This window comes from Camelus ferus, chromosome 10 (genome assembly GCF_009834535.1).
Source record: "Camelus ferus isolate YT-003-E chromosome 10, BCGSAC_Cfer_1.0, whole genome shotgun sequence".
Lineage (NCBI taxonomy): Eukaryota > Metazoa > Chordata > Mammalia > Artiodactyla > Camelidae > Camelus > Camelus ferus.
In genome coordinates, this window is record NC_045705.1 from 68,627,963 (window position 1) to 68,697,134 (window position 69,172).

Consider the following 69,172-nt stretch of genomic DNA (forward strand, 5'->3'; position numbering starts at 1 on the left):
TTTCTTTGTTGCAGGACTTTTCAGTGCCTTTACACAGTGTGTGCGCTGCAAACCTCCAAGTGTGTGCAGCGCTTCCCCAAGTGATTGGCCCTTGGAATCTTTTTTTATGGTAACTATATTAACATCTCATAGATCACGAGGCCACTCGTGATCAGATTGAGGATAAGAGAAGTATTTTGTAGAAAGATGTTATTTATAAAAGTGAAAACCTTGAAACAAGCTGAATTTACCCCAGCATAGGAAAGGGTGTCCAATTCAGCTGTTTTTAGTAAGAAATCCTTTGAGTGTAAGTTTCTCTCGTCTGCCAGGTAGATGAGCATGCTGTTTTGACCTCTGACTAAAGTCATTAAGGAAGAGGTACACAGGAATAGAGGCCTGTGGCTTGTCACTAGACCCCCATTTCCTAGGCTCCCATTGCTCAGGGGTCCCTGTTTCATTGGAAAAACCAAGCAGACTCCATTATCATCTCGTCCAGAGATGTTATCAAAAATCACATGCTCCGTGGCAGGCAAGCCAGAAAGTATACTTCTCGCTCACTGTGTGCGTATCTTTGTTAACCTTTAGAAAAGGGAAGAAATGGAGGCCTCCATGATAGCTCAGCCAACTGACCCCTGATTAGATCTTAGTTCGAGTTAGGATCAGAAATTAGCCCCGGGACCAGGGCCAAGGCTGCAGAGGAGAGAGACTCCCAGCTCGCCCTCTCCAGGAAATACACCAAGAATGACATCTACAAACCCGCTGAGTCGCACAGAGCACCTGCTGAACTCTGCCAAAGTGTCTCTCACTTTGAAATATAGGAGGATTCTCACAAAACCCGGTGAGAGAAAAAAGGGAAATTAGCACTGAAACACACCATGTCTTAGTCCGTCTCATAGTCTGCCTTCAGTTCCCTAGAAAGCATTCTTGTTTGAAAATTTCCAATCTTCTGCCAGCCAAGTGTTGGGGAAGAAGGAATTCACCCTACTTTGGTCACCAGTGGTGGCAGGGGGTGGCAGGGACAGCTGAACCAAAGAAATATAAGTGTAAAACCAGAGCATCGACGACTACATGAACACATCCCAGTATGACATGATCACAAGGGCAGTGGTGGTGAACGCAGGCCCGGGGGCCCTGTAGAGACAGAGAGGGCGGGGACGCACCGCTGTGGAAATTGATTCCCCCACCCCCTCCATTCTGCCCTCACCCCATCCCACCACTTCCACACCATCCCTCTCAGCTTTCCCACAACATTTAAAACACACACACACACACACACACACTCATACACACTTAGAGTTTGTCTGGCTTCTCAGTAGCCTGCTCTTGGTGATTTACGAAGCAAGAGAAATGTACTAAAGTGGTCACTAGCCAAAAAGAACCCCTGTGTTCCAGGTGACAATCAGATTGTTGCCGGATGCAAGTTCATGTACCCAACGCACCGTGAGGCCAGACAAACAGAAACATCGGAGTTTGGGCCACGGAAAGGTTGATTGCAGGGCCAAGCAAGGAGGACGGGGTGGCTCATGTCCAGGAAAACCACAAACTCCCCAGAAGTTTTCAGCAAAGCATCTTTAAAGGCCAGGTAAGGGAGGGTGGGCCGGGGGTGCGTGATCAGCTCGGGCACAATTCTCTGGTTGGTGTGGAGGGAATAGGGTGGTCAACACTATCAACCCCTAGGCGCCAGAAGGGCTGGGGCCACGTGCCCTTGGTCATCAAGTAATTACCTCCTTCCCTTCGGTGGCGGTTTGTAGCATCTGAAATACTCGGGAAATGTACATGAGATACTATGGCCTGGTACTTCAGGGAGGAGCTACAGCTGAGGATACAGGAGAGGAGGCTACCCCAGGAAGGCCCCACAGGGTCCTGCTCAGCTACACAATGTCCCTGGCCATCCAGAAGACCTCTTGGGGCAAACACAAACCTGAAATGCCCTGAAGGCCATCACTCTTCAAGCCAAAGGCCTGCATCCCGTGCATCCCTCCTGTAAAGCCCCACTGTGCCACTGACCCAGGACAGGGGACGTTTGCTTCCCCTCCTGTCTCTGGAAGTTCGTTGTCTAGGACATGGATAACCTCAGACGCCAGGGTCCCACAAAAATGAAGCCTGTCAGCAGTGTGTGTTTAGAACGAGGTGGCAAATCAGACGAATGACTTGTATTTCCAGACTTCCAAAGCCAGCCGCAAAAGGGCTTCTCCATGGCCTACAGGGGCCCAGCCCTCCAGGCCCGGCCACAGGAGCCCCGCGTGTGCACCATGGGGGCCGCACTCCCAGTCTGGTCACAATCGGAGGTTTGCGAGTTTATCACATTAACTGTGCCTGATCCCCCGAATCCAAATTACAGGCCAAAGCCACAAAACTGCCTCCCAATCAGAGGCCTCTCGCTGAACGGCCCCCACAAACACCGACCCCCCTTAATCAGGCCCGGGAGGCCGGGCCAGGCCCTCTGCAACGGGGCGCGCACTCATTTTTCCAATTTTGCAGAGTTCTGCCGCAGCCTCCCTCTAATTTTCCTGGTTCGTGTTCTTCTGAGGACGCTGTGGGCATGGCGAGCCAGAGTCCTGTGGCAAACAGAACAGCAGCAATGACAAGACGCCCCAGCTGAGCGCACCAGAGGGCCGCCCACCCAGCCAGCATCCCGAGAGGCCTCCTGCCAGCTCCGCCCCCACGTGCCCGGCATCTGACCACCACGTGGCGCAGGCAGGCCATGAGCTCTCTGGGTTGTCATGATTTCCAAAGAGCCACCTTCACGGGCAGACCCCCTGCCTCCCCGCACCAAAAGTCAGAGTGGGTTTCCCAAACTCCGAAGACTTCCGAAGAAACAGGTGGAGCGGGCTTTGTGAAGGGGTTGGATGGCAGCGGGGTCTTGTGTGAAGGTCAACGTGTAATGCACTTGGGGGCGGGGATACCATTGCAAAGGGAAGTTGAATGCCAAGGACAGGGGAGTGGCGGATGTTTGAGGGTTTGATGGGGGAGTGGGAGACAAGGGAGGACAAGTTGACTTGAGCAAAGAGGGCCTTGGAGCCCAGACCAGTGGTTTTAGAGTATCTTCGGGGGCCTTGGGGAGCAGCTGAGGGTACCTGTGGCATCATGAGATAGAGTTTTCAGGTGCTGCACATGAGATGAGTGGGAAAGAGGAGCAGTTACATCCAGAGCAGAGTAATAGTCCTGCCTCCAAGCCAGCTGGCGAGCGCAGGTAACACTGAACAGCTTGCTTCCACTTGACAGCGCAGCTCTATAGTAACTCTTTTTTTTTCTTTTTTTCTTTTTTTTTTTTTTTTGACGGGGGGGGGGGGGGGGCAGGCAGGCAATTAGTTTTTTTATTTATTTATCTTTAATGGAGGTGCCGGGGATTGACCACAGGACCTTGGGCATGCTAAGCACGCGCTCTACCGCTGCGCTACACCCACCCCATAGTAAGTCCTGAAGTCGGGTGGTGTCCGTCCTCCAGCTCTGTCCTTCTCCTTTCATGTTGTGTGGGCTTTTGCTTCCCCATATAAACTTTAGAATCAGTTTGTCAATATCCACAAAATAACTTGGTGGGATTTTGACTGGATGGCATTGAATCTACAGCTCAAGCTGGGAAGAACTGGCGTCTTGGCAGGACTGAGTCTTCCTGCCTATGAACATGGACAAGCTCTCCATTAACTAACTGTACCTGGGGCCGAGCTGGGCTGCATCTCCCTGATGGGCAGAGCCCCGCGTGGCTGTTACCCGTGAGCCACAGGGGGTCTGGTTCAGGGGTTCCGAGGGAGCCAGGGGGACCTGGAGGCCTATCTTTTGGAATTGTTTCTGGTTGGATTTTTTTATTCTGGTTTTAAAAATTATATTTGTTCATAAGAGAATACAGTACATGGAAAGCACATGATGGAGCAGAGGAGAAAGGAGAAAATCGCTCCTGTCAGCCCACAAGGCTCAGCAACTTCCATGCCATGACCTTGGGACCCACTACGTCTGTCCCATAGCTGAGTACGTGTACCTCTGTGTCTTGGTTTTTTTCACTTATTGTTCTTCCACCCTCTGACAAGACCATAATCTGCCAGTCCCCTATTATTGGACATGAGATCATTTCCCGGGTGACTCTTGTAAGTATAGTATAGTATTTGGCAGTGAGGTCATAGGTCTTCATGCAAGTTGCAGACTTGCCCTCCTCTTCCAAGTTTTTGGTTGCAGGCGACCAAAACCAATGCTGGTGGATTTCAGCAGCGAAGGAAAACCAGGTGGAGAAAACAGGCAGGAATAAGGGAGGGAAGGCAGCCTGCATCCCCACCAGACCATGCCCTGATGCTGTCTCAGAAGGAGCCCGAACCACCCGCCACCAGCACCGGACCCACAGGACGAGTGCCATGGCCCGGATCCTGTCACCAGACCCTGTGGCCTCAGCCACTGCCGCCCGCTTTGCATGCCTACAGTTTTCAGAGGGTGGGATTTATTGTGAATCTTGGCTAATAATGGCAGCCCATGCTGTGTGCCCAGATTTGCCTACACTAACTCTTTTGGTCTCTGTGAACACCCTGTGATATCAATACTCTCCTTACAGCTGGCCCTCCGTATCCATGGGTTCCACATCTCAGATTCAGCCACTCATGGATCAAAAAGTATTCCAAAAAAATTAAAATCCAGAAAGTTCCAAAACAAAAACATGAATTTGTCAGGCAACGGCAACGACTAAGGGGCAGAGCTCCACCCGATGCTGCTTTAAAGGGGTCAGAGGCTCTTTGCTTCTTAGCCAAGGGCACACCCTGCACTTTCTCCTTTTGGGGTTTCACTTGTGTTGTTCGCACATCCAGGACAGTCCCTCCTCCTTCTCTGCCTGTTCAGTTTCTGCCCTTCTGCACTCTTGGGTGAAGACTTTGTCTCTACCCCTCCTCAGAGTTCTAATTGCAATGGACCTGCTCGAGACTGTCCCCTGTCTACCTCTGGGACAGAGTGAGCAGGACATGTGTAGTGGTTGCCTGCAGAAGGCACCTGTCAATTTGGCCTTGAACTTGCATAAAAAAAAAAAAAAAGTTTCCATGCATCATTTCTCAGGGCCCCCATGGAAAGTCCTGGAAAACAGACTGTAACTGAGACAAGTTTGGGCCCCGTTCCCCTGCCCCTAAATAGCTAACGAGGCCTGACACAAGCCAAGTCCTGATCAAACACAAGGACTGGCTTGCGTATTTTAAGCTGCTGCTGCAAACCCTGTCCCCATCTTTCTCCTTTCTCTACCTGTAGTGAGTGGTCCCCAAAAGACCTCCTGGTTTGCCTCCTGACCACCAGAGCCTGTGAATATGACCAGATTCAGAAATAGGGTCTTTGCAGGTATAATCGGGTTAAGGCTCTTCTTAGATTATCCAGTTGGGCCCTAAATCCAATGGCAGGTGTTCTTATAAGAGACAGAAGAGGACAAGACACACAGAGAAGAGGTCACGGGATGACAAGGGCTGACACTGGAGAGATGTGGCCACAAGCCAAGGGACATTGGAGCCCCCAGAAGCTGAAAGACACAGGAAGGATTCTCCCCTAGAACCTGCAGAGGGAGCAGGGCCCTGCCAACATCTTGATTTCGGACTCTGGCCTCCAGAACTGTGAGAGAATGCATTTCTATTAAGGACCCAGTATGTGGTCCTCAGTTACAGGAGCCTTGGGAAACTCACACACTGCCTGAGTCACCCCAGCCAAAGGAGGGTTGAGGCTCATGTTGGAGAGGTGACCACTCAGGTCACCCATCTCACTCCACAAGGGCTCATGGGACAATATTTTCCTGTTGGCCCAGCTGCTGGCACTGAGGTTGCATCTTGCCCGGAAGCTTTCCAGCTGATGCATCTTCGGGTTAGAAGGTATCTAGAAAACCTGGTCCAAAGGAGCGAAAGAGAATGGATGACCAGAGTCCCGGGGGCACTGGGATGCAGGCTCCAGCTGTAGCTAAATGTCTGAACCAGCCTCCCCTCTCCTTCCCTCCATGCAGCAGGACACTGAAGGCAGCCTGTGCTCTGGCCATGGGCTGACACGTCAGTGCCTTCAGCCTCGACAGCTTTTGGACACTTCTGCTTCTTTGCCTCCACCAGTGTCGCTGACCCGCACCTTTGGTCAGTTTCATTTGTGACCGCCTCCCGTCTTCCGCTGGTGCGGAGGGTTCCCTTTTGTGAATGGGGTGACAGGCACTGGGCCCCACCCATCCAGAGATCTGGGCAGGGCCTTACGCTGTCTGCCCACTTTAACCCCCTCTCCCGCCCCTCCAGATCCCTCCCTTTTTGTCCGACCCCCGTCTTGCGTTGATTGTTGTGCCCTTAATTAATGTGTGTCCATTTTTTTATCAGCTTTTTTACTCCTTTTACAGGATGAGAAGTAAGAAGGGAAGATGAATGTGGTTAAATTTATTTTTTTATTTAAATGCATATTCTAGGATTTAAATCTCACAGATAACTCAGGAGGAGTGAGCAAATAAAAGCAAGTTTATAGACTATAAAGCCATTTTTATAAACCGAAAATGTTTATAATTAATTCCACATAAGCATGCATCACACGGCCTTCATTCTGCACAAGAACAAATACGTGAATGAATAAATCTAACAGGCATTGATATGTGCCAGGCCCTGTGCTAGCCCCGCACACACATTACCATAATTACTCGTCTCCACAGCCTTCAGAAGTGGACACTCATACCCCCTTTTACAGACAGGAGAGAGATTTGCGCAAGGTTACACAGTTAAAGGTCTGTGTGTGACACTCTTGTGCAGCTTCACAGACACGCTTGCAAACTTCCTGGCATCTTGAAAAAGTGGTTTGCTTTTACATAAATTCTGGGGGGCAAGTAGATTGTTATCCTGACCAGCTTCAGGAGTTGTTCTGACTGCCCATGACACCAAAGGAGATGCAGCCTGATGGTTCAGAGTGTGGGCTCAGAAGTCAGGTCATCACGGCGGCCAACAGTGTGACCCTGGGCAAAGTAACTGACCCACTAAGTGCATTTCCGGGTGGTTGTTTTGAAAGTTAAGTGCATGACAGTGACAAAGGGGAAGACACTTTGCAGAAGTAAGGAGATGAGGACGGGTACTTGAATGAAGGCTTTTTCTCCAAACCCTACAGGAGACAGTTTCAGAGCAAACAGACATGCTTCCCTTAGACTGGGGGCTAGAGGTGTGTTTGTAGCAGACACCCCTGCATCCCCATCCCCACCTCCGCGTGATTGTGGGGCAAGACCTCCATCCACGTAGGGATTCGGAGAGCTGGCGGTGTGGGGAAGTAACTCCTCTCACCCATCCAAGCCTGGGGGACGGGATCGCCGCCCAACTCAGTGGCCCCAGGAGGCAGGCATCCTGTTGGTTAAAGTCAGCTGCTCACCAGCTGTTCGATGCCTTATCCTGAACTGATCCTCAGAAAAAAGATCCCCCAGGATTTTTTTAAAAATTAGTATGGCCGTCTTTATGGACGTTTCCTATGTGCTAAGCGGATTGTTTCCCAGTCTCGCAGGATACTGGACTGAGCCACCGACTGATTTTGAATAATCAGAAAAAGAAGAATAAAACCATCAGACGGATGCAGTTCCTCCTCTACGCTGTCCCTGCTGGAAAGGCATATGGTCATCGGTCCGGTTCCGTCACGCTCCTCAGATGGACAGTCGCCCTGTTGCAGAAACCAGTGGGGTCTGAGCACACTTCCTGCCTGTCTTTACAAATGAATGTATCATTACTCCAGCGGTACAACTGTCCTCGTTACGTAAAAAAGCAACCCCTGTCTAGGCACCAGGAGTGGGCAGGTCAGGTGCAGGGGCTGAACCGTGCATCCGCGTTCCGCACCCTGGGAGGTCCGCGCCCGCTCCGAAGCTGGGTGTGCGCGCCTCCTCAGACTTTTACGGTAAGAGCGGCGCACACAGCGACCACGTGGCGGCGGAACCGAGGCCGGGCGGGAATGCGTGGAATGCGCGGCGCGGCCCCGCGCGGCTCCCGAGCCAAGGCCCAGGTTTCGGCGGCGCGCGCTCACGCCTCTCCTCCCTCGCTAGCGGGACCGCACCCCCAGCCCCCCGCGCCGTCTCCAGGGACCCCTAGGGCAGGCGATCCCTGCGCGAGCACCCCCGCGGGGGTGGGGACAGTGCACGGCCTATCGGGCCCCTGGATCCCCGCACGCCCAGAACTCCCCTGCAGGTCCAAACCCGTATCCCTACACCAGCCCCGACGGCGCGAGGCCGAGGGACCCAAGGGAAGGGGTGCAACCCCACTCCCGCACCTAGAAAAGAAATTCCCTCTCGCGGCTCCGCCCCACCCCCCACCCCCCGCCACCCTGCCATGGCAAGACTCAAGGGCCCTAGAACTCGTAGACTGCGCGTAATGAAGACCCCGACCGTCTCGCCACCCACCCACAGGGCCAACACGAAGGACGAGAACACTTTCAGGCATTTCAAAGGCACAAGGAAGCTGGCTGGAAAACACGAGGATGCGGGGTCCTCCCCGCAGACAGTCCGCAAAGGGCGGGGATGGGGAGCAAATGACAAGTCCTGGAGGCGACGGAGGGGGTGCCCCGGGAGCCAACGAGGGTCTTAGGGCGGGCCCTCCTCCCGTATGGTCCCGCTCCTGCGAGTGGCCGCGGAAAGTTTCCGAGGTCCCGCGGGTCGCCTCAGCTGCGCCCAGCTCCCTTGGCCGAGGCGGGGGTTCTGCTCAGCCATGTACAGGCTTGGCCATGGGAGACGCGGGAGGGGCATGGCCTCCTAAGTGATTACCCCCACCTCTCTCTGGATTCCCTCGCTTTGGTTGGAGGTGGTCATCTATGTAATCAGCCTGGGCGCCTACTACACGGCCCTTGGTCAGAGACTGGCCAGGGGCCTGAGCCAAGAGACCAGGGAATTCCTACAGGACTTTGGGGCTCCATATTGCTCAGGGCAGCAGGCGATGCGTTTTGAGGGGCGGAGGTCAAGGAGTTAGAATCTTTCATCCCCAAGAGTGCACCATCTCCAGAGGGATCCTAGAGGCGAGGCGTTGTGGGATCCAGCCCCCCTCCAACCACCACCACCTGTTGGGGTTTGTTTTTAACTCCTGCACACACCTTGCCCAAGGCCTTAAGAGTGAGGCGGGGATCCTGTCCCCACTGCCTGCCTGAATACTGGGACGCAGAAGAGATCAGTCTGTGCGGCTAAAATTAATTTATCAGAGGCGGAAACGCACGTCAGTGGCTTGGGGCGGTGGGAGGTGCAGCCGCCCTGCTCCCATCGTGTTACTGTCCCGGGAGGGCGCCGGGACCAGAGTTTGCCTTGGCGCTTCCCGCAGCTTTGGGGTACCGCGTAGCTAAGGCGGAGCTACCTCAGCACGTGGACCATCATACGCGCCCCGAAAGCGAACAGTGTGAGGGGTGGAGTGGAGCCCGAACGCCCCCCGGAACCCCGCGGTCCGCATTCGGAAGCGTTTTCCAGAGAGACTTAAGGGCTTAACAATGGAAAACTCGCGGAGCTGAAGCCAAGTCCTTTGAAGTTGCCGCCAGGTATGCGGCGGCAGGTGACCCCACCTGCAAGCGCCCGCCCGCCCGCCGCTCAGTCCTCTCCGGGGAGGGCGGGTGCGGGAGGTTGACGCCCGGCAAGGTCTCCGCTGGGCCCTGCACCCCCTCCTCAAAGCCCCCGGCCGCGCGGTGCGCAGCCGCGGTGCGTCCCGGGGTCGGCGCCGCGGAGCGCGGGTTCCTGAATGAACGCGCTCCCTTCCCCCGCCTTGAATGAAGGTTCCCACAGCCAGGGACGGTGGCAAACGCGCCGCAGCGGAATTCGCCCTCTCGGTGCCGGCGTTCTTCCTCGGCCGCGGTCACCTCGGAGGGGGGCCAGGGGACTAGGAAAGCAGGAAGGTGATTTAAATTACTTTTGGATTTTCTTTCCAATCAACGTGGTTTCCTTTCCGATTGGGCCAATGGCTCTTTGTTCCAAAGAGTCACCGAGAAATAGCTCAGAGCACTTCAAATGAGCCCAGAATTCGCAGTTCCTGCTTCGTGGTGGGTTTTTTAAAGGCAGTGCAAAATTAAAACTTTAACAGGAAAGTTGTTTAAAGGTTGTTTTTCTCTTTGAAAAAAAAAATTAAATAAAATCGTGTCCCCTGCTCCCCTAGAAACAGCCACTCTCAAGGGCCCGAGGCTTTTGGCCCCTCGAGGTGTCCGCAGAACGCAGATCTGGGCTCCCGGGGGTGGGGGCTGGGAGGCTGGAGCTCCCCGCTGGACCCCAAATTCCAACGCCTCCCCCGCGGGTTCCTGGACGGCCCTTCACGCTCGTCGGCCGGGCTTGCACTTTTGCGCCCGTCCCTGAGCGGGGAAATCAACGAAGTTCCTCGTCGAGATCTGCCTGGTCCGCCTAGTAACAGCGCCTCGCCCCCATTGGCTCATGCTAATTCCAGTTTCCTCTGTCTTTCTCCTGGGTTAGGGGGAAGCTCCCTCCTGGACCCGGAGCCCGTATTGCCTGAGTGGGCGATCCTCTTTATGACCCGCTGCCCCTTGCCGTCGCCAGCCCGCCTCGGGCCCGGCCGGAGCGCACGCCGGGCTCGGACCCCCTCGCCCCCCGGGACAGAAGCAGCCCGGTGGTAGCGCTCAGCCCCATAAATCATCCGGGCGGCCGCCCGGTCGGGATTTTATGAATGAAAAAGCAGCCCGCCCGCCCTCGTGCGCGGGCAGATGCTCCGAGGCTCCTGCGTGCCGGGGGCCAGCGGGAGCGTGGGTGCCCTGGGAAGGGGACACCGCGGTGGGTGCTCCCTGGTCGGGCCACCCACCGCTTCCGAGTAGTGAGCCAGGGGTAATTACCCTTCCTGGACCCGCAATATTAGTAACCCTAATTCTCGGCGGGGGGAGGGGCGCGGGACGAATCAGCCCTCAAAAGGGGAGGGGGGTCTTGTTGCGTGCGCCCTTGAGAAGGGGAGGGGGCTTTTTAAACCGTTTTCTTTGAGCCTTTAACTTTAGGGTATGTGGTGGTTTAATGACACAAAACTATATTCAAAGGGAAATAAATGAACAGTTTTATTAATTTGGGACAGGTAGTATAAAAACTAAAAAAAATTAAGACTGGGTAAAATGTCCTTTATTTTTAAAAAAGTAAGTACCAAAGAGACTGGATCTTTAATTTTAAAAAACTTTATATGTTATTTTATATGTCCTATAAGTTTGCGATAATATTGGGGCTCTCTAGTATAACCGTGAACATACATAGATTTTGTTTAAAGTCATCAGATCAATACACCCATTTCCTAACTTGTAATTGTTCTGATTTTTGCCAGCCCCAGCCATCCTCCTCAGGCTTACGAATGCAGCCCCAGGGCAAATTCTAAAGGTGAAGAGAGGTCCATACCCCCAACAAAACCAATTAGGAAGCTTCCGGTGGTCTTGTCCCCGGCGAAGAGGCGACTAATATTTCCAGCGATTTAATTTTTAATTTAAAAAAAATGAGACAGGACAGAGACCACTATTTTGCAGCCTTCCTTGCAGAATGTTTTTCTAACTATTAAATTGCCAGGATAGGGCGGGGTTGGGGGGGATTAGGGACCCCCCCAAGAATGGACTAACCAAGGTAGGAAGACAGCCCTCAGATCCCCCCAGGCGAGGAGGACAGGATGGAGGAAATGCTGGCCACCATCTTGGGCTGCTGCTGGAATTTTCGGGCATTTATTCTATTTTATTTTTTGAGCGAGCTCATGTTAGGCTGAAATCTCTGTAATGTTTAGGGTTACCCCTTCGGGCATTTGCAACGACCCCCCTGTGTGCCGGAATGAAGCCTCCACCAGAGTTGCCGGCTCTGCCCTGCGTCCCTGAATGTTAAATGGTTCCTGAAATTTACACGTGTTAATGAAAATGAAAGAAGATGTAGAAGCTAAGATTCCTTGGCTGCCTCTCCGCCCGTGGGTGCCCTCGTGGCGTTCTCGGAAATGCGCCCATTCTCCCGGTTCAGATACAGGGTGTCACCGAACTCCAGATTCCCCCCTCCAGGCGGTCTCCCCTGGCTGCGTGTGGCCTGCCCGCCCTCCTAGCTGTCCCCCTCTGCACAGCCACCTTCACCCAACCCCCCAAATCCTGAGAGACCCACTCGGGGAGCACAGGCCCCCCTGCACCCCTCTTCGCCGGCGGGGAGAAAGGCAGCCTCGGGGCGATTTGCATTTCTATGAAAACCGGGCTTCGGGGGCAAATCCGCGCCTGCTCTGCGCGGCGCCTCCGGGATGGCTTTTGGGCTCTGCCCCTCGCCGCTCCCCGGCGCTCGGCGCCCGCGCCCCCTCCCCCTGCGCCCGCCCCCCCCCCCCTTCCCGCTCCCATTCTCTGCCCCGCTTTGATCTCTGCTTAACAACAGTAACGTCACACGGACTACAGGGGAGTTTTGTTGGAAGTTGCAAAGTCCTAGAGCCTCCAGAGGGCTGTCGGCGCAGTAGCAGCGAGCAGCAGCGTCCGCGCGCTCCGGCGAGGGGCAGAAGAGCTCGAGGGAGCGCGGGGCAGCAGGAGCTAGAGCCGAGCGCGGACCCAGCCCCGGACCCACGCCGCCCCAGGTCGCCTCGCAGAGCCCCAGCCATGGCACACCAGCTCCTGTGCTGCGAAGTGGAGACCATCCGCCGGGCGTACCCCGATGCCAACCTCCTCAACGACCGGGTGCTGCGGGCCATGCTCAAGGCGGAGGAGACCTGTGCGCCCTCCGTGTCCTACTTCAAGTGTGTGCAGAAGGAGATCCTGCCGTCCATGCGGAAGATCGTGGCCACCTGGATGCTGGAGGTGCGGGGCTTCGGGCGGCTCTGTTAACACTTTGCTGCGACTTGTTGCGCAAACCCACATTTCTTTGCCACTCATCTCCCTCCCTTCTCTCCCACCCCAACTTTGAAGTTTGCAGGAGTGTTGCTGGGAATCGTAATACCAAAATATATAGATATTGCGGGTATTTTTTGAACGAGGAGGGGGTGGGGGTGGGGTCATTAGACATTCCCTTGGGGGGGGGGCGGTCGAGGAAGGATACCTCCGGGGAAAGCCATTGCCAGGAGCACCCCAACTGGTTTCAGGGTGCAGGCCGGCAGGCTGAGCGCCCTTTGTGGCCCCCGCCTGGACCGCCACCGCGCAGCCCCCGCCTGCGCCCGAGCCCGCTGCGCCTCCTCTCCCGGCCGCGCGGCCGCTGAGCCGCCAGCTCCAGGGGGAGGGGGCATAGATTTGATTTTTAAATTAATATCCATGGACACGTATGCAAGGGCCGCTCGTGCCAGTATTATGCGCCATCTTTGTTCTTTTATTGCAAAGCAAAAGTGTTTATTAATAATTGGGGGCAGGGTGGGGGCGGGGAGCGGCCGGCGAGGCGCTTGGGGCCGCCGCGAGGGGCCGCGCGGCCACCGGGAACCGGCGGGAGGGGCGCGGGGATAGAGCTCAGGCAGTTTTGGGGGACCCCGCTCGGGAAAGGGGGCCCCTTTGTTCAAGCAGTGAGTCCCGGGGCGCCCCGCACGGCCAGCTTGGGCCGGACAGCACGCCGGGCTGCAAGGTCGCGTGGCCCCCAAGACGCTGGGGATTGACCCTCATCTGCAGGGTCTCAGCTTGGGGAACCTGTCTAGAGCGAGTCGGGGACCCGGGGCACTTTTTCAGGTCTTCAGTGGGATCCTGGGGGCACCGCAAGTATTTTAAAATAATTTTTGAAAGTGCGGCGTGGTGCCCTTGCGAGAGGGAAACGGCGCCCGCGCCCAGGGGGAAGGGGGGCCCCCGAGTTTGATTTCCTGGGGCTCTCCCCTGAGCCCTTAACGAGCTCCTGACCCCCAGGCTGGGTAAAGGGCCGCCTGAGGGTCATTTTCAGGGGTTTTTTATGTACCTAGTTAATTTTTTTATATTTTTAAATATTTTTTGAAAAGATGACGTCTGGGGAAATGCGGCGCGGCGGCCTGGGACGCCACCTTTGTGTCTCGCAGGCTCTGTGAGCGCGGCGCCCAGCCCCGCGGCCCGCCCCGTGGCCGTGCACCCCATTTGGTGCCGACCCCAGGCCTGGCGGGTCTCGAAGCACCCACGCGGGCCGGGGTCTCCAGGGTCCGCAGCCCGCGCGCGGCACGCCGCCCAGCCGTGCCGGCTCCCGCCCCCACTGTGCCAGCCTCGCAGGGACTTTCCCTTTCAGTTTCGGGGTGGGTGGGTATTGGGGGCTCTCGGAGGGGTCGCATCAGCAGAAGCTCCTGCCAGCCCCCTTTCCCGATTCTCCACGCGCTCGGGGACCCGCAGCCCTGGCGGGATCCGGGTGGGGGGCGCGAGGTCTCCGCAGAGGGGGCTCGGCACTCCCGGCGGCGGCGGCGGTCACGGCCCCCGGTGCCCCGGCAGGTCTGCGAGGAGCAGAAGTGCGAGGAGGAGGTCTTCCCGCTGGCCATGAACTACCTGGACCGCTTCCTGTCGCTGGAGCCCGTGAAAAAGAGCCGCCTGCAGCTGCTGGGGGCCACCTGCATGTTCGTGGCCTCGAAGATGAAGGAGACCATCCCCCTGACGGCCGAGAAGTTGTGCATCTACACTGACAACTCCATCCGGCCCGACGAGCTGCTGGTAACCCCGGGACCCCCACCGCCCCCGGACGCCCCATTAGTCGCAGGACCCCGGGAGTGGGGGAGGTGCAGAGAGCAAGGAGGCCCGGCGGGCCGCCGACAGACCTTATGGCCCCAGGGAGGGCGGCCACACTGGTGGGGCCCCTCTCGAGGAGCGGGCAGGACCCCCGCCGTCCCCCATCCCCGCTGCCTCACCTCACACTTTCTTTCCGACTCCCACCACCTCTACGCCCCTAGCGCCGGCGAAAAGTAGGCGGCGCGCGCCCTCTAGCGGCGGCCGCGCGGGGCCCGCACGAATTACCAGCCCTCGCGTTCCAGGTGTGGGCGGTCTTGTGGTCTCCACTGGCGAAGGATCGGCTTAATTCAGAGCGGGAGACTAAGCGGCACCCTCTCAGTTTTGATGTGGGATCGCGCGTTGGCCGCCACTTCCAGGACCCTCAACACCCCTGTCCCTTCTCCCCCAACCCGGTCCCACTGGGGTCGTCTGCGAGCTGCGCCTGCGTGCGCCTCTTTATGCTTGGCCCCCGATTTCCGCAGCAAATGGAGTTGCTCCTGGTGAACAAACTCAAGTGGAACCTGGCGGCCATGACCCCGCACGACTTCATCGAGCACTTCCTCTCCAAAATGCCGGTGGCTGAGGAGAACAAACAGATCATCCGCAAACACGCGCAGACCTTCGTCGCCCTTTGTGCCACAGGTAGGGTGCTGGCCCCGCCTCCCGCGCGCCCCTGCGCCCCGGAAGCAGCTTCTGGCCCTCTGCCTCGGTTTCCCCATCTGAGGAGCTGGCCCCTGGCGCCTCCCACTCTCAAAAGTGCTCCTCTGTCCCTTTCTGGGTAGCAGAGATCTGGGCTGTTCTTTGGGGCTCCGGGGAGGGCGGGGGGGTGTTGTCTCCTAGGGCGGGGCAGCTGAGCCTGGCCACTGCCACCATGGGGATAGGGGTGGCCAGTGGCCTGCCTGTGTCCAGCCATGTTGTGGCTTCTGCTCCCTACACCAGGCGGGGGTCACTCCATGCTGAAAGGCGTTTACCTTGGCCGGTCAGCCTGCCTCCTGCCCCCACCAAGTCCTTCCCATGTCCTCAAGGAGCCTGAGCTGCGGGGGCCCCCTCCTGGCCTCTCCCGGGCTGGGCCACCTGCCAGGGGCGCCTACAGGGGTGGGGAGCGCCTCCGGCAGGGCCTGCACCACGTGCTCTGGGCGGCCGGCAGCGGCCCTTGTGCGGGGGCGGCCAACAGAGGCGCTGGGCCGCCTGAGGCCCCGCCAGGGGCGCCGCAGGCCCGCTCCGCTCACTGCCCTGGGAGTGGCTCCAGAGGGGCCCGGGCTGGGGCTGCTGCGGTTGGCGGCAGGGGTTCCTCCCTCCCTTCCCGGGCACTGCTCTGGACTGTCCCTGGGGGCCCCTCCCTGGCTCTGCCCTGTCCCCAGCCCCCCAGGCAACCAGTCTTCAGAACCCAGCGCAGACCACAGTGTTGCTTCCTGCTTCTGCCAGCCCTGCCTCTGACCCCCCTGCAACCTCGTCCTCCCCTCTGATCCAATGAGCCAGGCCCAGGACACCTGGAGACCCTGACCAGAGGGCCCATGCCCCCATCCCGCCAGCCCTGCTGTGGGCCACCGCCACCCTGGTCAGGCCTCAGCCTGTCAAATCTGTTTGGGGCTCACTCTGGGCGACCTGAGGGCCCCACAGCACCAAAGAGGGGGGTTGACATCTACCTCCTCCCCAGAAGGGACAGACCCCCCCCCCCAGCCTGACATCTTGTTGTGCCTTCCTAATACGCGAGAGCTCTGGGGGGCTGGTACTTATGGGTCAGAAGTCTTGGGAAGATTCTGCTGGCCCCTCTACCCTCTTCTGCTGCTCAAGGCACGAACTCCTTCTCTGGGTCCCTCCAAGTGAGCCATTTTGGGGGAGGGGCAGACAAGAGACCAAAAACTTCTTTGGCCTCTTTGGGTCTGAGGGCTCAGGGCGCCCTCTCCCCAGGCTTTCCTGCCCCGCAGCACAGGCCCTTGGGCGGGGGTGGGGAGCCTCTCACCCACGTCCCTTCGGCCTCCAGGGGCCAGCCCAGCAAGCGGGCAGGGAGGCATTCTCTGGCTGGGACGCCTCCGAGAAGAGAGGCCTCCGGAGACTTCCAGGCAGCCTTTTATGGAGCTGAAAGCTGTGCAGAGAAACAGCGAAGTTTCCTGTAGATAATGCGAGGAACAGTTCTTGCACAGCCTCCCCCCAGGGCGGCCCGGAGCTCCCCGTCTCCCAGGGCCCCTGGGGAGCGGGTTGTGTAGCCTTCATGGGGTGCTGGCAGCTCAGAAGCCTGGTGCAGAGGCTGTTAATGTGCTTGGTGCCAGCTCCAGCAGCTAAGCCTGGTCCCAGCAAGCACTCCTGGCCTGGGGCTGCGGCCCGAGGAATCGACACCTGGGCACACCTGGGGTGAAGGTGGAGGGATGGCTGGGGGCAACCCCAGCTTTTCGCATGCATTTACTCCAGAGTGGGGCCCCATCGGGGGACAGGCAGATCAGGGGAGGGGAGCAGCACCCGCCCCCCAGGTCCTGGTCCTGCACCGTTTGAACGCAGCTGACATGCAGCTGTGTCCTTAGTCACCACGGGGCCTCAGGATGAGAGTGACATATTACAGCCTAGAAACAAACCGGTTTTGTGAAGTGGAGGCGTGAGCAAAAGTCCTAGGAGATATTTTGCCCTCCACATGGCAAGGGTCCCTTTTAAAGGGGCTGTCGGGGGCAGGCTCTGCTTCCCCACTCTGTGCACCCTGCAGACCTGGGTTCACGAATGTGCACGGGGCGGCGGGGGGCAGTGTCACCCACACACTTGGCTGGGTTTTGCTCTTTTAGCACGCGTGCGTACGTGTACCCGCAGTAGAGCCTCCTGTTGCAGCGGGCGAGGCGAAGAATTAACAGTGCTTTTTGAAGCTGGCATGGACCAAGCTTAATGAGTGGGTCTGAGTGTGGGCAGCAAAGCCACGCGGCTCCGATGCCCGCTCTGACTGTGGCCCACTGGGCTGAGCAGCGGGGCAGCGAGTAGGAACCCCTGCTGGAGCTTTGGCGTTGAAATCTACACGCGCCTGGTGTAAGCAGACGAGCCCCCCAAGGCGCGTGGGCACACAGCCCGCTCCTGCCGCTCCGCCCCAGTTAGACTGGGGTCTGGAGGTGCAGCAGGTCAGAACCTGTGCTCTGGCCATTTCTGTGCAGGCCTGGTTGGCCTCGATGGAGAGCTTCCATTCGTGGCTCTCATCTGAAGGGGAGAGGTGGCCTTGGGAAGAGCTTCCTTTTAAGCAGTCGGAGCGCCCAGCAGCTGCTTTTCCACCCCATCGGGGTGGCTGCCTTTCTTCTTCAGCCCCACCAATGGCACCCGCCCCCTTTAACAAGGCCCAGGCTGTTGATTCCTGGATGACATCTCAGCCCGAGGGGGCCCCACCCACTCTGTGCCTGATCACCTCCCATTCACCTCACTGGCCCCTTTTCTGGGTGCTCAGTGGCGCAGGAGGAGGTGATGGGGGCTGACAGATGCCAGGTGCCACGCTTGGCCCTTATGGGGTAGGGCTCCAGGCCAACAGGTCCCCTGGTTCAGATGCTGCTTCCTCACTGGGAGCAAGAGAAAGGCAGCCCATGGGCGCTGTGTGGCCACTTCAGTGTCCTTATGGCTTCCCCATCTCCATAACGGGTGTGGAGGGGCCACAGGCTTCCCGCAGGAGGCAAAACGTTCCCATGTCAGGGAACTGCCAGGAGGTGGCCCTGGCCTGGCGCCACCCAGGGAACCAGGGCCCCCCTGGAGGTGGAGGGTTTCACTGCAGTTGAAGAGGTGCTGACGGGGGTGGACGAAAGTAATGGGGTATCACTACACCCTTACGGCCTCCCTGGAGGCAGGTAAAGTGGGGGCGCGCAGCTCGCTGCAGCGAGGGGCCACCCCGGTGCGCCCGAGGGGTCTGGGGAGTAGCTTTGCCCCGGGGTGAGGCCTGTAGGCTAAGTCCCTATGACCTGGCTGTGCAGGGACTTGGGGTCAGTGCTGTAGAGGGGACTCCTGCTTCCTTCTGAGTTCTCCTCCCCGTTTTTCTCCGGGCTTTTATTTTTGTAAGAACTCTTGGGCTAGAGGGAGGAAGGGAAGGACACCCCCCACCCACCCGGAGGCCTCCGCCCATTGTGTCTTCCCACGGCTGTTTCTCGTTCGCTCGTCTGCTGTTTTTAATTGAGCATCACAAGCTCTCGTCCGAGCCTGGCTTCTGCCCTCACTGGTGCCCAGGATGATGACCAACTGAGGCTGGGGTGTGGGGAGCCTCGCCCACTTCCTGACGGCCCCCTCGAAATCGGCTGTTTGCAGACCAGGGGCTCAGGGGTTCCCAGATCACTGGGATCCCGCAGCATCCCACTCACAACCCCTCTGCCTCTCTCCCTCTGCTGTAGACGTGAAGTTCATTTCCAACCCGCCCTCCATGGTGGCTGCTGGGAGTGTGGTGGCCGCGGTGCAAGGCCTGCACCTGGGAGGCTCCAGCAGCTTCCTGTCTTACCACCGCCTCACGCGGTTCCTTTCCAAAGTGATCAGGTGTGACCCGGTAAGTGACTGCTCTCGCACTGGCTGGGGGGGGGGGACCTGCCAGCTCTGGGTACTGGAAGCATCGAGTGCCCTGGGGTTGGCGGGCTGGGAAGCTGCAGGTGGCTGGAGGGAAACGGCAGGGGCCAGGGCCACGTGGGGACAGGCAGCCACCTGCATGCAGAGGCAGAGACCCGGCCACGGCTCCGCCCAGGCTGTCTGGGGGCGGGCAGGGTCCTCACAGACTCTGGGTGTCCCCAGGGCTCCCAGGAGCATGAACCCCTCCCAGGGGGAGCCCTCCAGGAAGAGGGGCCACAAGGCAGTCTGGGTCAATGACCTACGCCCTAACGGTGGGCGGGGCGGGGCACGGTCTCACGTTGTCCGGCGACAACGTGGATGCCCAGTAAGTGGGCGCGTTACAAGGGCCCCGCGAGGTCTGCAGCCCGCAGCCGTCCCAGCTCGGGCGGCTCGTCTTTACGGCCCTGTGAGGGGCCGCGGCAGTTAAAGCCACAGTCGGTTGTATCTTTCTTCTTAAAAATGCCATTGTCTTATTCCCAAGTCTTTTTTTCTTAAAGAATTAAAATAAGAATTACAAGGGTTCGCGGCATTTACCGAATTAGACCAGCGAGGTTTCGGGGGTGAGGGGGAGACAGGTCAGCAGCGACCCCGCTGGTGTGCAGGGTGGGAGCGAGTGACCGCCTTGGCCCCAGTCCAGGTCAGCTCTGGCTCAGGCCGCCTCCTGGTAGTCCCCCCTCGAGTGTCCAGAAGGCTCGAGGAAGGAAAGGTAGGTGCCAGGTGGAGGCCTGCCTGTCCTCTGCCGACGGCACCTGGCTGCCTCCTGTGTGTCCCCCCCGGAGGCAGAAGCGTCCTTGTCCACAGGCGCAGGCAGCTCCTGGAGGCGGGACGCCTCCCCTCTCGGCCTCTGTGGCCACCTGAGGGATGGTGCATCCTTGCCGGAGGTCAGCCTCCTGGAAACGCCACCAACAGTGTGCTGTCCACAGACAGTTGTAGGACATCGTCTTGTGAACCCTCATTTGAATATTGTTTTAATTAGATCTGAAACAAAAGTGCCTCACGGCTGATGGGTGGAGGAGAAGTCGGTTGAGGCTAAAATTCATTAGCCTGGAGCACAGATGCAACTGAGCTCAGACGCAGGAAACCCTAGGCATTGGAGGCCCCAGGTCGTGGCCAGGGAGCCCAAGTATAAGCTGGCCCTTCCTGCCCTTCTCTGCTCTCAGCTCCACCCCGCAGCCCCCTGAGTTCCAGGGGCAAGTAAGCCATCTCCCCTGAGGCTGCCGTGGGGGTTTGGATCAGAGCCTGGGGTGCCCATCAGGAGTCTTGGGTTCCACACCAGACCTCCTGGGCCTCACTTTCCTCTTCTGAAGGACCATTTGCACCTTCCCTGCCTTCCTTATTTGCCATGATGGATTTCCAGAGAGTGGAGAGGAAAGCCCCCCCCCCAACCTGGAAGGCACAGAGCCCTGTACACGTAGGAGATCCCCAGGGATTCAGAAGCCCTCCTGCCTGGCTCCACCTCTTAGGGGCCACCTGTTTCCAGCCCTGGCTAGGTGGAAGTTAGCAGCCCCTTCCCCGTGGGGGCCTGCGGCTGATCCCCATGCCTGTGAGAAAGGCGTGGGTCTGTTTCCCACGCTGCACAGGAGACTTTACCTGGTTCTAGAGTTGAGGTGTAGTAGAGTAGAGGGTGGCCTTCCGGCGGTTGGGGCGGCCTCCCCATTCAGACCTGGGAGCCGAGGCTGCCTGGGCTGCAAGAGGCGCCTTCGAGCTGCTGGGAGATCAGGCCCCCAGTGAGACCAGGAGAGCCCCCTGGACTCCGTGGTTCCGCCTCCCCATTGAAAGTGCAGGGTGGTCGCCTTGGGGGGAAGTCTGCAGCGGGTGGGAGATGTGCAAGGCCAGTGCATCTCCCAGGACGCGGGCCTGAGCAGGAGAGGATGGGGAATAAAGGGTCCGGGTCTCCCCCGGGGCCACCCAGCATTCATTCTCGGTCATGCACGGCCAAACGCTTTTGACGGCCATTCATCACGGCCGGCTGGGTTCACCACGAGGGCTGATGTGGCAGAGGTTAAGTCCGAAAAGCAGGGCTCAGAGGGCCTCCCTGCCCTGGATCAGATGGTGCTGAATTGGCTGGGGGCAGCGGTGGGGCTGGTGGGAACCTGGAGCTGGAGAGCAGAGCCCTGGGGAGGAATTCCAGCGAGGGGCCTGGGCCCTGCTAGGGACTCGGGGCAGGCAAGGCAGGCGGGCAGCGAGCAGCTGCGTCCTCGGGAGACCTTCCATCCTGAGTGGGTTCACCACTGCCTGGTTGATGTGGGGTCCCCTCGGGGGACAGCTGGTGGCCAAATGGGCCCACACTGTCAGTCCTGGAGCCTGGGCCGCAGCTTCCATGTCTTCCTTCCCTGGGTCTGGGGGAGGCGGTGTTTTAGGTTAGCATCAGGGAGGGACCCCTCACTGCAGGCCCCCTTCTGAGGACCCCCATCTCGCCAGGACTGCCTCCGTGCGTGCCAGGAGCAGATCGAAGCCCTCCTGGAGTCCAGCCTGCGCCAGGCCCAGCAGCAGAACCTGGACCCCAAGGCCGCAGAGGAGGAGGAGGAAGAGGAGGAGGTCGACCTGGCCTGCACGCCCACCGACGTGCGGGACGTGAACATTTGAGGGTGCTCGCTCCGGGGACAGAGCCGCTCAGTCCTGGCCACGACCTGAGGGAGAGCGGCCCGCCCCTCACTGCTGGTTTTCTCTTTCCTCTTTCTCCCTTCCGTCTCTGACTTAAGCAGAAGAAAAAAAAAAGTACCCGAAAGCCGGTCTTTAAAGAAAAAAAAGGAGAGAAAAAAATAGTATTTGCGTAACCCTGAGCTGGCAGGAGGGGGGTTGTGCTACAAAAATAGAGGATTTTATACCCCATAATCAACTAGTTTTTATATTAATGTGTTCGTGTCTCTGTTGTAAGGATAGGCATTATTAACACAAGGAGCAAGTCTACAGGGGAGGAGTAGGTTTGATTCTTTATGTGTTTAAAAGAAACAAACAAAAAAAGCATAAAAACGGTTTAAAAAAAAAATAGAAAAAAAGTCCACAGCCCGTTTTTAAAGTAGAAGAGGGTTTTAGATAGAGAAATGTACCTGTGTGCTTCTCCTCAGAGCACAGCTTTAAAGCAGGTTCTAGGCATCCTGTATCTTGCTTTTATGCATGTAGTCACTTTATAAGTCATTTGTGCGTGTTTATTTTATTTCGTAGGTAGGCGTGTAACCTTCCCCTTGCCCATGGTTGATGTAACCTCTCGGCTGGCGTAGCGTAGAGTTCAGCATCCTCGAGGGCTAATCCTCTTTCTTCCTGTGGACCGACCACCTGAGCGGTTTGTCGGGCGCCGGCCAGCGTAGCAGGGACGGAAAGCCACCTCCGACTCCCAGCGTCCGCTACCGCAGAGAGAAACCGCGATAGTGACCTAATATATTCTATTTTTATAATCTTCCTATTTTTGTAGTTACCTGTTTATGAAATGCTGGTTTTTCACCCAACAGACCTGCAGCCTGCTCACGTCCAGGTGAAAGCCACAGCTTTTTTTTTTTTTTTCCTTCTCAATATTCCAAAACCGTTCCGTTTCAAAGCACTTTCAATCCCGTAGTTCTAGGCGATCTCTGCTGACGTGTGTGGAGGGGGGCGGGGGGTGGGGGGGCGGAGCAGTTTCTTAATGGAATGGTTTGGGAATATTCCAGTGCTTGTGTGCAGACAGGATTACAGGGCAAGTGCATGTCACTATGGTGTGAGCGAAAGGGGGATGTTTTGGAAGGCTAGGTTCCGGTCAAGAAGAAAATGTGCATTCTCACATTGCCAGGATGGTGTGTTCCTTTCCTTTTCTGTAGAGCAGTTGAAGTTTTAGGAATCCTTTGGTGCCAACTGGTGTTTGAAAGTAGGGGCCTTAAAGGTTTACCTAGAGAGCCAACAGTTTCAGGGTTATCTTTAGATGTTTTACAATGGAAGGGTTTTAAACACTAAAATATATAATTTATAGTTAAGGCTAAAAAGAATATTTATTGCAGAGGATGTTCGTAAGGCCAGTATGATTTTATAAAGTAATGCAGTCTCCCCCTTGATTTACACACACATACACACACACACACACACACACACACACACACACACTTTCTGCCTTAGATGTTGCAGGTGTAGTACAGTTTATAAAAGTTAGGTCCTTTTATAGGAGAGGAAAAAAAAATTAAGTCCCAAGGGAAAAAAAAACAGACATTGATTCGGCTGATCTGGCGTGTTTTCGTTCCCGGAGTGACGCAGTCCGAGGGCGTCGGAGTCCCAAGGACCATTAGGATGCTTGAAACAAGTTCAGTTCCAATGCATTCTTGCCCCCGTCCCCTCCTTTCAAAGGAAAATACAGCAACCGACAGACGATTTGCACATCTTGGCTATGTACCTTTTCGTAATTATTATGTAGGGGGCGTTTGGAGGGAGAGATGGAGGTGAGGGAGGAGTGTGGGGAGGGAGGCGGGTGGGACCACGCTTGGGACAGGCTGCAGCTCCGCTGTCTTTGTTTTCTTATTCGCTGCTACCGATGACTTCCCAGACCGGTTTGGAAACAGATTCATGTCGCTTCTGTGTCTCTTTCACATTGTTTTGCTGCTATTGGAGGATCGGTTTTTTGTTTTTGTTTTTTTTTTTTTTTGGTTTGTTTGTTTTACAATGTCGGATAACTACCATGTTCTCGTTTTGATTTTCTCATAGAAAAATGTATGACAGAGGCCTTTTTTTGGTAGGTTTTGTTTTTGTTTTTTTGTTTTATGTGATCAGTTTTGACTTAATGTGATTACTGCTCTATTCCAAAAAGGTCCCTGTTTCACAGTACCTCATGCTTCACTTAGCCATGTGCAGGCCAGGCGGCCAGGCTCCGGCTGACCCACGGCCTCCCGCTTCGGCAAACAGACATGCAGACGCGATCCCAAGAAGGGGCATGGTGGGTCCCCCCGCCGGGGACCCCGGGCGTCTCGGAAGACAGGCTGTGACCTTTCCTTTGCCCTGTGCCTGTTACGCTGGACTCTCCGTCTGACCTCGGATGTCCCATCATAGTGGTTTTGACACCTGTGTCGTCCTGTGCGTATAGCTATGAAAAGTTGCATCATCATCATTATTATTATTATTGTAACAAGTGCGCCTTCACGTGCCACCGTGGTGCTGTGCTTGAGGACTCAGTCCCTGGGGTGATTGGAATAGCTTCTGTGATGTGTTACTGTTCGGGGTGTTACTGTTCGGGGTGTGTTGAGTCTGTTATCACGGACTAGTGTTCTCTGTCTTGTTCTGTTCATTACAGCAAAATGCTAATTTAAAAAGACTACAGATCTCCATGGAGCCAGCTCACAGAGCTGTGCCCCCAAGAGCCGCCTAGCACGCTGCCGAACCAAAAGGAGTTGCACCGGCTGGTCTGCCAGCCCGTGAGCGCCAAGGCCATGGGCAGGCCCGCCGCCCACCCTACCCGCGCCTGCGGGAACACGGCTTCCGCTTACCTCAACCATTCTGCCTGCGGCATCTCTGTCTGAACCAAACGGGGGTCTCTGAGGGACCGTCTGTCCGTGGTGGGGGGTGGACATGTATGTGCTCAAAGGCCGGTGGGGGGTCCGGGAGCGCAGGGAGTCTGTCCCGTGACCGGCGAGTCTGAGGGTCCCGGCAGGCAGGTGCTTCGGGTCTGTGTGTTTTTCGTCGCACACCACGGTGTTTCCCAGCACAGACATGTAACCAGCACGTTTCCAGCAGGAAACAAGACAAACGTGAAAAGCCTAGAAATAAAATTGGTAAAACCCCAGTGCAGTGCCTGCCTGTTTCTGGGGTGGGCAGGGAGTCGGGGCTGGAGGCCCCAAGCTGCCAGTTCCTTGGGTGGGGGTGGTGGACAGGCTGGGGCCCCTCCTTGGCATCGCTGACATCTAGGGCCAGGTCATCCACCATCGGGGGCTGTCCTGTGCACTGTGGGGTGTTTAGCTGCCTCTCTGGCCTCCACCCACTAGATGACAACCAAAGATGTCTCTGGACATAGCCAGCTGTCCCCAGGTGACCAGGAGCATAAGATGCCCTCCCGGCTGGGTATGTGGTGGGAGGGCCCTGTGGATCCCCAGGAGGGAGGCCACTGAGAAGATACTGGGGAGGCATGTGCAGGCAGCCCCGACCATCTCAGACAACGGCTTCTGGCCTCCATAATGTGACCACACCATTGCCTGGTGACCAGACCACGTCTGGCCAGATCACCCTCCCAGGTTACCTGCAGATAGGAAAATAAAGTCTACATTCGTTAACTCTCTTCTGGTGCAATCATGGCCCTGAGGTGCCCCAAGCTCAGGGAGAGCAACTCAAGTGTCGGGGCGTGGTCCAGTGGCCTTTCACACGGACCCAGCAACCTGGGAGGCTGAGTGGACACCTGTGACGCCCACCTCTGGACATCTGCCACATTTCCAACTCCGGGTGGCGGTGGGGAGCAGAGAGTGAACCTTGGTTCCAGCTCTGTGGGGCTGAGGCCTCTTCCCAGGGCCTGGGGTTCCCTGATGCACCCTCCAGCCCTCGCTGAGAATTCAGCGAGAGCTCGGGAGCCAGGAGGCGGGAGCCAGGAGGCGGGCCAGGTCACATGCCAAGGATGTCCCTCCTTGTCAGGTCAGTTCACTCCAGCCTTTAGGAAGTGCCACCTGTCTGGGGGGAACCCATGAGGTCAGGGCGCCAGCCCCAGGCAGGGCAGATGGGATGTGAGGCCAGGACCCTGCCCTGGAGCCTGCAGGGTGCTCAGAAAGGAGTCCCATACAGCAGGAGACCGGGGACAGTCGGAGCCGCAGGAGGCGCCCTGAAGGCCAGGTCCCCGATGACTGCAGCATTGCGGCGGTGCAGTCCCAGGGACACACCATCTGTGTCATCATGGGGAGAACCGGGGGTGCCCGGTGACATCGATGGTCTGTCTCCCCAGACCACATGCGTGTAGCAGGGCCCAAGCGGTGGCCTCGGGGTACCCTGAGGAGCAGTTTCAGGAGGAGCAGGAGTAATATTCTGGTTGTATTAAATTCAAGCAAGAATCCAGGCAGAGGAGGCAGGAGAGCCGCCCGCTCTACACACAGGAGGCCAGGCCCGTGGGGCTGTTTTACGGTTTCTGATGTTTCAGATGGAAGACCTATTTGTAGGCTGGGGGGTCAGACAGTGGGAAGGAAGAGGGAGTGAGGGTGCAGAGGGGACGAGGGGTGGCAGGGCAGGGGGTGCAGAGGGAGGAAGCCAGGATGGGATAAGATGCGTGGCCGTAAGTACACAGAGGGTTTGGGCTGAGTGAGGAGGGTCCCAAGTCCCCCAGGGCCATCTCTCCACCTGTGAAGCCCCCATGAGGAGGGGTCAGTGGGCGCCTCTTGGTTATGCCGTGGGCACTGACCTCTCAGACCACAGACATTACCTTGGGCAGCTGTGTCCCCTTGTGGGGTGGCAGCCAAGGCCTTGTCCCGTGGTGGCGGGGGTGGGGGGACGGGACTGCCCCATGCATACGGCAAATATAAAAGCTGGCTTTTGAGGGACCTCTGAGACAAAAGCTTCCAGCAGCACCCTCCACTGCCCACTCCCGGGAGCCTGAACGCCTGTTCCCTCTCGGGCCCGCTGGTTCACCGGGGTCTTCCTGCCTCCCAGGCAGCCTCTGCCAGACCCTCCTGGGGCTTTTAGCTCCCTCCAGCTCCATCCAGGGTCCTGGGATCTGGCCTGTCTCCCCCAGCCTCACCCCAGACCACTTCCAACCTCCAGTGCGGTGCCTGAAGTCCCTCCCCCTCTGCTCTCCCTCAGGCTCACGTGAGGTCTTCTACAGGCAGTCCCTACCCTGGCCCCAGACAGGTGGATTCGGGTGGTCCCGGAACCATCACACGTGTTTCATAAGCCCTTGAAGACAGCCAGTCTCACTGATCCTTCTCTGCCAGCCTCCAACTCCCCCTACCCGCTCTCCACCCCTCCCCGCCCCCGCTCCCAGCCTGCGCACAGTGGGTGCTCAGGAGTGGAGCTGTGCGGAGGAACTCCAGGCTTTGTGAGTCGCAGAGGCCAGGCCCTGCCTGACCCGAGTGCAGGGGGCGGGCCCTCGGCTGTGAGGAATCTGGGACTGGGAGGCTCCCCGGGGGCCAGGCAGCATCTCATTGTCTGACAGGGCCCAGTAGGCCCCAGGACACAGCGTGGGAGCTAAGGCCAGTCAGTTCCCTGCCAGGTCCACAGATGAGAGGCAGTGGCACGCTTGCAGAGGTGGGCGACCACCCCCCAGCCTGTCCCTCCTGGAAGCCGCGGCTGGCTCTGCATGTGGTGGGGGACAGCCATCCCACCACGAGGCCAATCCCAGCCATTGGCACTGCAGGATGGGCTCCCGGGGGGGCGGCTATGCAGGGCGTGTGTCCTGCACGCTGGGCTGGCCTGGCCTGGCCTGGCCTCTGCAGCACACAGGCTCTGTCATCCCAGGAATGCCTTTGATCAGGAGTTTATGCAGGGGGGACGCAAGCCCCTGGCCTCTAATCCGTTCCCACAGTCCCCCTGCCCACAGGCCCCTGCCCTGAGCCACACCGCGGCAGGCAGACAATAGCCGCGGCCGGTGGGCGGGCAGCTCTGGGGCCGCAGGCCTGAGGCCCACATCCGGGGGTTGCTGTCACCGCCACTCACAGGGGCTCACCGGGGGACAGGGAAGCTCTCCGCTGAAGACTGCCATCAACCCTGAGCCTACCAAGACGGCAGCGTCTGCTAATCCTTTCAAGTTTCAGCTCCCAGCAGCTGAGATGGCCTCCCCAGGGCGGTCGGTCTCCAGAGCACACTGACCTGGGTGGAGGGTCGTCCCACATTCTGGACCCCAGGCCCGCCCTCCCTCGTCCCATAGCAGGAGGATAATAGCTCAAGTTCAAGGAGCCCGTATAGGGTACCAGGCTTTGTGCTAAGTGTCAAACACACCATTTCTCCCTGGATCCTGAAACAAACCCAAGGGGTTGGCGACAGGCAGGGGACACCCTGGGGACAGGGCCTCGTGGAGCCCACGTTCGCTCATGCAGGTACAATTATCTTCCTCTTCTAGGTCAAGGGCCAGCAGGCTCTAGCACAAAAGGCCAGATCGCAAGTGCTCTGGGTTTTGCTGGCCCCAGCAGTCTCCACCCAACGCCTCGACTCCACCGTGTGGAGCCAGGGTGGCCACAGAGGGCAGGACAGGACGGGGCACAGCCATGCGCTGGTCAGGACTCATCCACCAAGATGGGCAGTGGGCTGGATCCGGGCTGAGGGGGGCAAGTAGCTGACCCCTGTTGTGGGCGAGTAAACTGGGGCCCAGAGAGGTGATGTGACTGAGCCAGGATCCCACAGCCAGGAACTCACCTTCCGAGACTCAATTTTCTCACCCATAAAACGGGGACAGACATGTCTATAAGAACAGAAGCTCCAGGGAGGGCAGCCTGGTACCCATGATGTGCCCAGCACGGAAGCGGGGCTCTGTCCACCTCTGCTCAGTGAACGCCTCCTGGGGTGACGGAAGGACTGGGGGCTTGATGTTCATGAAGCACGCAGCACCTGTACACAGTTATCACTCAATGTCACCGTCTCTTCAGTGGGACCAGCACCATCATCTCGTGCATCATCCAGGCATAGAAAAAGGCCCCAACATGCAAACATGGTCCCCCAGGTGGTGGCATCAAGGCCATCTTCCTTTTCCCCTTCCAGCTCATAGAGCTGGCCATCCTGGACTCCGTGCCAGCGCCAACCCCTCTCCTGGTGTTGACAGCACCCAGCTTTTGCTCGGCAGAGCCCACCATTCTCAGCTATGTGGCTTGGGTGGGACTGACCCCACCCCCAGCTCCAGGACAGATGCCAATGGGCTCAAAGCCAACAGCACACCCGCCTCCTGGGACAGAGCGGCAGGTTCAAGGGTGGATGTGAAGTCTAACAGCCACCGAGATTCGGAGAGGTATTTTCTGGAGCTTCTGGAACAGGTAGCATTCCCCTCTGTTCCTGAGGACTCCTGGGGGCTGGCACGGCTCTTCTGCTGTCCTGAGAGGGGCGCCCAGGGTGCCACGGCCACAGGGTGGAGCCTGAGTGTGAGGCCGGTCATGCAAGGAGATGGGGGGTACCAGACCCCCAGACAAGTTGCTGGCTCAGGCCTCCCTTTTGTTCCAGGAGCCATTACTGTTCCTCGCTGTTCAAGTCCCTTTGACATAGACTTCCTGACATCTGGTTTTCAAAGCCTCTTAACTGTTACACCGCGTGCGGGTTTTCTCCCTTTTCTAGGTTAAGTACGTCTTACTGATATAAACAGCGGGGTCCGGGGCCCTGCAGGGGCTGAGACCGGGGGAGAGGTTCAAGCCAGCCTTCACTGGCGGACCCCATGTCAGCCCCCATACAGAATCATCAGAGCCCCCCCAAAGGCAGCAGCCTCTCAGGGGAATGGAACCAAGGGGGCTCCTGTGCCTTGAGACAACAGCGTCTTTCTGGGGTGTGGGTGCCACCTGCCACTGGCTCCTTAGAGCACCCGAGACAAGGAAGCTGAGGCAAATCCCCTGGGGAAGCCCCAACATCAATCCCCAAGTCAGGCGAGGAAGAAGGGTCTGGACATCACCTGTCCAGTATCTTCGCTCTGCAGACGGGCAAATGACAGCCTAGACCTCGCATCAGTGTCCTGGGGGTGCCGGAACAAGTGACCACTGCCTGGGTGGCTAAAACAACAGGAATTGATTCTCTCAGAGTCCTGGAGGCCAGAAGACTGAAGGCAAGGCATCGGCAGGGCCCTCTGCCCCCTTCGGCTCTGCTGGCTGCCGGCAACCCCTGGCATTCCTTGGCTTGGAGCCGTGTCCCTCTGGTCTTGGCCTCTGCCCGAGCATGGCTGTGTTTCCTGTGTACCTGTCTTCATGTGGCCTTCTCCTCCTCAAGGGCACGGGCAGCGAGCTGAGGGGCCACCCACCGCTAGTACAACCCCCCTTAACTGCCCCTAGGCCACACCTGCAAATACTCCATTTCTAAATAAGGACACATTCACAGCACCAGGGGCCAGGACTTCATCAGACCCCTCAGAGGACACGATCAGCACCCCACCCCAAGGTGTCTGAACCCTCAGAGCCAGGGAGCACGCTCCCGAGGCCCCGTGACTTCAGGGCCCACACCCACTGACAACAACGGAAGCTTGATCAGTCCTTGCAGAAAAGATGGAAACAGCCCACACACCTAAGTCTTCAGTTCAATGGCCATTTGTCGGGCGCTCGGAGCCCCCGGCCCATCACACGCCCGAGCGGGTGGAAATGAGATCGCATTCAGTGTCCCTGCAACCCCAGGGGCCCGAGGCCCTGCTGACCTGGCGAAGGGCACCAGGGAGGTGTGGCCGAAGTGCTGTCCCCACGGGGGCCCCCGAGGGACAGGCCAGCAAGGGCCTGGATGTCAGGTGCGGAATTCAATCAGCCCCGAAGAAAGAGCGATGGAGAAGTTCACGGGCAAGGAGTGACTTTCCTTCTCGGAACAGGGAAGCCCCAGCTGAGCCCCCTAGTCTTGGCGGCTTGGACAGGCCTCTACCCCTCTGGGGGCTTAACCAGCAACTGCAAGACTCTTGAACACATTGCCTGCTTTTCTCAGATCGATCGTACTTGTTTGGTGATTCCAGTTTCTTGAGCCGCAGGCCAGTTCCTCACCTCATTCCTCAGGGACTGGAGTAACTGTGGAGCTGGGATGGCCTCACCTGTTACTTACAGGTTTCGATCTCTCTGAGTCACAGAGTTTCAGGTAGGGCAGGAGAGAGATCCTCTGTGGTGCTGAGCTCAGATGAAAGCTCACAAAGCCAGTCATGCCAAGGTCACCTCCTCCAGGAAGTCTCCCCACCCACCTTCCCACTCCCTTTTTCCCCAGGCAGAGCTGAGCACCCCACACCACGCACACACCTCCAGGCTCCCCAGGTGCCCCATCCAGCCCTCAGTGAGCCCATTCAGTCCCTGCCTCTCCTACTGCAGCCAGCCAGGGGCCCTTCCCATAAATCCATCTGTCTCCACCTCGATCCGCTAGATGCAAGACTGGTCACAAAGACAGGCTGCACATCATCAGAAAAATGAGGCTCTGTTCTGGCTAAGGATAATTTAGGCAAACTGCTAGATCCCCCGCTGTGCTTAGTGAGGCCTGAGGTCAGCCACTTACTGCGACCCTCGACCGTCGGCATGTCACTCAAGTCGACTGGGGGCCCCGAGCCTCCATCTGTGAGGTGGGGGCAGCAGCCCTGCCTCCCAGGGTTAGTGTCTGAGGGAGGTCAAGGCGGCCCTGAGCAGCCACTCGGTAAATAAGGCTTCTTATCTCTTCCTCCAAATCATTTCATTTTTTTCTCACCACCGGGTGGGGAAAAACAATGGACGGAATGTAAAATAAATAAAAAGCAAGCGTCCAATAAACAAGAAGGTCCTACTGTACAGCACAGGGAACTATATTCAATATCTTGTAATAACTGACAATGAAAAAGAAAACGGAACAGGATATATATATATATATATATATATATATCTGAATCACTACACTGTACACCAGAAACTAACACAGCAATGTAAATCAACTATACTTCAACTTAAAAAAAAATAAAAAACAGTGAGTGTCCCGGACTGCAACTGGCCTGAGGCTGGTGTTCCCTTCGGCCACCACGGTGCCCCAGAGAGTGCAGTCCCAAAGTGGGACGCTTAGGTGAAGAGCTGATTAGTCTGTTTATTCCCAATGACTAATGTTCTAGGAAAAAGAAAATGAACTTCAACTTTTAAGTGAAATGGCTTTTTTCTCTCCCAAGTTAACAGTCTGCCCAGGCAGCCAGACAGGGCGGCTACTATGGGCTGAACTGTGTCCCCGCCCCACAAATGCACACTGGAGCCCTGAGAACGAGACTGTACTTGGAGATGGAGCCTTTGAAGAGGCAGTTGGGGTGGGCCTTCATCCAACAGAACGGGGTCCTTAAGAGGACAGACACACGCCGAGGGACGACCACGTGAGGTCACGGGGGGAGATGGCCGTCTCCACGCCGAGGAGAGGCCTAGGGAGGCGCCAGCCCTGCCCACCCCTGGATCACAGCCTCCAGAATAGTGAGAAAGTATCTGCTGTTTAAGGCGCCCAGCGTGTGGCATCTGTTACAACCGCCTGGCCTGACACAAAACTCCTGGAGTTTCCAACAGGCAAGAGCGAGCAGGCCGAAGCCCTGGGAAACCCACGAGCCCCCCAAAAGGGATGAAACCCAACCAGCGAGCTCCTGCACTCCAGGCCCATCTGGAAAAGGTTATACCCGACGGTCCAGGTGGACAGGAAGGGATGGGAGGGAGTGGGCTGGGGGAGGGGGCAAGCAGGAGGCCTGTGCGGCCCACAACGGACGCCCTACCCAAGCGGCCCTGAGCCAGCGCACTCCCCAGCTCACACACGGGGCTGGTCAGCACAGCTGCTCCACGCCGTCATCGCCGCCGGGCGCCCTGCAGCCTGGCTCGGCCATGCCCAGGTGTGGCTCCGTCTTGAGCCAGCTGCAAGGTGCCTGTCGTATCTCCAGGTGTCACATCCCTGTGGGACAACTTCCAAAAGAGATACCTTCTCAGGAGAGAGTCATGCAACCTTTCCCAGAAGCTCCCAGGATACAGGACTTCCTCCATCATCTCATCAGCCAGCAAGCTCTCCTGACCCCGTCGCCACAGGTGGCATTCCCTGGGACAGCGTGGGAGAGACAGGAAGGCAGGCTCTGTCTATACTGTAACCCAGGACATCTTCTCAGGCCACCAAGGGTTCCTGGAAACTGGGTCTCGCCCTCCAAGAAGGAGCTGGGCCAGCACAGGTCAAGTCCGGTGTCCAGGGACCCTGAAGACCAAGGAGGCAGCCTGGTCCCAGGTGACAGGGAGAGGAGAAAGGAGCTGCCGGCTGCTCCTGGTAACACCTGGCATGGGAGAGGCTGAGCTTGGGGCGGGCAGAGGTGGGGAGAGAGCGAGGTTTGGGGCAGGAGAGATGAGTAATACACGCGGGCAGGGCGCCAGCCATGGGGAGCAGGATCTGAGCCTTTCCTGCACATCAGGGGCATCACTTTCTCACAGTAGCTGTTTCTCCACGGGCTAAGAAAACACACAGGAGGATGCCTGGTGCTGGCCTGCCAAGGGCCCTCCTTGTACCTCAATCCCAAATCCCACGACTGAGGAATGAATTCGCGGGACGTGGCATCATAAATGGTCCCAGACAGCCTTTCACTTTAAAATACGCTATTTATTTTTTTCTCCAATTATAAAAAGAATACATTATCAGAACAGGTAGCTTGGAAAACACAAAAACCCACCAAGGAAAACCACAACAGAAGGCCCCGGATCCCACAGGCTGTCGGTCTCTGTGACGAAGGCGCCTCTGAGGCCGTGGACGCAGCCCTGGGCTCCCCAAGACTGAGGTGCAGCCGCAGACCGGACATCCAGCAACCCACACGGAAAATCGCTGAGCAGGACAGAGGCCAGGGCCTGTCCTTCAACAGCTAAAAGCCATTTCTATCTTGGCACCGGGCGAGGACACCAGCCAGGCCTCAGACCCTGCCGCACACCGGGGAAACACAGCTCACTCAGATGCGATGATTCTGCAATCTGGAGCAGATCCACAGCAACCCCTCGTTAATCTCACCCATCGCTGCCAGATCTGCTCCCTGGGCTGGGAGCAGGTGAATGGGGAGAGTCCTGGGGCCTGGACATGGGCCGTCACGTGCAGAGAAATGATCACGCACCCATCATGGCAGCACAGACTGACCTGATGGGGAAACCCGCTCCCCAGCCTGTGCCTCACCGTGTAGAGATGACGCCTTTTAAGTACGAGCAGAAGATAGAAGACAGAAGGACTCACACTCAGGAGAATGCAGCATCCTGGCTCCCAAAGCTTCTGCAGGTAGACTGCAGCCCATGTTCAGGGTCCAGTTTAAAACATCCTCCCCTCAACCGTTTTCAATGCTGCCAAGCCCCACCCGCCTGGAGACAGCAAGAGCATGTCCCGGCTCCCTTGGGACCCGCTGGCCTCTCTCCCTGTCAGCTGGCCACAAGGGACACTCCAGGGAGCACAGCGGGGACCTGCGGGCAGAGACCCCAAGTTTGTGGCTTCCAGAACAGGCAGCTCCAGACAGTGGTGAGAGGCGGGCACTGGGGTCAGAGTCCCATCTCTGCTGCTGCCGCCCTCGGGCAAGGCAGTCTCTTGGGCCCCGATGTCCCCATCTATAAAGCGGTAGTGACACCCACCTCGGGGGTCCTGAAGGACTGAACAGCAGGCAGCAAGCACGTCACCAGCGCCGGCGCGTGAGGGTTGGCCAGACGTCACACTTCTCGCCACCACTTCCGGTAACTTACTTCATGTCGACTCTGCCGCTCTTGGTTTTAAAATCGTTCTTCTGCGCACTGCCTGAGGCTCCGGCAGTGATCACGTCCAGAGCCAAGCCCAGTCTAGGTCCAGCCAGGCCGCCAGGTGCCAAGAACCCCTGAGGCCGGCGGGCTGGACTCCGGACCAGAAGTGAGCAGCCCAGCAAGCGCTCTGCCGGGGCCGCATTCAGACCACGGGGCAGACAGGGCCCAACAAAGGACAGGCTTGTGCAGACAGGCCCCGTGGGGGGCGCCCAGGCGACACAGGCAGACCCTGGGGGAAGGAAGCCCTTTCACTGGCCAAGCTGGAACCCTCCCCGCAAAACAATGAATACCCCGTCATTGTCTTGCCTTTAATCACATTTTGAAACACTTAACATACGGACATCTGTTCCTTGATGTTCGTCTTTGTTCATCTGTCATCCTCAGAACGAAAGTCCAGAACCTTCTGCACTAATTTTAAAGTCCGGCTGAACATTTAGCAATGAACAAAGCTGAAGACACAAAAGCAAAAGGATGGTTTTTAGAACTAGAACATAACTCTCTCTCTTGCTGCAGCTTTCCTTGTCCAGGTCACCGACCCTTAAAGTAGTTCTAACACCTGTTCCACAGACCATCATGGGTTTTCTTACATCAAGATGTAAAACAACTTGCTTTTACTGACCATCCATACAGCACATGCAGCCCCAAAACCATGAGCAAAGTGAGCCCCAGGGGCTGGCCCAGCCATGTCTGAGAACGGCGCCCCAGCAAAAAGAAACACACAGGACACCAACCTGCTTAAATTTTCCTCTAATTTTGTCTAAGTCTTCGTGAAGTTTATCGTAAGTAGGGTCATCATAAGGGAATTTCTGAATCATTCCAATCAGCGATTCTAAGACCTTCAATTTTTTGCTGAAAAACACAGAAATAAAGACTTTTAGTCCCTTGTGCAAAATGGGCTCAGCTTGCGTGACGACGCTGCCGCTCACCTTAAGGCAGCGGCATGCGGGGTGTGCCTGCGCTCAGAAGCCAGTGACTAACATCCTCACCACGCTGAACGACATTTACCCACCTGGCCCCATCAGCGCTTCTCGACCTCAGGTGTGTACTGAGCTTGCAGGGAGGCCTCCGCCCCAGGCCCATGGCCCAGCATCTGACAACTAGCAGGCCCACCGCTCCCCCGCAGGTCTGACCCAGGAGCAGACAGAACCAGACAGGAGAGAGCTCCAGGCATGACCACGAGCTCTGAGCTGGGGAGTTTCCAGGGTCCCGCACCTTCCCGCTCACAGCCTCGGGGAGGTCAGCAGCCGGTAAACTCGCAAGCCCCTCCCTCTGAAGGGCAGCAACCAGCACCTGGTGTTCCAGTTCAACTCCCCTCCCCCCAGGAGACCAAGAGCTCCCCTGGGGAGGCGGCCGGGAGGGAGCACGACCACCCCCAGACTCCCAGGGATTTCACTTCTCCAAGCCTCGGCGTCCTCATCTGTCAAACGGGGCGATGACAGAACCTCACGGGCTTCCATGGGATCGATGATCCCAGCAAAGCCCAGAACCTACCACAGAGCAGGTGCTCAATAAATGTTCGTCTCCTCACTTCCACCAGGTCCTGGGGGCTAGGGCCCCCGTTCAGCGGTGGGGGGGGTGGTTAAAAACGATTCATTTAGGTGCCCTCCTGGGGCGCATACAAGGACCCTGCGAGCAGCCTCCCTTAGAGCACATCTGATCACGTGGGTGTCGAGAGGGCTAGAGAGCTGATCCACAGAACCTTCAAGGACTCACCCCTCAGATGGATCGACAGTAATTTAAAGGGACCAGGACTGGCTCACATTTTTAAATCAGCTTACAAACTGCGATGGCCACCTTTCAGAGAAAACACAAAACCGCAAAAGGTCAAAGCGAGTCAGTTAGAGCAACAAAGCGCTTGGTTTCCTGGGAGACGGAAGACAGATGCCGACACGTGGGAAATGTCCCGGCGCCACGCGAAGAACACCGCTGCTTCCAACTGTAAGTCTCGACGGACCCTCCCTTCTCCTCGTCAGCGAAGCTGCTCCAAACACACCCAGCCCGACGCACCGTCAGAGCCAGCGCGTGTCAGGAGAGTGTGACCTGCTCGCAGTTGGCGTGAGGAAAAGTGGGCACAGAGCCCCGGGGCTCAGCCCTGGCTGAGTGCAGGGCCGCAGGCTTCGCCAGGCTCAGGAAGGGAGAGTCGCGTATCAGGGATCAGAAAGGGACAGCCACTCAACGGGGGAACCAGCCTTCAGTGGGAGACACTGTGCTCCCCACGGTGTCTCCGGGGTGAAAAGCCCCTTGTCCTTCTGGATGAGGAAGCAGACAGCAGGCGTTTCTCGTTCACACCCTCACTTGGAGCATCAACGAAGTGGAAGATGCTCCGTCAGCCTTCTACCAATTTTTAAAAAACTGTACAGACTTATAAAATCCAAAAACCTGTGAACCATTACTCTAAGATAAAGGCTCTTAGATTGTGTTTCAAAGGGGCCCTCAGCTCTGCTGGCGGGGTTGGGGCAGCAGGGGGGCGGGCTGCCCCAGGCCAGACTGGGGCTCCTCTGACAGGCTGGGTGCAAGGCTTTGAGAAGCTGGGGACCCCTGCCCTGGGGCGTGGGTTGGCAGCCCTGGGTGTGGGACCCTTCCCGCCCGGTACAGCTCCCTCTGTGAGCCGCAGACCCCAGTGCGGGGAGAAGGTGAGACTGCACCGAGAATTCCCAGATGATGTGCCCCGACCTCCCCTCTCACGGACCCAGAGTGGGGAGCCGCACTTGGCTTTGACCACCACCCAGTGGCACCATGGGCTGCCAACCTATGTCCCAACTGGATCACCAACTGACAACTCCCACTGAGTCTCCAGAGGAAAATCCTCGAAGGTGGCCCTTGGCTAACGGGCAAATCCAGTCAACTACCAACTGCTCAGGCAAACAGAGCAGCGCAGGCACAGGTCATCCCAGCAGCGCCGAGGCTCCGGTGTGAGCGCCCCTCCCCTTACATGGGAATACGGGGCTGTTGCCAACTCTAGAATTTCAAAATATTTCAAATAAAATGACAAGTCACATGGACGGGGGACGCCACCCTCCCTGCTGTTACCCACCCTCCTAGCGCCCCTCCCAGGCTAGGCAAGGCCACCAGGCATCACGGTGACACAGAGGCCGCTGAAGCCGAGTGTCAGCTCCCAGGAGCAGCAGGATGGCCCCTCGGGCAAGGGTGCATGGCCAGCTTAAGAATGAAGACCAGTGCCACAGGGTCCCTGGGCTCCAGCAGCAGCGCACGGTAAGCGCAGTTTCAAGAGGCTACAAACGATACAAGTAACAGCTGCCTTTACTCAGTGCCTCCAAGTACCAGACGTGTGTTGCACACATGAACTGTGTCACCTCATCCACAGGCCTTCTGGCTGCGTTAAAAAGACGGTAACAACGAAGTCAGCACTTCTGAGCCTTAATCATACCAAGACTATCGTACTCCGTTTATTAGAAGCTTAAGGGAAAGATAAGCAAGAAGAGTTCATTGATTTCAACGTTACTTTCCTGGCAGGGCACCTAACAGCCACTCAGTGCTCTAACGCCTCTAGGGAAAAGGCAGGTGTGGTTAGCAAACTCTTGAGAAGAACAGACATTCACTGAACAACAAAAATGTGCCCGGCACTTTCAATTCACTATTTCTTGTAAATCACACAACAACATTCAACTCTGGCCCGATTATTCTCCCCATTTTACAGATGAGGAGACTGAAACGTTAACCGCCCAAGGTCACAGTGCGCCGTGGAACCAGAACTCCTGGTCCAGACACCAAACAAGGAAGACATCTCAGGCTTTACCTGTCTTTCTCAGTGGCACAACTGTGCAGAAGACCTCTCCAAGCAAAAGCAAACCCTTGGTAGCACCCGATCTGTGAATTGACAAGACATTTACAAGTGAAGTTAATAACAAAGTTATATTTGAACTAATTATCAAGCTCTCAAAACAAAAGGTGGGAGCAGAAGGGGTGGTGTTCCTTCTATGCTTTTCTGGAAGCACCTGCCAAGCACCAGGCAAAAGAAGCCAGACGGTCAAGTCATCGGGGGTGGCCAGCCCCCAAGGTGGTCCCACTGTACCCCGTCTCCCCCAACCCCGAGTATCCATGCCCTGTGCAGTCCCTCCAACTGTATGGGGGTGGCCTGTTTGAGCAAAATACCAAGGAAGAGGCAGCACATGACTCTGGAATCTAGGTGTCGGTGGACAAGGTCACTTCCACCTTGCTGCCTTGGCTTACTGGCACAAAGTCACGAGGACACTCAAGCAGCCAGGTGGACAGAGAGGTCCACACAGCGATAACAGCTGTGTGAGCAAGCCACAAGAGAAGTGGTTCTTCCAGCCCCAGTTGAGCCTTCAAGTAACCACATCCTGGCTGAGTTACTTAACTCCAACACCAAGAGACCTGGAGCCAAACTAGGACGAAGGGCAGAAGAAAAGGAAAATTGTGGATTCTAGGGAATTTCAGTGTAACTATAAACGGAACGTTTCCCCACAACACAGGGCACTCACTCTTCGGGTGAGGATTCATTCAGCTGGCTTAAGACATGAGGCAGCACCAGAACACTCAACATGAACTGAGGTGCCAGGGGGACTGGTTTTCTCATTCTCCAGCCCACACAACTTCACCGTCTCTATACAGAAATATGGTTCTGTCCTAAGACTATGTCTCCACCAATGCTCTGTCTCGTCTACTGCCATTTTAAGAGGTCTGAAGTGGTGGCTTCATCACACTGATCATCAAAAGAAATAACAAACTGTAACAGAAAAGCAATCACATCTCGGAGGGGTTCCCACTTACCTCAGATCCGATTTTAGCTCCGTGTAATGTGCCATGCTGTCTTCCTTCAATTATGCCCAAGCTGCTACCTTCTTCATAGCCTTCCTGATAGCCTTCCCCATGGAACCTGTGACAGAGAGAAAGCAAGCTTGAGCAAACAAACAGAAGAAAGAGTATTTTTCCTGGAAAAACTCTTCCCTTCCACGTTATCCCAGCCCCAGCGAGGCAAGACACAGTACAGCAGAAAAAGGATAGCATTTAAGCCAGAAAACTTAGGTTGCAATCCCAGCTTTCCCCCTTTCTGAGTCTCTCCTCTGGCAAGTCACTGTCCCTCCTGAAGCCCAATTTACTGCTTCTACGGTGAGGAACATGGGCTAAACACATGATTCCCATATCTGGTAAAATACCAAAAAAACACAGGAAAAGCTCAAAAGATACCACTTCAGGAGCCTCACCCCTCACATTCGCTAAGTCTGGAGTAAGGCCCAGGAATCTACTTTTCAAACTCTCCCAGGTGACTAGTCTGCAGCCAGGTCATCGAGCCAAAGTTATGTGAGCCTGTAAGCCAGACTATTTGGCCAAGTGCTTCAAAAAACTCTGCCATATATACACGGCTTTCCATCGTGTCTCAGTAGACTAGCAGGGGAAACGCCATCACATCACCACAAAATGCACCAAGACCGTGAAGCCTGCTGCAAAATGCACCTCCGACCTCGACGGCTCACAGTGGAATTGGCACCATCACAACCTGCAGTCACCAAAGTGAAAGGTGTTTGCTGCTGCCCCCAGTGAGGCAGAGTGTATAGCTCCTGCTTATTGGTTGTGTGGTCCAGGAGTGACTTTGCCTCCTGATCTGAACAATAAGGTTAGTAACAGGATCTACTTCACAAGTAGGGCTAAAATCACTTACTCGGGTACAACACTTAGCTCAGTGTCCAATTCACAGCAAGCTCTAGATAAATGTCAGCGACCGACTGTTAAGTATTCACTCTTTCTTAACTGACATCTATTGAGGTCTCAAGTGGGCCGGGCCCTGGAAAGACAGCCACAAAGCAACCAACAGCTCCCCCTCGTCACAGCCCTAGGCGCTCCCCAGGGACTCTGGAGGTTAAAGGATGACACCTGACACATCTATCAGCATGTCCATGAATGCTGCCGTATGTCCTACCACTAAAGAACAAGAAAAAGGGGCAGCGCCCAGATGGCAAAGGTCCATCCCACCCGAGGACGGGGCGTCCCAGGAGAAGGCAGTCATCAGGCCGAGCAGATGCGTGAGGCAGTCCCGGACGGGAAAGGCGGGTCTGGAGGAGCAGCTGGGCACGTGGCGCTGGCCCGAGAGGCTGATGAGTAAAGGAGAATCAATAGCATCTCGGGCCTTCACGCGTAGACCGCCTTCAGGACCACAGCGCGCTCCCCCAAGGCCCGAGCGGCCGCAGCGGCCACAGCACAGCAGCAGAGAACGGACCTACCACAGTAGGTGGGGGGGGGGGTACTGGCCCAGACCCACCACTCACCTCTCATCCGCCATCACGATGGCGTCGAACATATCCTGAGTCCCGGCCATGGCGGCAGCCCGGCCCGCCCCTGCCCCTCGGGCTCCGCTGCCTTGCGCGGCAGCCTCAGGCCCTCGAGACTCAGACACAGATGCACTGCTTCTGCGGAGGCGAAGTCCACTTCCGGGGGCGGCCGCGCGGGGCAGGCCGGGTAAGGACGGCACGCGGGAGGGCTCATTGTGCGCCAGCGCGGGGCCAGGGCGCGTGCGCGGCGCCGGCGCTGGGCGGACTGAGCTGAGACGCGGCCCCGCCCCGAGGCGCCTACGTCCCGCCCCCCCAGCTCCATCCCGAGGCCAGTGAGTCCCCGGGCCGAGCGTCCAACCTGGCTGCGGGGCGGTGACCCGGGGCCTCATATCCACGAAACTAAGCACATAAAAGCGAACTGCCGAAAGCGGCTCGGAAAGAACTGGGGAAGAAAGGAAGAAACTGGGAAGGTTACCGAAGAACCAACGCCTCCTGAGGCTTCGGCCAGGAGGCTCTGCCCGTGGGGTTTGGGGGGAAATAGTTCCAGAAAGGGCAACTCCCGGGGTGGAGGCAGCGCCCACGGGAGGGTGGCCCGGTGCCCCGCGCTGGCTGACTCCGGCCCACGGCCAGGGGCACGTTCCAGGCCGGCGTCAGACTTCAGACCCCCGCCAGAGATGCCACCAAATTCGTTAACAGTAATCCAGGGACTGCGGCCTTTGTTCAAGAAGCGCGGGGCTGGCTCGATGCCGAGGAATCCGAAACAGCCGCAGGTGACAGGGAACCAGCCCGGACGGCGTAACACTCCCTGGGAAAGGCATTAATAAATGTTGGTGTCCGTTCTTGAAGTCTTAGAGTTATTTGAAAACGGAAATAAAAGTTTTTGTGTTTTTATTCTTGCTGTTGTTGGTTCTGAAAGCGAAAGCAGAGTAATTCATAATTCACGTAGAATCAAGAAGCAGAGAAGGGTTTGTAATTAAGAGCAATGGTGGCCCTCACTCCAGCGGGGGGCATCCACCCCATTTTTTAAAAACAGCTTCTAGTTTTGGTCCTCCCATTTGTCATTTCTGTGACAGATACTTCCTGAACACGATTTTTAAAAGGTACTTCAAACTATCAGCCCCAATGGAACATAGATATGAAATACCAGAAGCATCCCCGTTGAAATCAGGAGTGAAACAAGAATACCTTTATCATAAGCCCAGTAAGCACATCTGGGAGGCCCAACCAGCCCAGTAAGATTGGGCAAGAAGTCTATCAAAAAGCACAAAGTACCGTTATCTGTAGGTGTGCTGGCCCACCCAAAACCCCCCAAATAAGCATGTAAGACACTCTCAGAATTTGTAATAAGAGTTCAGTAAGTATCTATATACACGATGAATAGTTTTAAAAAAAAATAGCTTTCTGTTATTCTAACAATCATTAGTAGCAGCCTGAGCAGGAGTGACTGGGGAAATCCACTTCACCACAGTCACAATCTGTTTCTTGGGAACAAGATTTGAGCCATATGAAGAAAACCACAGATATACCACCACCCTGGATGGGAAGAAACACAATGCCAATCAGATCCCACAGGATCTGGGGGAAATGCGTCAAAATCCTAAATTTCATCTGGATGAATTAAATTGATACGAATAACTAAGATGTTTTTGAAAAAAGACATTGATCTGGAGAACTTGCTATACCAGATATGAAAAGATAAAGTCTCCATATAAATATTGTCAGCATGTTGGTTCAAGAATAGAAAGGTGTATGAGTATGTATGACTGAAACATCGTGCTGCACACCAGAAACTGACACATCGTAACTGACTATACTTCAATTAAAAAAAAGAAAAAGACTAGACAGGTGAATGAAATAAGAGTGGACTGGCCTGGAAGGGGACTACATGAAATGTAAAATCTCATGTGATCAAAAGAACCACAAATTAATTGTGAAAGGGGATATTAATCAATCACTATAATAGAGAAATTTGTGGTTTGGGAAGAGTCAAGTTCCATTTATATCCCATACCACTCATCAGAATAGTTCCAAACAAATTAAAGACTTTTTTTAAAAAAAATGAAAAATCCAAGTGGAACATTCAGGTAAGTATGCAGATGCATTTTTAACACGTAAAAAACCGTGGAGGATGGTGATAAGGGCTATGTTTGTCTTATCTCTGCTGCATCCCCACTGCCCAGCACGTAAGGGACACTTAATAAATACTTTTAAATAGACACACACACACACACACACAAAACCATGGAGGAAATCACAAAGGGAAAACCAAGGCAAATTCATGTGTGCCAAAGGTGGTAATGAGCAAAATCAAAAACCAAAGAATGATCTGGAGATATGTTTTCCACAAACATTATAACTAAATTTATAATCTTTCTGGTCTATAAAGAACTTATTAAAATGGATTCAAAATAAATGTGCCCTAACAGGAAAAAAGAAAAAGAAAAAGGGGCCAAGGACTTGAATATGTAATTCACAGAAAAGAACTGCAGCTGGCTGGCAAACAAAAGTTAAAGAGAAAACAGATTTACTAATAGTAAAAGAATGCGTATCGAAAGAACGAGTTGTATTTTTTTACCTTTTAAAATTGTAAAAAGAAAACAAAAAACAAAAAAACTTTTTTAGAATGGAGAGATACTATCAGTGCCCACAGACGCATAAGTTAAAGCTGCCGTTTGGTCCAGCAGTTTTGGGAAGGTGGGAAGGACATGTTAAATATTTCTACCCTTCAACCTGGTAATTTCACTTCTAGGACTTCCGCTCAAGAAAATAACTAGAGAGAAGTGAAAAATTTTTGTACCACGCTGTTTGATGCAGCGTGATAACCAGAAAAAGAAATCAGCTTACAATGACAAAAGGGAGAACGATGACACATAGATGGTAGAGTATGCATCCTGAAGACTCTTAAGCAACCGCCAGAAATAATATTTGAAATGAGAGCAATGTGGGGGGGTGGGTGAGAGCTCAGTGGTAGCGCGCATGCGTAGATACGGGACGTCTGGGTTCAATCCCCTGTACCTCCTTCAAAACATAGTAACAATAATAAAAAGAGTAATGTCACAGAGAATGCTCATGATGTTTAAGGAAAAGGGTGGGGGGGGGACTCTGCATATACTCCAATTCCAACAGCAGTAAACAATTTATGCTTTTAAAAAGAACTAAAGTAAGGACACAAAAATGATCGTGGTGATTATCACAGATTTTGAAATTACAGTGATTTTTTAATAGGGGGGAGGTAATTTTAGATTTGCTTGTTTATTTTTTTAAACAGAGGTACTGGGAATTGAAACCAAGACCTTGTGTATGCTAGTCATGCACTTTACCACTAAGCTATACCCTCCCTCTTAAAATTCAGTGATTTTTAAATTACCTCTTTTATATTTTTTCTGAGTATTCCATGTTAGCACAATGAACATGAATTACTTATTTAAGAATAGAAAAGTCCAATAAAATATATTTTTGGAAGATGAAATAGACTTTTTATGACTTTGTCCTTTAAGTGTCTTCTCATTTTTAGTTTTTTTTTTTTTTTTTAAGCAAACAAAATTACCAACCATTTGGAATGTAGGAAAAAGGGCAAAGCAAATAAGGAAACAAATCCACTCTCCCACCATTCTGGGTACCAATTAATTTTCGCTAATTTTGTTAGATATTTTTTCCGTTGAATTTTCACAAAAAAAATGATCTTCAGATATGTACAACTTTATACCCTTCCCCCCCCCACCCCCTTAACCTTGTATTACAGATATGTCCCAAATAAGGGAACTGAGCTGTAAAAATAAGGCCTTGAAGGTAGAAAAAGGCAATTTCAAAGTTCAAGTATAATTTATCTCAAAATCCTTAAATAAGTTTCAAATTTGGTATCCATCTTAGCAAACCAAACCCATCAAAAGTGGGCAGGAAAAAAATCTGAATTAACATCTCTCCTTGTTATGTGTGATATTTGCGTGTGTTTGTCGTAGGAACTGGAAATTCTCCATCTAATTGAATGGAATAAGAAAGGGTTTGTATGGGTACAATGGAAACTATCTTAAAAGATGTTCAAAGTATAGAGCTTTCTAAGCTTCAACTTTTAGTTTCTCTGAAATCTGCCTTGATTGTACTTACTCTAGTGGTTTCAAAACACTATTATTAAATATTTAATTTATAACAAAAGTTATAAAGGAGATGATATAACCAATTCCTAGGAATCTACTATATTAACAAATAATACACACTTTTAAAAATAGAAATGTTGCATATATTCTTGTTCAAGTTCAAAGATAACCAGGTGGATATAACTCAAATGAAGAACAAATTTCATCAAAGTTTATAGAAAAGTGTTGACTTATTGGAATTGATTTTTTTTTAATTTTTATATTTGCAGCAAAATACTAGGCAGCCTCCAACCCTAATCAAACCAAATCAGATACGTCCATCTACCGTGGTTAACCTGGAAACACATCCATTTTATTAGGACAAAAAAAGCAAGTTAAAAACAAAATGTGTCATTTGCTCCTACAGCAGTTAAAGAAGAAACCTGCTAGCATATCAACTGGTTTTGACATATGTTCAGAAATAATTGCAAGGGGGGTGGGGTAGAGCTCAGTGGCAGAGCACATGCTTAGCATGCACGGAGTCCTGGGTTCAATCCCCAGTGCCTCCATTAAAAAATAAAATCATCTCTAGGGATAGGATCTCTTTCCTTTCGTAGGTTACTTCTATCCATATCTTGGAGTTAGAGTGTTCCTCTCTGGGGAATAAGATTGATGAGATTATGAGCAATCTTTATTTTCTCCTTTATGTGTTTTTATGAATTTGATTTTTTTTTAATCACAAAGTTAACAACGCCTTTTGTAATCAGAAAAAAAAAAAAAAGGATTCAATTTCTTGAAAGGAATTCATTAAATGACAGCTCACTTCCAGGAAACAAACCTCCCTCTTGTTCTATAGTTAACATTAATAAATGAAAAGCAGTTGGAAAAAGGGGAATTTTTCAGGCTTTAATCCAAGTTTGACCCTCTGGGGCTGGGGGCAAAGAATCCAAAGGTTGAATCCCTTGCTGGATTTCTGGCGGATTCTCTCCACTCCTTCCCTGAAGGGGGCGCTCTGGAGCCTGTCTGGAAGGGCCATTTTCAACCTGCCCCGTAGGAACCCCTGCACCCTACAGCAGCCACCAAGCAGGAGCCCTGGGGTGGGGGGTGGGGGGGGCGCCTGAGCTGTGACCAGTGACCAGGAGCAAATGCCCATCCCCTACAGAAGGGCCCTGGCCAGCAGGGGTCCGCCTCTGCCTTGCGCATCCCCAAAGTAGCAGGGACCCCTGGGGGGTTGCATGGCTTAGGCCAGTGCTGATGGGACAAGCTTTGAGATTAGGGTCAGATGGTGTGATTCCAGACCCCCAGTTCCTAATCACTCATCTTTCTGATTCTGCTCTGGGATCCCCAGGGACACAGTCATTGCTCCCCAATGCAGGAAGAAGCAAAGGTGGTGGCTGCCACTTCCTTTCTTGAAAGGAGAATCTGGATAGGCAAGACCCCCCCCCCCACCCCAAATTCCTTAAACCCAGGCTGGTCTCAGAGGAGTCATATGTTGATAGAGAAGCAGAGTATCCAGGGAAAGTAGCACAAAGGTGTGGCAATAGGACTTCCACTGAGCGGGCATGCAAACCACTGTGTACCCTTGTATTAGTCAGGTTGGACTAGGCTGTGCTGCATAACAAATACACCCTCACAACTTCACCCAGGAAAGGCTATTTCCCACTTACACTGAGTCCAGTATGAGCCAGGCAGCAGTTTCTCCAAAACTGTGATTTTCAAAGGCAATAAAGGTTGAAATTGAAAAGAAAATACGAACATTTGAGTGGTAGCAGATACCAAAACTGCAGAGCTTACTTTGCCCAGGGTCTAGCACAGAGTAGATGCCAAGAGATGGTTGTTCAATGAATAAGTGAGAGGATGCGCATGGATGAGAAGGTCCACCCTCTACCGCCTTGGAGGGAGAAGGGGCCAGACATCACCTCGGCTGTGTTTGACCATGGCCTGCAAGGTCACCCCTGCAGAGGGTGCCCAGGTAAAGGATTCTCTTTTTCAGAGCTTAAAGACCGTTTACCAAAATGGGAGCCAACCCTTCAGAGCCAGGTGCATTTCCTGACACCTGCAGTTGGAGAAGTGGGGCTGCAATGGCCGAGACTGCTCCTCTTCTCCCCCACAGCCCTTCCCTCTCCAGGCGTCCCCCCAGTCCTCCCCAGCCAGGGGGGGCTCCCTCCTTTCCCCACCCACACTGGGCAGAAAGCCTCCCTTGGGCTCCTTCTCCAGAGCCAGGAGAGTTGAGGTCCACCTTTGTCACATCTTCCGACTCCGAAGATCCCCCTCCACGACTGGACGGCAGCATTTGGAAGGCATCTCGAAACCTCCAGTCAAGCCCAGAGCGGGGTCTGCGGCTGGAGGGTGGGCAGTCCTCTCGGCAGGCTTTCCTTCCCTCTGCTCCGTGGGTGGTGCTGGTCCAGGAAGCCAACTTTTTCGGCATCTGAAATACAGTCTCACCCACCAGGCATTAGTGGAACTCACCTCCCTCTCGCCTCAGTTTGCCCGCCTGTAAAATGGGAGGAATACTGGTACCCACCTCGCAGAGTTGGTAAGAGGATGAGTATCTGGCACGCGGGAAATACGATTCAAAAACATTATAGATATCATACATTTTTAATGTCGCGGTGCAGAAGGGATGGAGCCCTCCTCTCCAGGGTCCACTATCCGAGGTTCTCCCCCGTGTCTGCGAAACCGGGCGCGGATTAACCACCAGATGAGACCGCGGAAGGGGGCGCGCAGGCGCTGCCGACGGGCTCCTCGCATCCTGAGTCGGCGCGGGGCCGTTCGCACACCCGCCACCGGGGGGCGCCATTGCGCTTCAGACAGGCTCCCGCCCCACTCGGGGCCGCCGCCGCCCCGCAGCCAGGGCTCGGGCACCTTCTCCTCGCTGCCCTTCGACGGGTGCTGGAATATTCCCCCCAGCCTGCATGACCCCAGCCAGGCCATAGTAACGCTGATAAGGACCCACTATGTGTCAGATCCTCTTCTTAGATTATCACTGTCGTTCTTAGCAGCAGCCTTGGAGATAGACTTTATCAGCATTACTCACTGAGGCTCTGGAGGGCTACGCGGCTTTTCAGAGGCAAATGTCGAAGCCTGGTCCCGGGGCTGGCCACCCCAGGCTGCCTGGCCTTCTCGTTACACCCACCACCCACGCTCAGCCTCTGCCTACCCGGCCCCCATTAGGGGCTGTTGGGCCCACCCATTGCCCCTGCGGGCTCAGAGCCCTCAGATCACAGAGGGGAGAAGAAAACATGGGCCAGGTGGCAGGCTGCCCGGTTCTGATGGGAGAAGCGGGGTTCTGGAGCCCTGCCTCCCAGGTGCCCCAGGGGGATGCTCATCTTCTGGAACTTTGCCTGGTCCGGACCCCCAAGGCCTCAGACTCCTCATCCGGGGCTGGTGCTGGGGTCCAGATTACAGCGTCAGTCACTTCACCTGGGGTCCTGGGGCCACAGGGCAGAACAACTGACAAGGAAGGAGGTGACCCCCACCATCCCCGGCCTGCTTCAGGCCTCACCCGCACCCTCGTGTATGGGGAGGTGGGGCTCCCAGCCCAGGGTTGGTGTCAGCCGTGGGTGAAACTCTGGGCGTGCTGCCATCACCGTCGGTTCTCAGCCTTCCCTGAAGTAAATTGAGGTCCGTGTTTCTGTGCCCAAGCCTGCATTAAAACTGCCCCCAAACAGATTAACTTGCGAATGCAGCCTGGCGGCCTCTGGAAAGGCTTTGAATGGGCATGCTCCTTCCAGCAGAGCAATTCCACTTGTCTGGGTCCGTCCATCCTGGGTTGATTGATGGCCCCAAGAAGACAGATCCTAAACCCAGAATCTGCGAATGTGACCTTAGTTGGAAGAAGCATTTTTGCAGACATAGGAATCTGGAGGTGAGTTCACCCTGGGTTACCCGCCCTGGCCCTATATCCAATGACAAGTGTTACGTTAAAGGCAGAAGAGGAGACATGCGGGGGAGAAGACGAGGCCACGTGGAGACAGAGGCAGAGGTTGGAGGGATGCGGTCACCAGCCCAGGATTGTTTGCGGCCCCTGAAGCTGGAAGAGGCGGGGGGGGGGGGGGGTTCCTCCCGCTGAGCCCAGGAGGGAGCGGCCCCTGCCGGCACCCAGATCTCAAGCCTCCCGCCTGCAGAACTGGGGAGGGGAAGATCTGCGCGGGTCTAAGCCTCCCGGTTTGTGGTGGGGTCCATGGCAGTTCTAGGAAGGGGATACAGCTCCCCGGGAAAATGTCTGCGGGAGCACGGAGGGGCGGCCAAGGGTGTCGCCAGCGCGCTGCGGGTGGGCGGAAGGTGCTGCAGCCCCCTGTGTGCCTCCGCGAGCCCTGGGGCCGCGGCCACGTGCGGGCGGAGGCCGTCGCGCTCAGGAAGGGCTGCGTTGCAGTGAGGGGGCGCAAACTACTCTGCACGGATCAGCTCAACTGCCAGGTCCTCCTGTACAGCACGGGGAGCTCTGTTCCACACCTTGTAATGACCTGTAACGAAAAAGAATTTATATGTACAACTGCATCACTATGTTGTACACTAGAAACTAATGCAACATTGCAAATCAACTCTACTTCAATAAAAAACTAATTAATTAGAAAAATTATGTGATTGGGCAGCGGTCACTCGAGAACCTGAGAGTGAGTGGTCAGGTTGGAGGAGCTGAGAAGAGCCCAGGGAGGCTGGAGTGGAGGGAGGGATAGAAGGCGGGTGATGGAGGGAGAGGAGGGCAGGCAAGTGGGGGCTCAGGCGGCAAAGGATGCCCTGGGCTTGGGAGGGGAGGGGTGGGAGAGACAGACTTCCTCTGTACCCATAGAATTTGCTGTGGTGTAATTAAATACATACCTTTTTATTTTTTATTTTTTTATTGAAATAGAGTCAATTGGCAATGTGTTCGTTTCTGGGGTACAGCATAGTGATTCAGTTATACATAAATATTCCTGTTCATTCTTTTTTTATTATAGGTTATTACCAGATATTGAACATAGTCCCCTGTGCTACACAGTAAGACCTTATTGTTGATCTATTTCATATATAATACACATCTTTCTGATTGATTGATTAATTGATTTGGGGGGGGTTGGGGAGGTTAGGTTTATTTTTGTTTATTTATTTAATGGAGGTACTGGGGATGGAACCCAGGACCTTGTGCATGCTAAGCACAAGCTGTGCCACTGAGCTCTACCCTGCCCACTAATATGCATGTTTTTTTAAAAAAAAAATTTAATTGAAGTACAGTTAGTTACAATGTGTCAATTCTGGTGTACTGCACAATGTCCCAGTCATGCATATACATGCATATATTCATTTACATATTTTTTCCCTTAGAGATTATTATGAGATATTGAACATAATATCCTGTGCTATACAGAAGAAACGTTTTTTAAAATCTGTTTTTATATATAGTGACCAACATTTATAAATCTCAACCTCCCAAATTATCCCTTCCCACCCTCTTTCCCCAGTAACCATAAGATCGTTTACTATGTCTGCAAGTCTGTTTCAGTTTTGTAGATGAGTTCAGTGTCCTTTTTTTTCTTTTTTAGATTCCACATATGAGTGATATCATATGGTATTTTTCTTTCTCTGTGTCTACTTCACTTAGAATGACGTTTCCAGGTCCATCCATGTTGCTGCAAATGGCAGTATTTCATTCTTTTTTATGGCTGAGTTGTATTCCATTGTATAAATATACCACAACTTCTCTATCCAGTCCTCTGAAAAGGGACATTTAGGCTGTTTCCATGTCTTGGCTATTGTATATAGTGCTGATGTGAACACTGGGTGCATGTAATACATACCTTTTTAAAAGGAATGTCATGTGGACTCCAAGGACACAAGTCTGACACACACCCCTATTTTACAGACGGTAAGGTGGAGGCCCAGAAAGACCAAGGGGGTCTGCTGCCAGGGCTAGAGCTGCGACCCGTGAGGGCGCCTCAGCAAGCTTCCCCAGCGCAGCTGTCCGTCAGCCCCCACAGCCATGGAGGCTGCATCCCAGCCCACGTGTCCTGGAGCAGGGTGGATGGGGCTCCTGTGGTGACATACCCCTCCTTCCCGTCTGCTCCTCAGGGTGAACTGGCTTCCTAGGGGCCTGCAGGACCCCAGGACTCCAAATTCCTCCTCCCAAGTCTGGCCCAGAGGAGCCCTCCTCACCTGGACTGTCCCTGCTTCACTCTCGGGTGAGTGGCCCGCAGCTGGCCTCCCGGGGGCTCCCTGGGCCAAGTCCAGGTGACATTCTCTCATCCAGCCTCAGTCTCAGAAAAGTATGTGGTGCTGTCTGTCAGTTTGCTAAGGGCACCACCACACGATCCCACCAGTGAGGAGCTGAAACAACGGAAATGTACTGTCCCTGTTCCGGAGGCCACCAGTCCAAGGCCCGGTCCCTCCTAAGGCCTCTCCCCTTGGCTGGCAGATGGCATCTCCCCATGTCCTCACATGGCCTTTTCTCTGTGGATGCATCCCTGGTGTCTCTCCCTCTTCTTACAAGGACATCAGCCATGCTGGGTGAGGGGCCACCCTCATGACCTCGTTTTAACCTGCTTGCCCCCTTGGAAGACCCTCGCTCCAAATGCGGTCACGTTCTGAGGTACCCGGGGGCTAGGGCGTCAGCAGAGGGCTTTGGGGGAACGTACTTCAGTCCTTGGCACACACAGGTTTACGTACAGGATATAGGCCTCCTACAGGTGCTCCCTCCTTGTGCTTCCTTCAGGAGATGTCCCCTGCACACATAAGCCTCTGAAAAGGATAACAGTTGGTGACATTTGCCTTAAACCCTAGATGGGAGGAAGAAAAAGCAAGCAGGTAGTTCAAAGTTATCAAGAAAGTTAAGAGAGAGGGAGGGAGGAAGGAAGGAAGATTGATGGTGGATAAATGGATGGATGGATGGATGGATGGATGATGATAGATGAGTGGATGAGTAAATGTCAAGAAGAAGGAAGGAAGGAAGGAGGGAAGGAAGGATAGGGGAGGAAAAGGGGAGTGGCTGAATTCTGTCTTAGTCTAGCAGGGCTGTCCTATCACAGAATTCCAAAATGTCCATAGACAAGTGGCTCCAGAATGAAGGAGAACTTGGTCTTCTCAGACAAAGGAATGCGAATGGAATTTGTTACTAGCAATCCTACCAGGAAAGAATGGCTAAAGGAAGTTCTCCGAAGAGAGAGAAACAAGACGAAGCCTTGGAACTTCAGAAAGGAAGGAACATCAGGCTGGTAAAACCCGGGTAGAGCCATGAGACTAGCCTCCCCGTGAGAGGTTTCAAATCATACTGATCATTGAATCAGAAATGGTAACAACGAAGAGGGGTAGGGTAGAGCTCGGCGCTGGAGCATGTGCTTAGCCTGCGTGGGATCCTGGGTTCAATCCTCAGCACCTCCACTTAAAAAAAAAAAAAGGAAACAATGGTAACAATGCTTTAAAAATCATACCAATGTACTTATTTACCAATCAGAAAAGTCTCACATACATGGAAAACAAACTGATGGTTCCCAAAGGCGAAGAGGAGGGAGAGATAAATTAGGAGTTTGGGATGAACAGATATAAAACAGATAACCAACACGGAGCTAGTGTGCGGCACAGGAGACTATGTTCAGTGCCTTCTAGGAACCTGTAATGGAAAGAATCTGATAAAGAATAGATTTACATGTGTGTATGTATGACTGAATCCCTTTACACTTGAAACATTGTAAATCAGCTATGCTTCACTTTTAAAAAGGGAAAAAAATGGTAACAATGTCTGATGTGTTCACTGGACGGACACAGAGGAAGTACTTACTTATGAGGGTGGTAGTTAGAAAGTGGGGCGGGCAAAGGATCCATCCATCCATTTATCCAGCATCAACCCTCCTTCCTTCCTCCATCCCTCCCCCTTAACTTTCTTGATAACTGTGTGTGTGTGTGTGTGTGTGTGTGTGTGTGTGTGTGTGTGTGTGTGTGTGTGTGTGTGTTGTGACACGCAGAGGACAGCCCCTAAGAAAACTCTCCCCCTCCCCCTCGCCCACCCTTCCCTCCCTCTCCCCTCCCCTACACCCCCCCCCCATTCTCTGTCTCTCTCTTTCTCTCACTGTCTTTCCCTGTCTTTCTCTCACTCTGTCTCTCTCTCTGCTCAGTTGCAAAAGATACACCACCCCTCCCCATTCCTGGAGTGGAGCCTACTTTCTGGTGAACTTGATAGCAGGAGGTGGGTCTGAGCCCAAGGCTGGATATCCTGCCCTCTGTAACGGGCTGAGCCATTTCTACATCCAGGGTGGCCTTCTACCCACCCGCCCCTGGGACTTCCCCTTCTTGTGGGTCCTTTCCAGGTGACACGTCCTCATCCAGAAGAGGGAAGGTGAATCTAGCACTGGATGGTGACTGTAGACATCTCAAGGGATTCTTGTCCCCCTGGGTTTTCCTCTAGGCGACCAACCCCGCTCAGTCCCAGAACGTCTCGGCTGGAGGAAGGCACACAGGGCTGGTGGGTCAGAGCATCCTGGCCCCTGGCTGCTGAGATCTGGCAGGGAATGAAGACTGGACGTGATACATGTCCACCAGACCTGGCTCTGGGACACTCTTGCTGGAGCTGTTGATGGCAGAGAACGGTGTGTCACCCCTGCTGAGACAGCAGAGAAGCCGGAGCTGCTGGGGACCGTCTTGTCATCACAAGGAGAGAAGATGCCTGGATACAGAGACAGAGAGGAGTGACGTCCGATGCTGTCCGGATTCCGGCCCCACGGGCCACTGGCCTGGAGCGGTTTAGGGGTTCGCACTTCACAGGCGGGAACCAGCCCGAAGAGAGAGTGGGAATCTCCCAAGGCTGCCCTGCCCCTCGGGTCTTTGACATTCTGCTGCTGGGCTCTGACCACTGGACAAGCTTGTTCAATTGAGCCTTCTGCCCTGGTGCTCCCACAGTATCTGACCCCACATCAGTGGTGTGGATTTAAAGCTAGAGCTGCCAGATAAAATACAGGAGACCAGTTACATTTGAATTTCAGGTGAACAATGAATACTTTCTTAGTATGTCTCAAGTATTGCATGGGACATACTTATACTAAAAAATTAAATAACAGGTATTGCGGATCTGAAATTCAAATTTAACTGGGTATAAATTAGGTGTTTGGGATTAACAGATACATACATTACTATATATATAAAATAGATAAACAACAAGGACCTACTGTATAGCATGGGAAACTGTATTCAGTATCTTGTAATAACCTACAATGGAAAAGAATCCAAAAAAGAATATATGTGTGTGTGTGTGTGTGTGTGTAACTGAATCACTATGCTGTAACCTGAAACTGACACAACCTTGTAAATCAACTATACTTCAGTTTAAAAAAACATTAATGGCATGCTGAGTTTTCTTTGCTAACATTGACAACACTAGCTGAGGCAGGGAAGGGAAACACAGCAAGAGGGTAGGGCCACCTTCCTATGAGGAGGCAGGGCAGAGGGGTGGGTGCTAAGATGCAGCCTTAAAAAGTAATCTTCCCCATTTCTGGCCAGAGAGCCCACAGTATCCATAGAGACAGTTATTACGACTTTGGCAGCCTGGTGAAGAGAAAATGTGACCTGGAGCAAAAACATATTAACCTCTCACATTCTAGTATGAATTACTTTACAAAGTTGTACATTTACTCATTATTGTCAGCTGTGCTACAGGGAGGGGACTCCAGAGAGGAAGGCACTTCACTTTCCCCTGAAATGTTTGTCTCCAGAGTACAAAGGATTGGATGTTTCTCTGTGGTTCTCGACCTGGGTTGCATAGGTGAACCACAGGAGAGCTTTAAAAAATCCTTATGTGGAGGCCACACTCACTCCAATGAAAACAGGATCTCCAGAGGTGGGGTCTCATTATCCTACCCCAGGTGATTCCAGTGTGCAGCCTGTCGACTGAAAAAAATGCACAGCCTAGCAGTTGGGAAGTACGTTTTATTCCGCAGGCTTCCTGAAGGACTTAAGCCTCTCAGATTGCTCTGAGGGACAGCTCAGAAGAGGTGAGGAGAGCCAGGAGATGTAGGAGTTTTTGGGGAAAAAAAAAAAAAAAAAAAAAAAAAAAAAAAGCCCAGGTAGGCACATCAAAACATTAAACATCAAAAGATTCCTGTTAATGAAAGAAAAACCCGACATCTCAAGTTAAAGAATTTAGCACGCTTTTCGATGTCTGGGAAGAGGCAAGAGTCTGGGCTCATTGAAATCGTTCCTTTGATGTGCACCTCAGCTCTCGAGGGCCAGAATCCTGCTTTTCTCCATCCTCAGCCCCCTCCAGCTGCAGAGTCAGGGTGGCTGCAGTGACTGCTGGCTTGGCCGAAACACCCTTTGTTTACTGATAATGGCAGGTGACATTCCCTCAGCCCTAGCCGAATTTGAGAACCAGTGGAAATAATTGTTCAGGGTGGAGAGTTCTAGTCTGGGTGAGGGCTGCTGTTGCTGGCAGCCCATTCTGTACCCGGCATCCTGCAGACATAATTCCTCTTGATTTTCCCAATAGTCCCTGCAATGCAGACATTGTTCATCTCACCCTTTGTACAGGGTGCAGACTCAGAGAGGTGACACGACTGACTCAAGGTCACACAGCTGGTTAACAGCCTGAGGATTCATTGCCGGGATGGCCTGACCCCATACTCCTCCTGCCATGCTGCCTCTGGGCGGTGCAACTTTGGGTCAGTGTCTTCCCTTCTCGGGTCCTGCACTCCTGCATCCATAAACAGGGCTAGAGGACGCTGTGTCAGCAAGTGTCATGCAGTCCTGCCTGCCTGGGACGGCAAGGGCATTGAAGAGTTAGAGGACATCTTGGGGAGCAAGCAGCAGGGGCCATCTCTGGGCACCTCGGGAGTGTCATCAGCGTGACCGATGGTTTAAAGGGTGGGCCCCCTTGTCGGTGGGGTGCGAGGTGCCTGGTGAGATGGCTTTCATAGACTTTAACAATGATCTCAATCGTTTAGGGGCCCGACCTAAGCACCTGGTAACCCCCTGCTGAGCGAGGGCCGCAAGCACTCGCCCACGCCAGGCAGCGTGCTGCTGTTCTGTCCTCGGCCCGTCCTGGGCCCACTTTGCAGATGAGGAAATTGATGCTTAGAAGAATGAACAGCAAGGAGGTAGGGGACTGGCCAAGCCCCTCAGCCTGCACCATTAGCCAGGCTGCATCTGCGGCCTGGACGGGCTCTCAGGGGGAAAACGGTGGTGGTTCTGATGTTGCCAGGGAACAGGTTGTTTTTGTTTTGAGGTTTGGAGGGGTTATTTTTTATTTTGAAATAATTGTAGATCCGCAGTAAGTTGCAGGGTCGGTAGAAAAAGGTCTTTTGTCCCTTTGGCCCAGCTTCCCCCAACGGATACATCTTAAGCAAGCCTGGCTCACTGAGGCTGAGCAGGGCTTGGGAACCAAGGCTCCCTGGCTCCTACCATGCCCACTGCCCCCACTAGCCTATACGGTGCCTTTGTAACTGAGAACAGGGCATCCTAGCTCTGGGCAGACTGAGCCCCGCACCTGGCATCCAATTCAGGTGGGCAGGCTGGACTTCAGGCAAAAGAGCCCTTGTGCAGGACACAGCCTGCACAACTGTACAGGGCAGACCTGCCTGGGCTTGTGTACAAGACTGTGCACTCATGTTCACGCATGCGTGTGCATATGTGTATGGAACTGATATTAGTCCAGTATGTGTGTAGTTCTGTCATTTTATCCCATGTGTAAATGTGATGCAACCACCTCATGAGTTGCAAAGTGGACCCACCATCACCTTCACAGACACACCACCCCAACCCCTGGCAGCCCCTAAGTTAGTCACGACTTTTAACGCTCACTTCAAGTACCAGTTCCACATCCCCGTGCTTGCATTAGGATGTGGATCTTGTGTAACGTCATCCCATGGATAGATACCATACCCCCAGCCCCTTCTTTTTTATGCTAACAGATCCCCTCTTTGGTCAGAATGGCAGCGTGTCCCACCTAACACCTGCTTTCCCAGCCTGCCTTGCAGCTGGGGGGCATCGTAGCTCATTGGAGGTTAAGTGGCACCTGCTGGCAGGTCTAAGAAAGCTTGTGTCTTTGCAGATAAGAGGCCAGTGCAGCAATGACTCCTTGTTCCCGGCTTGAGAACCGCACGTTTCAGCTCAAGGCACCGCAGCTGTGCTGAGACCACAAAGCCACAAGACAGAGACCCCAGCAGGGTGACGGAGAACACAGCCTGGGTACCCTTAGGTCCTGAACGATGTTGCTGCCTGCTTTGACACTGGACAAAAAGAAACCCTGCATATTTAGGCCAGTGGCTCTCAATCAGTGGTGACTTTGCCCCTCAAGGACACGCAGGAGCATCTTGTCATGCTGGTGGGCTGGGGGGGGTGCTACCGGCATATAGTGATCAGAGGCGGGGAAGCTGCTCTTTATTCTAGAACATTCAGGAGCACCTGCCCCCAACAGAGAATTACGTGTGAGCGGGATGACAGACACCTCGACTTAGGCCACTGTCAGCTGGGGTTTTCTTCCTGCAGCTGAAGACGCTTGTCACACAGTGGCGTCCTTACCACCGACTCTTGGCAGAGATGTGGCGGGAGGAACCTGGCACCCAGGCACAAAGGGCAGCTGGGTCCAGTCCAGGCTTTTCTTTTTTTTTTTTTTAAGAGTATTTTTATTTTGTCAGGGGGAGGAATTAGGTTTTATTTATTTTAATGGAAGTACTGGGGATTGAACCCAGGACCTTGTGTGTGCTAAGCACAAACTCTATCACTGAGCACAGTCCCAGACACAGCAAACACTCAGAAAGTCACCCCCTCGCCCCCAGCCTTCCCCTTTATCCCTCATAAATATTCTAATTGGATAGCGGAATGCAATTTTTGATACAAACTTTAATGTAGAAAAAAAACCCCTCATGTACATACAAAAATACAATTTGGGGGTATAAATAAAGTAAGAAAATAATGAGATGTACATAGCAAACAATAAATTACTCATAAATATCCTGCTGGAAACCAAGTGCTGGGGAACGGACTCGATCTTCCTGCTGCTTTCAGCTCTTCCTTTTCCTGGCTTTTGAATGAAACATTCAGGTTTACCTAAAGGTGGGAGGCTGCCAAGTCCCGATTCACAAAATGACCAGGGCAATGGGCTGGAAAGAGGGAGGCAGCTTCTGGAAGAGGGCGGTCTGCTTTTTTCAGGTCAACATCCACAGCTGCTTAAGAAAGGAGGGAGAGCCAGACCTCCCCAACATGAGGTGGGAGAACCAGGAGGGGGTGGGTAGGATGTGGGGGTCCCATCTCCAGGGGCCGTCATGTGAAATCCACACAACTTGAAATCTGATTCCCTGGAAACCCCGGTCACAGTGGCAAGGCAGGACTGCTGAGATGGGCTGTCCCTCTTGAGCAGGTAACCATGTGGCCATTCACTTTAGAGGAACCAGCACAAGCCTGGGCAAGTGTTGGCCACATGCGGGGTGCTGGTTGTGGGGTGGGGGTGGGGAATAGCTGCTTTCTGCCTTGCGCGGAGTCCAGCGGAGGTTATCCGTCCCAGAACCAGCCATCGCAGAGCTCTTAAGATCTACCCAGGCTGGAGGGAGCCTCTGGGCTCCCCCTGCTCCTAAAGCCTGTGGGCAGTGCCTGCACCCAGTTAGTTCTATCCTGGAGGGAACTGGAGAGGGCCAGTGGTCCTCCTTGGAGACAGCATCTGGAGCAGTTCTAACCTCCAGCAGAGTCAGATTTACCGGGGTTTCAAAGTTGATCACCTGTACATAAATTTAGAATGACTGTTTTCTTCTGGTTGCCCCTGCTTGGAATTGATGGGGAGAACTGCAGAGAATGTCAGCTTGGCATAAGAACTGCACCAAAGGTAGTGAGTTCCCCCATCAGTGGAGGTATTCAAGGGTAGTACAGCAACCTCTCCAGCAATGGCAAAGGTGCGGGGGAGGGGGGGCTCTGGGGTAGGGAGAGGCTGGGCGGGAGGGGGAGCGGCTTACAATTTTATGATCATACAAGTCTATCCACTAGAAACTGGCACCGGCAATGTAAAACTTTGTATATGTACAAGTTCTAAATGTTTCTTCCTAAAGCTAAATAGAACATGGATTCAGGATCCTACTTGTAGAAAACCCACTCTTCGAGCACCACAGCCTGGGGTCCTGGTCTCCAGGGGCCGAAGGGAGGACCGAGCCTCCGTTATTCGTGGAAGCTGGGACTCTTCACCACTCCCAGTTTGGTGGCGATCCCAAAGGGGTCCATGCTATCTGTTTCCAGGGGCAACGGAAACAAATTGGGCTCCAGGTGGTCCTGGAGTTCCTCGGGCTCTGCTGGGATGCTGGAGAGCATGGGCAGGAAGTGGGACAGGGGCAGAAAGCCCTTGCCCTTGTACAGCTGCCTCTGCCTGGAACTGCTCAGAGAGACAGGGAGATGGTGTTTCTTGGACCAGTACACGTTGTAGCCATCAGGGCGCATCTCCTCCTCGAAAGCACAATCCTCGGCCGAGTACTCAGTCTGTGGAGCAAACAAACAGCCTGTGAGCAGCAGTGGGTACCCACAGGGGTGTGATGCCAGCAGAAGTAGCTGAGAGACCAGGCACAGGTGGTCGTGTGTGCTACATACTGCTGCTCAGGCCTGCACCATACGCCGTGTGTATGTGTACGTGTGCATGTAGTTAAAGGTTATAAAGTATGAAGGCATACATGGTACATATGTATATATATATATATAAACTTATATCTATTTAGTATAATGTCCTATATACACGTATATAAAGTATAAAGAAAATATTAGAGTAATATATTCATTAAATACATTACATTGTATTAATACATAAACATAATAAATTATGTAACATTAAATACATGTTCAAACATTAAACATAATAAACATACGCTTTATATATAAATATGTGTACTTTGTATGCCTTTATACCTTATAACCTTCAACTTACACACTTCAGGTACATTTCATGTGTGTTTCATGCATATACTCAGACATATCTCGTGCAGATCCTTTATTTTCTTCACTAAACCATGTCACTTTTTAAACTTAGTCTTGTTCTGAGCAGTAGCCATTAAAATCACAGGCATGACATGCTTCCCATAATTATTGACATTAAGAAGTCCCTTGTATCTACTGGCACCGGGAAGCACTGCTAAACTGTGTTATCCTTTTAGGATCAGGCTTTTAATTAAGCGTCACAAGTCATCCAATCTGGGGCCCAGATTAAAGAATCCATTCCCCACTTAGATCCAAATGACTGAGCGGTTCTGAGCCTTTTTGTCTGGTGCCCTTGTCAGAAACCTCAGCCCCCCCCCCCCCCCCCCCCCCGCTTCTTCATTCAGTAGCTGGGGCCCTCCAGGCAGCCTGCCAGGATCAAGATAAAGGCAGCCCCCTCCCCCCGGGCCAGGAAGAAGCCTGCACCCCGTGGGTGGCCGGAAATGTGGCCAGAAGGACGGAAGGAAACCAGTCCGTGGTCCCAGAACACTGGTAGCTGAGATGCCAGTGAGAAAGTCATGTCCCAAACTGAGGAGGGGCTTGACATCTTGGGGACACATGGAGGACGGCCAAAGGCAGGGAGCCAGGAGGGCTGGGCCGTAAACTATGCTGGGAGGCACCCGGTCTCATTTCTGCCCAAGCCTACAAAGGTCGCTGAACTGCAGGTGGGTGAGCACTGTGCTGATAAGGCCCTGATAAGGCCCGCATCTAATGAAGCAACACGCTGGGCTCCTGCTCAGGGAAAAGGTGGCCAGACAGCAGGGGAAATGCAAATTCATAAACAAGGGAATTAAAGCCAAGTGGGGCGACTGTTTCACTCTGCTGGTTCTTTGGGAGAAATTAGCATCTCATTTTCTTCTCCATTGAGAAAATGGAAGGATTTCGAGTTTCTAGGAGAAGGTGGAATTTGGTGGTGTTTTTTGTTTGTTTGTTTAATACTCAAGTTTTGCTAAATCACGACCATGGGATCTAGAGGCATTAAGAGAATTTTAGGTGAAGAGACCCTCACCCCACAGTTTGGACTAGAATAGTAGGTTAGATCCATCTGCTCCTGCAGACACGCCACTGGTGCCGCACCCATAAGTAAATGTCAGGGTAACAAAAGTTGCCATTGCGGGTTTGCAGTGGCTCTGGGTATCAGCTTTCAGCAAGCGCCCACCTCCTTCCTTGTCCTTTTCACTCAGGACTCTCCCATAAAACTTGCAACAGATACTCTGGACAAATACAAAAAACGGGGACCTAGAGCCACAAAACAGTATTGAGACACTAAAAAGATTCGTGCTGCGGAGACCCGGCGTCTGCATCTTTTCTGGAGGGCGGGGCATCCCAGAAGGAGCGGTCCCCTCCCTCCCCCCTCGCCCCTGCGCTTCCATCTGAGCCCCCGGCGCAGCGGGCTGCAAGGAGGCCCTGCGCAGGGCCGGGACCTCACACAGCCTTCTCTGTGCGCCCGGGGGCGCGGGCTCCCTTTGAACTCTCAGCCTTTGTTCTGGCGACCAGAGACCGAGCATCTGCACACTTCCTGCCCGGAGACCCCTGTGGTTACCTGAGCCTCCCCAACCCGCCCCCGCCCTCCCCCCAAAAGCCTTTGCAGTACAGGTGAGCCCAACTCGAGGATAAGCACACCCCCGGATGTTCCCCTATGGCGTCTGCAAAATACCCGTTTTTCTAGTAGATGAAAATTAATTTAAAAAAAAAATCTTCAATCCCAAATATGATTTTTCTTCTAACTTATTTGAAGATTGACTTAAAAAAAAGATCCAAGTTGTGTCTACACACTTTTGCTCTCTTTCCTCCCTTCCTTTTTTTTTCTTTTTCTTTCTTTCTTCTCTTTCCTTTTTTTTAACACTGCAGGGAGGGAGCTGGAGGCGAGCACCACACATGCACAGGCAGAAGCCCGAAAGGCAGGAGGTGGGCTTCCCCGTTTAATATCGAAGAGCCTAGTAATGGGTTTCCTCCGTCCAGCTGGACCCGCCTTTGGCTCCAGTGGAAATGCAAAGGCGGGTCTCACCCGTTCTCCAGCCATAAACTTCCATATTAGAAAGCTGGACATTAGCTTAATCCCGCCCTTGCAGTCTTCCCCTCCGATCTCCATGCGGGCCCCGCGGAGGAAACGAGGAAACCCTGGATTCGTTCCAGAGTGCCCTCCTCCCCTTCAGGCTCCCGCCCGGGGACCGGCAAAGATCCCGCCAGCGCGTCTTGCCGGATGGAGACACCTACCAGCCCTTCCATCTTGCCGTCGGCGTCCATGCAGAGGTACCGGACGCTGCGGTCGCCCTTGATGGCCACGGTACGCAGAGCGACTGCCCTGATCTCCATCAAACCTGGCCGAAAAGACAGCAAAAAAAACTGGAGCCGGGACCCGCGGGGCCCACAACACGTAGATGTGGTTGGTCTGTGTACGGGCCGGTGCACCCCACCACTCCCCCAGTTTCTCTCGAAGTCTGGGGACCTAGGAGTTGGGGGGGGGGTCCAAAGGAGCCCAAGGTGGGGCAAGGGGAGGGTAACGCGTGGGTGCAGTAGGTCCACGCACTCATCTCCCCTTCCCCCAGCTCCTTCTGAGGCCGGGGGGGTCCAGGAATGGAGTAGAACGTAGAGGGGGCCAAGACTTGGGGTTCCTGGTAGTGGGGAACTCGAGGGAGCCTAGGTGGGTAAAGGGAAGAAGGGCGCTGTGGCGGGTGAGGGGCCCGGCGGGCACTCACTGTGCGCGCTCTGGCCCCGGGCGCAGTCCACGGCGCCGTCTGAGTGGATGCGCAGGAAGCAGCTGAAGAGGCCGTTGGGACCGGAGGTGTACAGGTGCCGGAGGCGGACGGACTCGCCCCAGCCGTAGTGCACGTGCGGCCCAGCATCCGAGAAGGCTAGGGGGCGCCCGGCTGCGGCCAGCCAGAGGCCGGCCAGGACCAGGGCGCGAGCCACGGCGCACCGGCTCGGAGGGCTCCGCATGGCACCTCCTTCGTGCTCGGGGAGCAGTTCTGGCGGCGAGGGTGCGGGAGAAGCTGGGCGGCAGCCGGGACGCTCTGCGGGGCTCAGTGCGGAGGCGGAGTGGCCGCGGCCCTGAGACGGCGGTGCGCTCTGGGTACCTAGGCACTCCTACTCCGACGGCGCGGCGGCTGGCGGCCAGCGACCTTATATAGCGCGTCTTGCCCCCGACACCAACCATTTCTTATCGGGATTGCATCAGCCCTCCGCCCCCCACGCACACCCACTCACACCCCGCCTCCGACCCAGCCCCTCCCTGGGCCCCGCCCGGGTGACCCCGCCCTGGCCGCCCAGATCTGGGGCAGAAGGAGGCCCCGCTTCTCGGCAGGCTTCGGGGGAGCTCCACCCCGCGCGCGCTGTGGCGAGGCCGGCGGCCAGGTCGCTCTTGGCTGGGCGAGTTTGATTTTATAAAGAAAGTAGACAACAGAACCCGCCTCCAGGCCACAGGCTCCGCAGGGAATGCGCTCGTCGCGGGGCGCTAGCAGGGACGCGGAGCTGGAATCCCGGGACCTGAGGCTGGGGGCACTGATTTTTCCATCTTTCCCTCTTGTCGGAAAAGCCTCGCCTCGGCTTTGAGCCCTCTACCCTTAAAAGCCCACATCCACTCGCTCCCGCCAGTGTCCCAACCCTCAAGTCTCCAGAGGTAAAGCGGTCCATTAGAATTTCCCCTGCAGCTCAGACCCTCTCACGTTCTCCAGCTTTCTGTTCTCGCGAGCCCTGCCCGCACCCTCCCTTTCTCCTGGTAAATTGTCCCCCGACTGGAGGCCGGGCGCGACCTCCCCTCTCGGGGAAACAATGGAGGCGCGCGGGCGAGCGCTAGATGGCGCTTCAGCCCGGGTTTCGGCCTGGGGCTGGCTCCGCGTCCCCTCGCCGCCCCGCCTCTGCCCCGGCCCGGCTCACCGCGGTCCCCGGAGATGGAGCCTGGGAGGGTGGTCTCGGGGAAGGCGCCTTTCGGGGACAGGGCGGGCTTGCGAGCTGCAGTTCAGGAAACCCTGACTTTACAGGGCGCACGGCGCAGGGAGGCTTCTCTATTTTGGAGGTGCCTTTTGTCGGAGATCGGTCTTTGGGTCCTTGCGCGCTTCTCGGGTGCCAGGGCGCGATACTTGCGGAGGGCCAGGGGAGCGCCTTACCTGATGGGGAGGGGCAGAGCAGCAATGATGGGCGCCGCTAGGGTCGACACAGGCACCAGATGGGGAATTTGGGGCCACTCGACGAAGTGGCTCCCGCAAACCAGATACCTTCTCTGATGAGGCTCTGGGAGAAAGACAGCATCCAGAGGATGCGCGCTGGCGGGAAAGAGAGGGCTCCTCCTGGGGGCTTTGGCTCAACACTGATTCTTTCTCATTATTCCTCCAACCCCCACCCCCAAATCCTGGGTGTGGGGCCCCAGGAGGCTGGTTTGGAGGGAAAGCCATACTGGCTCAGGGCAGAGGCAACGGAGGACAAACAGTGCAGACACACGGAGAGAAAAAGCGGTGCCAGGTCTAATGAATTTCAGTGAGCAAAGGCCATGTTCATACCCCCGTCGGTGACTGGCGTTAATGATGGAGCGTGCAGAAAATGTCACCAGGAAAGTCTTTACAAAAAGACATCATCTCGAAAGCTTTATAGACCGGAGACCCCCACGCGGCGTATCCTGGTTCAGAAAGCCGCGGCTTCTGTTAAATCTAATTACTTCCCCCCTGTGGCTTTAAATCGACAGCGGCTCCTATTAAACTTAATTACCCTCCCCTGCAGCTTTCCTTTTAAAGACCCTGGATAAATTCGGGGCACTGAGGAGGGTGGCAGAGGCTGCACTGGGGGCCGTGCCCCAAATCGGGCTGGGGGAGGAGAGCAGTGGGGAGGAAGGGGGGACGACAGCCTCTGGTTCCACCCCCAACCCTCTGCTGCCCCTCCTGAGGCCATGTGGGAAGAGAGTAGGCACAGTGACCAGGGCTCAGGAAGCTGGTAAAAGCGGCAGCTTCCTACGCCCGGCCCCTGTGCTAAGCAGGAGATGGGTGTTCTCGGCTTAAAGCCCCGCGGCACCTGCCCGCCGCATGGAGCAGAGAGGGGGCCCCAGAAGAGTGTTAGCGTGACCCCAGGCTGCACCACCTGTAAGCGGCGCACCTGGAATGTGAACCCAGGCGGTCGGACTTGTCAGTCCAGGCCGAGCCGAGTTTCAGAGAGGTGGTGTGGCCTCCTCGCAGGGGCGCGGGCTCCAGGGTCAGACCCTGTGCAGCACAGATCCACGCCGGGCCTCCCCCTGGGCAGGTCATGAGCCTGCTGGGCCGGTTGCTTCCTCCTGCCCGCTTTCAGCCTTGTCCTGGGTCATCTAGGGCAGCGGACAGAAAGTGCTACGAGAGGGGCGGAGGAAAGGCGGCGCTGGCCGGCAGGGGGCGCGCTGCCGCTGTCGGGCTCTCCAGGTGAGGGCAGGGACCGCGCTGGAGGTGAGGACCAGCTCCAGAGCCGCTCAGGGCAGACCCGCCTTCTGACTCGCGCTGGTGAGCAGACAGCCAAGCAAGATCCAGTCACCCCGATGCCCCTCAGCCCACGCAGGGGCCCAGGGGTCTCAGAGCCAGATGACCAGAAGGGCTTGGTTTGGCGGCTTTGTTCTGGACTTGACGTTAGCTGGGATCTTTTAAACTGACCTAAATCCTCCTGGGGCTTCCCTCCTTCATCTGAGCTTGTTGGAGTTGTTCCTTCTGATCTTGGTGTGAGAGATTCTCCTCATTTCTAAACCCACTTCCCCACAGCTAAGAAAATCTAGTTTAGCATCACTTCAGTCTTTGCATTGTGAAAGTAATGGCTTTTCTTTTCACTTTATGGTTGGAAATTTACGTTACAATGTCAGACGTGCCTTCTTAAGTACACAAGCACTTCCCTGTGCCCTTCCCAAATCCCCTGCCCCCGCCCCATGATTGAGAAGTATTTTGTAATTACAGAAACTTCTGTTTTCACCAGAAAAAAAAAAAATACGAACTTTGGGGGCAGATAGTACTGTGAAGACTTGGGTGGGGGCGGGGACCATGCCATGCAGCTAGTTCTTGGCCTCGCTGAGACTGGAACGCGGGGCACCTGGGTCTCGGCCCCATATTTGTGCTAGAATCTTCTAGAATATGCCTCATTTTCCCCAAAGCATTCTTCACCAAGGCCCATTTTTTTTTCCCTCTGTTAGGATTACTATTCTAAAAAGAGGGCATTCCACTAGCCCAGAAATTGGCAGAGGCCATGTCAGAGCGGAAAAAGGAGTCTCCACTTATTTGTGAAACAGAAAAACGAGTGCTTTCAAACTCCAGAAGAGTTAATATGAGAATGAGAAAAGATATGTCACGAATTACTATGTATAAAATAGATGAACAACAAGGACCGACTGTAAAGCACAGGGACTACACTCAATTCCTTGTAATAACCTATAATGGAAGAGAATCTGAGAAAAACGTACATATGTATGTATGTGTATAACTGAATCGCTTTGCTGTGCACCTGCAACTAACACTGTAAATCAATTACACTTCAGTAAAAAATTAAATTTTAAAAATTAAAGAAAGAAAAGACCCCTCTATCAATTGAGGGATCAGTGTTTATGCAGAGCCCACCCTGCATATGTGGGCATGTAATAGGCATGGTATCTATTTACAGGCTGCTCTCTGGCTATTTTTGTCACATTTATTTATTTTAAAATGCAGGGGGAGGGCATAGCTCAGTGGTAGACTGCGTGCTCAGCATGCATGAGGTCCTGGGTTCAATTCCCAGTGCCTCTGTTATAAATAAATAAATAAACCTAATTACCTCCACAACCCCCCCCGAAACAATAAAAACAAAATTTTTTTAATGTAATGATAATACTAGAGAAAGGCAAATCTAATGTATAGTGACAAAAAGCTGGCTGCCTGGGGCAGGAGGCGGGTGGGGCTCGCCTGGAAAGGCCCAGAGGAATCTTCCTGGGCTGGTGAGAATTCTTTTTCTTGACCGCTGTGAGTTACAGGCAGTGACATTTGTCAAAACTCATTGAACGGTGCCCTTGAAATTAGGCAGCATTTTATTGTAAGTTATGCCTCCGTAGAGTTGATTTTGAACATTTTCGTTGCAAAAGCAGTACTTGTTCCTGGTTGAAAGTTTGGAAAATATGGGAAAGCACCAAGGACCGTTTTGAAACCTGGAGTGTTGTGATTGCGTTACTAGCCTCTGGCTACTTGGGTGAATTTCTTCCTCACACTTTTCAAAGTGTGTATATATATATATTTTTTTCTTTTCTTTTTTAAGTTTCTGAATTGTATCCTCCTCAGGCCCCACTTACTGGAAATATTTCCCATGGCATTAAAATATCCTTCTGCAACAGGGTCAGCAGATCTGAGTGGGGTACCCCGCAGTGTGCAATCTGTCCCCTTCGGCCGGACATTTAGCTTGTTTCCGACTCGCTCTCCTCCATCACACGGGGGAGGACATCCGTGGAGGTATATCTCACCCCTGTCCACTCTCGGAGCAGGAGTTACTGGGCCTGCGGTCTCTCTCCCCACGTGGGTCCTGTCGGCACCAGCCAGCAGACACTAGATCAGGGCACGCCAGGCTGGCTTCTCCTGGCACTCGGGAACTACCCAGCTCTGTCCGCACTGAGGGAGGGAGAGGGTCCTCCCGACTTCACTGGGTGAACCTGACACCACGTTTAAGTCCCAGCCACCAGCAGTCACATGGCGGGCACAGGAGCTTGGATTGACAGCCTCTCTTGCTGTGGATTCAGACACCCTGCCACCGCCACCCCCACCCCCTGAGCCTGAGCCCCACCCCCACACCAAGCGGAGCCTGGGTGTGGTTGTGCTTCACTTTTGTCATTGCCACGCCAATGCTTCCCGGGACAGATGAACTCCTGCCAATATATGGCCATAAAGCCGATTTCTGTCGGTGAATTCTATCTTCCGAGTGACTCATCATCAAAACAGAACTGTATTCCAGCGGAAAATACCTCGTCCCGCCAGTGCAGCGGTCTAAGAAGGCTGCAGCGCTGCAAAGGGCACCTCTTCAAAGACAACAAAAAGCAGCTGGATGACAAGCCATGGCCCCGCTGATAGGGATGCCCTGAAAATCATGCAACTGATATCTTGAAATCAGAAAGTCCTGAAATTCCAGGCCTGCGACTTCCAACCCAGCTTTCACCAATGGACGGTTCTTCAGGCTTGCTGCACAAAGTTTCTTGTTTTCTCTCTCCAAAACAACTTGCTACGCTGCGTTTTCTCTCTGCCCCCAGGGGTTGTAGGAAAGCCTGAGCCCCGCGGGGCCAGCACAGTCTGCTGGACCCTCATCCTGTACGGATGCTGGGCTGGTCACGATGCTGGTGGCGGCGGTGGTGACGATGTTAGCGGTGGCTGACCCTCGTGAAGCCCCTACTGTGTGCCGAGAAGTGTGCTGGACCCTTGATGCTGTCGTGTCTGACTTTCACGGCACCCATTTTAAAGATGTGGAAACAGGGGGAGGGTGGAGCTCAGTGGTAGAGCACGCGGTTAGTATGCACGTGGTCCTGGGTTCCGTCTCCAGTACCCTCATTAAAAAAAATAAATTTTAAAAAATCTAATTACCTCCCCCCCAAATTTTTTTTTTAATTTTTAAAAAGATGTGGAAAGCAAACCTCAGAAACTGCACTCTGCCCAGACACACAAAGATAATAAACAGCAGAATTGGGGTTTGAATCCAGTTCTGTCTGAAGTTGTCTTTAAATTCTTTTTTTTTTTTTTTTTTTTTGGTAAGGGGGTAGGCAGTTAGGTTTATTTATTTATTTATTTAACTGGAGGGACTGGGGATTGAACCCAGGACCTCGTGTACGCTAGGCATGCGCTCTACCACTGAGCTGTACCCTCCCAACCAAGTCATAAAATTCTTAATCATTACACTGTATTTTTTTATTTTTGACCACAGCAGTACTATTTTTTAAAATTGAAGTATAGTTGATTCACAATCTTGTGTTAGTTTCTGGTATATAGCGTAGTGATTCAGTCATATATATATATATACACACACATATATATGAATTTTTTTCATATTCTCTTTCAGAGCAGGTTACTACAAGCCACTGAATACAGTTCTCTGTGCTACACAGTAGGACCTTGTTGTTTACCTTATCTGTACTAAACTATAATTTTTTTAAAAAGAAAGAAGGGAAAACCCAAACAGACTCTTAGAAAGCTAAGAGGCCCGCCCAAATTCAGAGCCGCGTCCTGGCGTCCCAGCCCCATCACCTGCCTAGGGTCATCTGAGCCCCCGCATTGATTCCAGCAAGATGGCAAGAGAGGTACCCTCTTCCCAGGAGCCCCAGTTCGGTCACACGTGGCCGGTATTTCTTGGTGTCATTATTGCTCTGCCACCTGTTTCCTCCGAGACACATCTCCTCGGAGGTGAGGGACGCATCTATACGGTTGGCAGCCGGGCGCTCGGCGCCTTGTGCAGATCCTGACACGTTGTCGGTGGTCAAGCAATACTGTGTGAATCACGTAAAGGAACCAAGGAGTGTTGGTGTGGCCGTGAATTCACTGGATTCGCCCTTTTGTCTGTCCTTTCTGCCTTCATTCTGTCCATCCTTCCTTCCACCCTCCCCTGGCTTCCATCACCGTATTGGTTTTTCATTGATCTGCCAAGCCTTTCTGATGGGTCAGAACTCAAGTGTTGGAGCCTCTTC

The 69,172-nt window shown here is 54.2% G+C and overlaps 3 protein-coding genes across 3 annotated transcripts; 1 reads left to right on the forward strand and 2 right to left on the reverse strand.

The window, feature by feature from the left end:
• The first annotated feature begins 12,220 nt into the window (after nt 1-12,220).
• On the forward strand, nt 12,221-24,772 carry CCND1 (cyclin D1). Its single transcript, XM_032490074.1, has 5 exons — nt 12,221-12,663; nt 14,227-14,442; nt 14,979-15,138; nt 18,834-18,982; nt 21,460-24,772. Exons 1-5 carry the CDS (start codon nt 12,466-12,468, stop codon nt 21,622-21,624), a joined length of 888 nt encoding a protein of 295 aa, XP_032345965.1. The 5' UTR covers nt 12,221-12,465; the 3' UTR covers nt 21,625-24,772.
• Nucleotides 24,773-33,147: 8,375 nt separating this feature from the next.
• On the reverse strand, nt 33,148-40,764 carry LTO1 (LTO1 maturation factor of ABCE1). The gene is made up of 5 exons (XM_032490075.1): nt 40,577-40,764; nt 39,084-39,189; nt 38,089-38,159; nt 35,063-35,180; nt 33,148-34,780 (listed from the first exon to the last, which is right to left on the reverse strand). Exons 1-5 carry the CDS (start codon nt 40,624-40,626, stop codon nt 34,712-34,714), a joined length of 414 nt encoding a protein of 137 aa, XP_032345966.1. The 5' UTR covers nt 40,627-40,764; the 3' UTR covers nt 33,148-34,711.
• Nucleotides 40,765-57,503: 16,739 nt separating this feature from the next.
• On the reverse strand, nt 57,504-62,663 carry FGF19 (fibroblast growth factor 19). Its single transcript, XM_032490476.1, has 3 exons — nt 62,253-62,663; nt 61,771-61,874; nt 57,504-59,067 (listed from the first exon to the last, which is right to left on the reverse strand). Exons 1-3 carry the CDS (start codon nt 62,491-62,493, stop codon nt 58,753-58,755), a joined length of 660 nt encoding a protein of 219 aa, XP_032346367.1. The 5' UTR covers nt 62,494-62,663; the 3' UTR covers nt 57,504-58,752.
• Between the last annotated feature and the right edge of the window lie 6,509 nt (nt 62,664-69,172).

What these genes read in the sequence shown, in the direction of transcription:
- LTO1 (XM_032490075.1), bottom strand. Translation starts at nt 40,626, where the DNA reads ATGGCCGGGACTCAGGATATGTTCGACGCCATCGTGATGGCGGATGAG. An exon ending in ATCGTGATGGCGGATGAGAG is followed by an intron (nt 39,190 to 40,576) that starts GTGAGTGGTGGG and finishes TCTCTGTCACAG; the next exon opens with GTTCCATGGGGAAGGCTATC. An exon ending in TGTGCCACTGAGAAAGACAG is followed by an intron (nt 35,181 to 38,088) that starts GTAAAGCCTGAG and finishes TGTGTTTTTCAG; the next exon opens with CAAAAAATTGAAGGTCTTAG.
- CCND1 (XM_032490074.1), top strand. Translation starts at nt 12,466, where the DNA reads ATGGCACACCAGCTCCTGTGCTGCGAAGTGGAGACCATCCGCCGGGCG. An exon ending in TGGCCACCTGGATGCTGGAG is followed by an intron (nt 12,664 to 14,226) that starts GTGCGGGGCTTC and finishes GTGCCCCGGCAG; the next exon opens with GTCTGCGAGGAGCAGAAGTG. An exon ending in TCCGGCCCGACGAGCTGCTG is followed by an intron (nt 14,443 to 14,978) that starts GTAACCCCGGGA and finishes CGATTTCCGCAG; the next exon opens with CAAATGGAGTTGCTCCTGGT.
- FGF19 (XM_032490476.1), bottom strand. Translation starts at nt 62,493, where the DNA reads ATGCGGAGCCCTCCGAGCCGGTGCGCCGTGGCTCGCGCCCTGGTCCTG. An exon ending in CCGGGGCCAGAGCGCGCACA is followed by an intron (nt 61,875 to 62,252) that starts GTGAGTGCCCGC and finishes CTTTTCGGCCAG; the next exon opens with GTTTGATGGAGATCAGGGCA. An exon ending in ACGGCAAGATGGAAGGGCTG is followed by an intron (nt 59,068 to 61,770) that starts GTAGGTGTCTCC and finishes TTTGCTCCACAG; the next exon opens with ACTGAGTACTCGGCCGAGGA.